Genomic DNA, 72089 nt, shown 5'->3' on the forward strand with positions numbered 1-72089 from the left:
AAGGAGGTACAATTAAGGGGATTAATTGAGCTAAAGTATAACTCTGCTATCAGAAAGTTAGTCTCCCTGCCCAGTCTCTTTCACAGGCTCTACTTCTGCCTCCCACTCCAAAACTGTGGGTGTCCTTCAAGGTTATCTCTCTGGCCGTTCATTCTCATTCTCCCTCATGGGCTCCTCCTCTGCCTCCCACCCCTTAGCTGTGGGGGTCCTTCAGGATTCAGCTCTGGGTCCCCTTCTATTCTCCCACTACACTCATTTCCTTGGAGAACTCATTTGCTCCTACAGCTTCAACTACCATTGCTATGAAGATGATACCCAAATCTATACCTCCTCCCCTGATCTCTCTCTCTCTCTAGCTCTCCAGGCTCGCATCACCTCCTGACTTGAAGACATCTCTACTTGGATGTCCTCCTGTCACCTCGAACTTAAAATGTCCAAAACAGAGCTCCTTATATGCCCACCCAAACCCTCTCCCCTCCCAGACTTTCCTGTCACTGCAGACGGCACCACCATCCTTCCTGTCTCACAGGCCCGTAACCTTGGTGTTATCCTTGCCTCCTCTCTCTCATTCAACCCACATATTCAATCCATCACCAAATCTTGTCAGTTTCAACTTCACAACATTGCTAAAATCTACCCTTTCCTCTCCATCCAAACTGCTATCACATGAATGCGATCACTCGTCCTTATCCCGCTTAGGTTACTGCATCAGCCTCCTTACTTACCTCTCAACCTCCTGCCTGCAGTCCATACTTCACACCACTGCCTGGATCATCTTTCTATGGAAACTTTCAGGACATGTCATCCTCCTTCTCAAAAATCTACAATAGTTGCCTGTCCACCTCTATATTAAAGAAAAACTCCTCACCACTAGCTTTAAAGTACTCCATCACCTTGTACCCCTCCTACCTCACCTTGCTTCTCTCCTACAACCCAGCCTGCGTACATCACTCCGCTGGTGCTAACCATCTCACCGTGCCTTGATCTCGCCTGTCTCACCACCAAACCCTGGACCATATCCTGCCTCTGGCCTGTAGTGCCCTCCCTCCTCAAATCTGCCAGACAATTACTCTCCCCAGGTTCAAAGACTTACTGAAGGCTCATCTCCTCCAAGAGACCTTCCCAGACTAAGCTCCACTTTTCCTCATCTTCCACTCCCTTCTGCATCACCCTGACTTGCTTCCTTTGCTCTTCCCCTCCCTCGCAACCCAAAAGCACTTATGCATATATATGTAAATATTGTTGTATTGTACTTTCCCAAGCACTTAGTATAGTGGTCTGCATAGAGTAAGTGCTTAATAAATACAATTGAATGAATGAAAAAATGAATGAAACCTTAAAACACAACACAAATACATAAAATGGGCTAAACGTCTATTTCAGCCTAAGTGGGGGATGAAGGAATCCAAGAGCAAGCGGGAACAACTTTTTTCGCTGGCCAAGGGTTTACGGAGAATGCCAGAAGCAGGGAGATGTGGTGGTAGGTGGGAAAGCATCCGGTTAATATGGTGCTTTTCTTGGCGGTCATGAAGGAGGAGATCAAGGATTTTCAGATTTTGAAAAGTACTGTCTTTTCGATTTGTTCTTGAAAAAGCCCCATCAGAAACATATACTTCTGTTTTCAGTGAAACCTGGGTCAGTGTCTACCTCATCTGGCCCAGGGTATACTGTGCATGGTTTGGTAAAAAACTCTATTGAGAAAGGGGTCATTCATTCATTCATTCATTCATTCATTCATTCATTCAATAGTATTTAGTGAGAGCTTACACTGTACTAAGCAATTGGAGTGTACAATTCAGCAACAGATAAAGACAATCCCTGCCCAATAACAGGCTCACAGTCTAAATGGGAGACAGACAGCAAAGCAAAACAGAACAAAACAAAACTAGCAGTCTAGCACAGACTTCATCAAGATAAATAGAGATATACACATCATTTAAATAAATAGGGTAATAAATAATATATACAAGTATGCACAGTGCTGAGGGGAGGGGAAGGGGGAAGAGCAGAGGGCGGGAGAGGGGGGAATGGGGAGAGGAAGAGGAGCAGAGGGAAAGGGGGGCACAGTCTGGGAAGACTTCCTGGAGAAGGGGAGCTCTCAATAGGGCTCTGAAGAGGGGAAGAGCATTAGTTTGGCAGATGTGAGGAAGGAGGACATTCCAGGACAGTGGTAGGTTGTGGGCCAGGGGTCGATGGTGGGACAGGCACAAACGGGGGACTATGAGGAGGTGAGCAGCAGAGGAGTGGAGTGTATGATGTGTGCAGTAGAAAGAGAGAAGGGAGATGAGGTAGGAGGGGGCAAAGTGATGGAGAGCTTTGAAGCCAAGAGTGAGGAGTTTTTGTTTCATGCGAAGGTTGATAGGCAACAACTGGAGATTTTTGAGGAGGGGAGTGACATGCCCAGAGCATTTCTGTAGGAAGATAATCTGGGCAGTAGAATGACGAATAGACTGTCGTGGTGAGAGACAGGAGGAAGGGAGATCAGAGAGGAGGCTAACACCCAGGCCAGTGACATTCACAGTTCAAATCCATATTAAAAAAAACCCTCCTCCTTCTAAGAATAATAATGGTGAAGGTCACTGACTTTTCTGTTTAAATGCATTTGGGGATCCAATCAAGAGTGAGGGTGTGTAAGTATTTGCAGAGGGGCATGGGTGTAGCTGAGCAAGTGGTCTCCTTATGACTACTATTTCTCACCATCCCCAGTCAAAACACAATATATCCCATCCCCTCTCTCTCCATCCTCATTTTTCCTCTGGGTGTATCTGTATGTGTGTGTGTGTGTGTGTGTGTGTGTGTGTATGTTCCATGTTGTGGAAGTTGACTTTCATTTCATTGGAATTACAATGGATTTATTGCTCCTTCTTAGTAACTCCGTTTGATAAGGTATGGGTACATAGTCACAGGGGAATGATGAAAGGATTTGGGAGGAAGAGAGAGGAAAAGTGAAAAGCGTAATGGGTGGAAAGAAGGAGAGAAGCTTTAGGGTGGGGAGGCGCAGGGTTACCTGATAGCCAAGAGGAGTTACTGGGAAGGGTTGATTATTATCCTCTTTTAGAGGGTCTGCTCACTGGTTACTGAGAAAGAGGCCTCAGTTCTTAACCCAGTCAGCTATCACCGCTTTGAATAGCCAAATGTTTGTGTGTGTGGTATTTTGTGGCTCTGTGAGAGTGAATGAAGGTGTGAGGCAGCTCTGTGGGGAGAAGGTTATTGGAATGGGTTGTCCTAAGATTCCTTATCTGTAATAGGGGCAGTCGAAGAGGTATTGAGAATATTTATGAAGTGTTAATTTTTATAAAGCTTATAACAATATTAAGTGTTATGAAGTATTGTGTTATTAATATTAAGTCTAAGTATAAGCATATTAAGAGTTTATAGAGAAGCAGCATGGCTCAGTGGAAAGAGCTCGGGTTTAGGAGTCAGAGGTCATGGGTTCTAATCCCAGCTCCACCACCTGTCAGCTGTGTGACTTTGGGCAAGTGACTTAACTTCTCAGTGCCTCAGTTACCTCATCTCTAAAATGGGGATTAAAACTGTGAACTTCACGTGGGACAACCTGATTACCCTGTATCTATCCCAGCACTTAGAACAGTGCTCAGCACAGAGTAAGTGTTTAACAAATAACAATATTGTTATTGTTATGTGCAGTGCACTTTAAAAAGTGCTGGGAAAGAATACAGTAGTGGCAATCAGACCTGGCCCCTTGGCCTCAGCTCTCAATTTAAGAATCTTAGGGAACTGACAGGACTAGAGACAGACACAGAAAGAAAGGGGAAAAACTAAAACCATAAAACAACATAAAAGACAGGCTAAATATTCATTCATTCATTCATTCAATAATATTTATTGAGCGCTTACTATGTACAGAGCACTGTACTAAGCGCTTGGAATGTACAAATCAGCAACAGATAGAGACAGTCCCTGCCCTTTGACGGGCTTACAGTCTATTCGGGGGAGAGAGGCAGACAAGAACAATGGCAATAAATAGAGTCAAGGGGTAGAACATCTCATAAAAACAATGGCAACTAAATAGAATCAAGGTGATGTACATGTCATTAACAAAATAAATAGGGTAATGAAAATATTTACAGTTGAGCAGACGAGTACAGTGCTGAGGGGATGGGAAGGGAGAGGGGGAGGAGCAGAGGGAAATAGGGGGAAAAGAGGGTTAAGCTGCAGAGAGGTGAAGCGGGGGTGGTAGAGGGAGTAGAGGGAGAAGGGGAGCTCAGTCTGGGAAGGCCTCTTCGAGGAGGTGAGTTTTAAGTAGGGTTTTGAAGAGGGGAAGAGAATTAGTTTGGCGGAGGTGAGGAGGGAGGGCATTCCAGGACCACGGGAGGACGCGGCCCAGGGGTCGACGGCGGGATAAGCGAGATCGAGGGACGGTGAGGAGGTGGGCGGCAGAGGAGCGGAGCGTGCGGGGTGGGCAGTAGAAAGAGAGAAGGGAGGAGAGGTAGGAAGGGGCAAGGTGATGTAGAGCCTTGAAGCCTAGAGTGAGGAGTTTTTGTTTGGAGCGGAGGTTGATAGGCAAAATATGAAAACAAATACTCAAATTAGTAGAGTACTGAGACTAGAGGAGCAGAATTTTGAGCTTCTCATGCCTGAGTCCAACAGTCACAACTGTCATTACAGTGTCTGCTGCCCCAGGCTCCACAGGTTCAGTGTGTTCAATGTGTTGTTGAGATGACAGATTACGGTTGTTTCTGTCTTTCCTTCCAGGATGGTGTCCAGCAAGTCAGGTCAAAGACTCCATGATATTGCTTGGAGGAGCCTGTTCTGGTTCTCAGTGAGGCAGTGGAAATAAACTGTAGGGGTGGGGGTTATTCCAAGGGCAGGCTGCCACTGAACATCAAAATTATTGGTGTTCTTGAATAGGATGGTGTCCAGGGTCTCACTTTGAATTTTTGAGAGATCTGGCTTTATTTTTACTCATATATTTCCAGCCAACGACCATAGCAGAAACTTGGGAGTATGTTCCCCAGATTCCAACACATTTCTCTGGGACTTTTCTAGATGTCGGTCCTATGTTTCTTGACCTCGGTCATTGATACCCATAGTGCAGTGATCCATTGTATTCTCCCTGAAAGTTAGAGCATCTTTTCCAGTAGATTTCCATCCTGGAGGTTTATGACAGTTTTTGCAGATCTCAAGTCCCTTCCCCGCGGATTTTGCAGTTCTAGGTGTTGATTCTATATTTTCTTTTGTATGAATTTTTTATGGTATTAAGCACTTATTATGTGTCAAACTGTTGTACTGGGGTAGGTACGTGTTAATTAGGTCAGCACAGTCCCTGTCCCTCATGGGGCTCACAGTCGAAATAATGGTTATGGTTCTAGAAACTGGTTCCTCATGTCATTCCTACATTCTGATGGGGCTCACAATTTTAGTGGGATGCAGGAAACTGGTTAACAGGGTCAAAGACTAGTGTCAGTTGTTACATATGTGGTGGAGGGTCAACAGCCTGTCAGTTCCAAAGGAGATTCCCTGGACTATAGAAACCTAAACTTTGGGAAGTTGGTCTGCAGACCAGGGCTAATTAATTAATAAATGGTGGTATGTGATAAGAAATATTACATGTCTAGCAATGTACTAATTGTTAGGGTAGAGAAAGCAATCAGGTCTGACAGTCTGTATCCCACATGAAGCTCAGATCTAAGTAGGAAGAAGAACAAGTACTGCATCTCCATTTTCCAGATGAGGAAATTGAGAAACAGAGAAGTTAAGAGATTTGCCCCATGTCACCCAGCAGGCAAGGGGCAGAATTGGTATTAGAGTCCAATCTGACACCCAGGCCTATGCTTCTCTCCAATAGGATATTCTACTTACATAACACTTCATTCTAAGTTTAATTCTGCCAATTAAAAAATTTAGCTTATGCTCTGTTAATGATAATGTTGGTATTGTATTAAGCACTTACTAGGTGCAGAACACTGTTCTAAGCGCTGGGGGAGATATAGGGGAATCAGGTTGTCCCACGTGAGGCTCACAGTTAATCCCCATTTTACAGATGAGGTAACTGAGGCACCGAGAAGTTAAGTGACTTGCCCACAGTCACACAGCTGACAAGTCAACCCCGCCTTCTACCTCATCAAGTACGATGGCTTCGACTGCGTCTACAGCCTCGAGCTGCCCAAGGACGAGCGCGTCTCCACCCTCGAGGTCCTGCCCGACCGCGTCACGTCATCACTGATCGGCGACGCCCACCTGGCAGACGCGATGATCGGGAAGGCAGTGGAGCACATGTTCGAGACAGATCCTTACCTCCATCAATCTAATTCTCTTCCCCTCTTCAAATCCCTACTTAAAGCTCAACTCCTCCAAGAGGCCTTCCCAGACTGAGCTCCCCCCTTTTTCCCTCTGCTCCCTCTACCCCCCCTTCACCTCTCCACAGCTAAACCCTCTTCTTCCCCCTTTCCCTCTCCTCCTCCCCCTCTCCTGTCCCACCCCCTCAGCACTGTACTCGTCCGCTCAACTGTATATATCTTCATCACCCTATTTATTTTGTTTAATGAGATGTACATCACCCTCATTCTATTTATTTGCCATTGTTTTTATGAGATGTTCTACCCCTTGACTCTATTTATTGCCATTGTTCTTGTCTGCCTCTCTCCCCCGAATAGACTGTAAGCCCGTCAAAGGGCAGGGACTGTCTCTATCTGTTGCTGATTTGTACATTCCAAGTGCTTAGTACAGTGCTCTGCACATAGTAAGCGCTCAATAAATACTATTGAATGAATGAACGAAAGTGGCAGGGCCGGGATTCGAACCCATGACCTCTGACTCCCAAGCCCGGGCTCTTGCCACTGAGCCACGCTGCTGTTCCTCCCACTTTTGCTATGGATTGGTTTTCCCAGCCACATTCTGATTGGTGGGCAAATTTGCCTTTGAGTGTTGGCCACAATCTCACTGATGGGAAAATCTGCTTGTTCATTCTTCCTTGCCAGTTAGGAAGAGCAATGGGAATCATGCTCACAGTCACTTGCCCTGAACCACAGCCCGGCTCTGGCCTCCAGCACACCGCTGGGTAGAGTCAGAGGAGCAGATCCAGACCACAGTGGGTTCTCTATGGAGGTTCCCCCCAAAAGGAGAAGTGAATCCCTCAGGAAATGTGGATGCCTCACTCTGAATGCTCAACTACTTGCCCCGCATGGCTGGTGAGGGAGTCTTCCTCATCTCTTCCCTGCACCCCACCCGTTTTTTGCTAGAAATCCCAAAATGGAGCCTTACCTCACCTGAGAAAGGGATAAACTGATTTGAAAAGAATCCATCTTTGAGGAAATCGCCAAATAGAAGGATCTCTGTCCATAACGTCAGATTAACTTTGTAATGTCCTTTAAAGTACTGCCTGTAACAATGACCTGTGCAATCAAGTACTATATTTTATGGCCCAGGACATTATCTGGGGATGAAATAGTAATATAATAATAATTGCATTTGTTAAGTACTTACTATATGCCAAGCACTGTTCTAAGTGCTGGGAACTGTTCTAAGCGCTGGATGATAACTAGCAATTGAGATATCAATTCTTGTTAAGAAATAGTTGGCACATAACCAGATAACCTCAGCTCCTTTTAGGGTATAAGATTAAGATCCCAGATGGCCCCGTTTAGGAGTGAGGGGTGAGCACACAGAAAATGCCCTGTGAGAGAGCACCAAAGTCCAGGTTTTCTTTCTCCAAACAACAGCTGGAAGGCCCCATCTGTCTTCTGGAATGTTCCTGTGGTAGTGAGGATTAAATTCTAGGATCTGGGTGATTTATGATATTTTGGCCACAGTGGTTGCCGTGCATAACCTGCTGCCACCATGAAATTTCCTTTATTATTTCCTCTTACTTTTATTCTTCTTTAATGTAATTGTCTTTAATGTTTTAATCTTATATGCCACATAATTATTAAAAGCCTCATGAATTGTATTAGTCTGTCTACTACCTCCTGTAATTCTTTTGAGTAGTGTCTTGCCAAACACACACAATTGGTGGAGAATGAAGGGAAATGCAACTTTGTAAACTTCATACATTTTTAAATTTAAGACAAAAGATAATTTTTGATTTTAACCAAGATGGCTACCTAAGTTTCTACAGAGGTCAAGAGATCTAGATTCTAGTTCAAAGGGGCCACCACTGTGAAACACAGAGTTCTTCTAGCTTTTCATTCACCCATTCAATTGTATCTATTGAGCGCTAACTCTGTGTAGAGCACTGTACTGAGCGCTTGGGAGAGTATAATATAACAATAGACACATTTCCTGCCCACCACGAACTTACAGACTAGAGGGGGAGACAGACATTAATATAAAAAAATGAATTACAGATATGTACATAAGTGCTATGGGGTTGGGTGGGGGTGATGAATGGGGCCCTGGATGGAGACCCTGTGATGAATAAATAGCAAGACACACTTTTCTTATCAGCTAAATAGAACAAATAAGGGTAAAATTGTAGTGTTCAAATGTCAAACCAGGAATGAAAAGTCACCCATTAGCCTAGAGAATCCTGGGTAGGAAGAGATAGAGATTCTAGCGGTTACCCAGGCATATACTTTCTGCCAGATATTCAGGGGTGTTGGCTGCACTGCTGGGCAGAGCCCAAGATCCTAGCTGGGAGCATGCCCACAGTGGCTGGGCAGAGGAGTGGGTTTTTCAGCATTCCCAGAATGTGGGTGAGCGGCATCAGTGGACAGCACCAGGTCCAGGACGTGGACATGAGGAAAGCTCAGGTTGCCATACCTTGGACTGGGATGCAGGCAAGAGTGAGGCCAGGTGTCTGCCCACACACAGAGCTGCCCTGATGCTGGCGTCCCCCACTTCCTTTCCTCAGAGATCGTACCCTTAGTTCCAGCTTCCCTTCACCCCTTCTCCCCAACCCCAGCAATTCTGGATTTGAGTGGCAAGTGGAGCTTGGCTTGACCCTCTCTGGGTGCCCTCTTTTCCCTCCCACTCCCTAGTGTTCAGCCCCTCAGGGGTGGGCTCCTTCTCTCTGTGTTCTGGAGTCTAGAGGGGTCTGACCCTGGTACCTTGCCCTTAGTCAGTGCTCAAACCCCAGATCTAAACCATGCGGTAGCGGGGTACCCAGGATGGGAGGTCCTGGGGTGCACCACCAGGAGGAGTGGATTCTGATGATGATGACACTGATTGGCTGAGGGAACTGACTGACAGCCCAGTAACCAATGGAAGGAACATGGAGGATTTGTAACAGCATGATGGTCGGGGGAGGGATTAAGTAAATAGTCAAAAAGATATGAAGGGCCAAATTTTCAGGCAACAAATACTGAGCAGCTGGACCTGTGGACATGTGCTGGGAGAAAGTGGAAATAGAGGTGTTTGAACTGGAACGAGCTGCTTTTTGGGTGTGTTCTATGCAAAACTCCTCTAGAGTATGATAGCAGCTTTGGCATAACTGATTGTGAGCAGGGGGTCCTTTCTTCACTGGGTGCAGAAGGATGAAGCCCCGGGCACCAGCACTTGAAACTGGTGGGTACCTTTAATTTATGGTATTTGTTAAGCCCTGGAGTACATTCAGGATAATCAGGTTGGACACCGTTCTTGTCCCACTTGGGGCTCACCCTCTTAATCCCCATTTTACAGTTGAGATAATGGAGGGACAGAGAAGTGAAATGATTTGCCTAAGGTCACACAGCAGGCAGTGGTGGAGCTGGAATTAGAACCCAGGTCCTTCTGACTCTCAGGTCTGTGCTTTATCCAATAAGCATTACTGCTCCTCACATGTACTTGGGCAAATTAAGCAGAATAAGTGCTTATCAAATACCTTTATTATTGTCACCAATAATGATAATAATAATAATTATGGTATTAGTTAAGCACTTACTATGTGCCAGGCACTGTACTAAGCCCTGGGGAGGAGACAGGCAAATTGGGTTGGACACAGTCCCTGTCCCACGTGGGGCTCACAGTCTCAATCCCCATTTTACAGATGAGATAGTTGAGGTACAGAGAAGTGAAGTGACCTCCCCAAGGTCACACAGCAGACAATGGTGGTGTTAGAGGAGTGAAGTGTTTGGGCTGGGTCATCGCAGGAAATCAACAAAGTAAAATAGGAATGGGAAAGCTGACTGAGCTATTTAAAGTAAATCAATTAATCAATCAGTTGTATTTTTTGAGCTTTTGCTGTGTGCAGAGCATTGACCTAAGTTCTTGGGAGTGTAAAAGTCATCATAGTTGGTAGACATGTTCACTCCACCATGAGTTTACAGTAGAGAGAGGGAGACAGACATTGATATTGATATAAAAACAATTATAGATAGTATGTAAGTGCTGTGGGGCTGAGGGGTGGGTGAATACCTGATGCCCTAAAGATAATCAATGAGTGTTTTTTTTTAGTGTTTACTATGTACAGAGCACTGTACTAAACACTTGGGAGAGTACACTAAAACAAAGTGGCAGACACGTTCCCTGCCCACAAGCTTGCAATCTAGAGGGGGAGACAAATTAACATAAATAAATAATTTATAAATCATAATTTAAAAATATGTACATAAGTGTGGTGGGGTTGTTGAGGGCAGGACATATCAAATCACCAGAGAGCATAGATCCAAGTGCATAAACGTCATAGAAAGGAGAGGGAGTTGGTGAAAAGAGGGTTTAACTGGGGAAGGCTTTTGGGAAGAGATGTGGCCTTAATAATGTTTTGAAGGTAGGGAGAGTTGTGGTCTGGCATGTACGGGGTGGAAGGGAGTCCTGACTAGGGGGAGAATGAGGAAAAGGGGTGAGGGATGAGATAGATGAAATTGGAGCACAGTGAGTAAGCTGGGGCTAGAGGTGTGAAGTATACAAGCTTGGGTGTAGTAGGAGGTCAGTGAGGTGATGTCAGAGGGAATGAGCTGATTGAGGGCTTTAAAGCCAAAGGAAAAGAGTTTTGTTTGATGTGGAGGTGGATGAGCAACCATTGGAGGTTCTTGAGGAGTCGGGAAAACGTGGAATGAATGTTATTTTAGAAAATTGATCTACAGCAGAGTGAAGAATGGACTAGAGTGAGGAGAAATAGGAGGTGGGGGGATCAACGAGGAGGCAGATACAGTAGTCAAAGTGGGATAGGATAAGTGGCTGGATCTCTAGGGTTACAGATTGGAAACAGAGGAAAGAATGGATATTAGAGATGTTTCAAAGGTGGAACCAACAAGATCTGATGACAGATGAAATATGTGGAAGGAATGGGAGAGATGAGTGGAGAAAAATGCCAAAACTATGGACTTGTGCTAAAGGATTTATAGTTGAAGGAATATGGACTTCATGGTTTGGAAATCTGGTAGGTGTTAATTCTGGCAACACAAAGGGTTAATATGGAGGAAAGGAATTTGCCACTTGGCATTGTAAACTCTGGCCATTAACCCTATGGCATGGGATAATGAAAGACAGCTACACAGAAGGGAGAACACTTGATTATTCTAAATTACAGGGGAAGTTTACCAGGGGATTAAGCTGTGTGTGTGTGTGTGTGTGTGTATATGTGTATGTGTGTGTGTGTGTGAGGCCTGGCAGGGCCTGGGGGATGGGTGGTGGCGGGGAAGGATTGCTAGCTACAAGAATTCTGGGTCAGGGCATCAGATTACAAGGGAGCTAACCGAACTTGCCCAAGGTTTGGGGTAAATAGTATTAGCTTCTGTCCCTTGAGGGTGTCTACAGCTGCAAGTAAGAGTTACAGGGATGTTAAGAGGAGAGGATACACAGGACAGTCCTGGGAGTAGACTATTGATAAGAATTGCTTTTCTCTCCTGTGCTGCCTCTGCTGATGGGAACTTTTGACAACATTTGCCTCTGGACCGTCATTACTGTAGCCAACAGAAGGGAGTATCTAGACTCTTTCTCCAACTACGCACAATGCCATCTAAGCAACGTGGCTCAGTGGCAAGAGCACGGGCTTGGAAGTCAGAGGTCATGGGTTCGAATCCCCGCTCTGCCACTTGTCAGCTGTGTGATTGTGGGCAAGTCACTTCACTTCTCTGTGCTTCAGTGACCCCAAATGTCAAATAAGGATTAAGACCGTGAGCCTTACGTGGGACAACCTGATGACCCTGTATTTACCCCAGCACTTAGAACAGTGCTCTGCACAGAGTAAGCGCTTAACAAATACCAACATTATTATTACCCTGATAATGGACAGAGAGGGCAGGGCAGAGAAACAATGGGGTGGGGCCAGAGACCCCCATTGGACAAGGGGGACAGGAGACTCAAGTCCCTTGGTCAGATCTTCGTTCCTCCACCCGACTCCCACATTCTCTGGGGACTGAAAAATCCATTGCAGAAATGAGGAATTCATTTCATTTCTGATTGGGTTGAGATGAGTGATAAAGAGAATGCCGAGAATGGGGAGTGGCAGAGATCCCCCAGCCTGCAAGATCCCTGCCCTGCAGACCCGATCAGGTGGCAGGGACTGACCCTCTCCAGAGCCCAACAAATCGCTGCTCAGCCTGGACTTTAGGAAGAGGAGGAGATGGCGACTGCGTGTCTTCCTCCTGGTTCTGAATCTCCAAGGAACAAGTGCAGCAGAAAGTTGCTTTAACTGTTTTATTCACCCAGTAAACTGGACAAACCACAGACTCTAGAGTGGATGAGGACAGGCTGGAGATCCGGATCCTGGGAAGGATGGTCAGGAAAGGAACAGCATGTGATCTCCCCATTGCCAGGTGGCTGGCATTCCTGGCTCCAGGAGGACAGTCTTCTGCTCCTACTCACTAGCTTCCTCAGCTCCCTGCAAAGGAGGTGACAGTTAGTCTCAGCCCTTAATGCAGAGCTCAAGCTGGTGATTTAGCTCCTCTTGTCAGCCCCAAAGCTAATCTAAGCAGGAAGGTGATGTCTTTAGACCAGTCATCCTGCCCACTTCGGCACCATCATTATTGTCATCATTGTCATCTTCTTTGTCTTCACCATTAATGCCATCATCAACGATGTTATTGTTGTCACTAGACTGTAAGATCCTTCCAGGTAGAGATTTAGTCTACCACTTCTCTTGCATTGTATGAGCCCAAGGACTAGGTACAGTATTCTGAACAGAGTAAGAGCTCAATAAATGTACCTGATTAATTGATTATCACCATTATCATCACTATTGTCATTATCACCACTGTGGCTGTCATTGTTACAATCATCATCATCATTACTACCATTATTATTAGGATTACTGTTATCATCAATCAATCAGTCAATGGTATTTGTTGAGCAGTTTCTGTATGTAGGGCACTGTACTAAGCACTGGGGAGAATACAATACATCAGAGTTGGTAGATATGCTCCCTGCTCACAACGAGTTTACAGTCTAGAGGAGGAGACAGACATTAATATAAAAAAATTACAAATATTTACATAGATGTCCTGGTGTGGTAAATATCAAATGTCCAAAAGATACAGATCAAAGAGCTTAGAGGAGGCAGAAGGGAGAGGGAGTCGGGGAAAAGAGGACTTAATCGGAAGGCCTTTATAAAGGATCTGAAGGTGGGGAGAACAGTGGTCTGGAGTATGTGAAGGGAAGGGAATTTCAGGCCAGAGGCAGGGTGTGGAAAAGATATCACATTCATCGTTGACATTGTCATCGTCACCATCACCGTCACTGCTATCAACATCGGCACACCATTACCATCACCACCATCATTATCATTTTCATTATCACTCAAATCAAGGGGGCAGGATCCCACCCTGGGTCAGAGTCCTACCTAGTCCTTACTCCCAGCACTGGCCCTGTACTTCCTCGGTGGGACCCACGACTCACCACGGGAAAGCAGGTCATCTGACATTCCTCTTTAGTCTGGAACCTGTTCTTGGAACCTCCGCAGCCACCGTAAATGAAGGGCTCACAGGTGCGAGTGGCCATGTTGAAGTAGTATTGATGGTGTTTCTCTTTGCAGGGGCCCTTTCTCCGTGGGAGCTGGCAGACTGGAGGGATGCCTGGATGCAAGGGGGCAAATTCCTACTCAGCCCCAGGCAGGAGCCTTTGTCTGCCTTGGGCTGACAGTTAGGGCCAGGGATTGCCAAGGGAGAGGCAGAACCTCTGTCTTTGGGACTCCAGGGGGAATTGAGGGTTTTTCTCTCTGGGCATCTGCTTGGCTGGTGGGGAGCTATAGCATAATGGGGAGGCTACAGGAGGTCAGAATGTCCCTCAGGAGGGGAAGGCATCGTTTAAGGAGGTCTTCATGTTGGTGATGGGGCTTTTTGCTGTCTCTAGGATGCCAGAGCATGGCAGCAGCAGCCGCAGCAGTTTACATGGATTATTTAATCTGGGTGTGCAATGAGGGCCTTGAACTGTTGGGGAGGAGAAGCTGAAAAGGGCCACCCTATCACTAGCTTTCTCTAGCTGAGTGCTGGCTGGGGCTGTCAGTGTCGGAGACGCGGAGGTGGCTTACCGGAGATCCCACAGGTTGCTAAGCATTTCTCGTGGCTTCCGAACCTGTTCCTGTTGCCACCGCACCCGTTGTAGAAGAAGGGCATACACCGATTCTTAGGAGGGTAGTAGTAATAGCGGAGCACTGGCATTCTTTCCTCCATGGAGGGGCACTGGCCTTTGAGTGGTGGTAGCTGACAGAGCTCGGTGACACCTGTGAGGTGTGGGGGAGAGGCTGAACTTCACCATGTCAAGGGGGTCATTTGTTGAGCCAGAAGGCATGCAGCACTGATCAGAACATTTCTGCTAAGGAAAGGGAGGCAGGTAGAGAATATAGTAGAGCGGGAGGGGAACGGTGACAAGATAGGGAGGTTCATGGGAGAACCTGGCGGTCAGAATTCTGCCACCTCCCCACCATGGACTGACCAGGCACCTCCACCATAATGGAATGGGGGGCCCTTGCAGCCATCCTGCCCTACCCTAGTACAAGGGAAGATGCGCCAGGGAGAGTCCTGGCTCTCACTTTGTGTTCATCCCCCTGGGAGTCGAAGGAAGGAGTCCCCACTTACTTTTCCTTGACCCTACAAGAGTCATCCTGGCCAGGAAGAAGGTGAGAAGGCCCAGGAGGGAGAGGCATCTGGTGCTAGGCTTCATGGTTCTCCTGGGTTCTAGTGGGAGGGAGAAAATTTATAGTGCTGGGGGAAGGAAGAGAAGTCAGTCGTGTTCATAACTGGAGTTCTGTGGGTGGCTGCAGGAAGTGGTTCATTCTTCAAAGATGTCTGCCAAATGATGGCTGGAATATTTGGGCACCCAGAATTGGGTGGTGTGCTCAACATCCTCTCTGGCCTAGGCCTCCATAGCTGGGTGGGTGCCACAAACTACGTGGACCCAGAAAGCTCTTCTCCCAGTAAGCTTGTCCTCTAGACTGTAAGCTTATTGTGGGCAGGAAACGTGTCTGTTTATTGTTAAATACCATGGACTGCCCGAAAAACAAAAAAAATGGATTTTGGAGCAAATTAAACTAAAGTGGTCTTTGGAAGGCCCAATGACTTGACTAAGATTAGCATATTTTGAACACATAATATGGAGGACTAATTCTCTGGAGAAGGCACTGATGCTAGGAAAAGTCCAGGGAAAATGTGGAAGAGGCAGACCAGCACCTAGATGAATAGAGACCATAACAAAGACAATGGAAAAACCATTAGAATTGTTACGGATTATGGCAGAGGACAGGACCTTCTGGAGAAAGTATATCCATGGAATCGCTATGAATTGGAAACGACTCGATGGTGTTTATTAATAATAATAATGATAATAATAATAATGATAAAATGCCTCAGTTACTTCATCCATAAAATGAAGATTAAGACAATGTACCCTGCCAAGGGCTTAGTACAGTGCTCTGCACACAGTAAGAGCTCAATAGATCTGATTGACTGACTGACTATCTTGTATCTACCCTAGCCCTTAGTACATGCCTGGAACATAGTAAGCACTTAAACACATACCATTTAAAAATAAAAGCAGTAGGAGAGCTTCGACCCTGTCAGCCTAAGATGGGTCCTAAAGCCCTCTGTATTTCTCATTCTTTTACTGCAGGTTTTAGGACACTTACTAACTGCCCCCAAGCCTCTGCTCCCCTCTTACTGATACCTCCCTATGGCTCCTCCCAGAGACATGGTCCCTCCCTGAGGCATAGAAGTCCTTGGAGACTAGCCTATCATTCCCTTCCTAGGGTTGGCGGCAGGAAGTCCACATTGAAAACACCTCCATCTGTGTCTCCTCCAGGAATTTGTCTCCCTGGCTTCCCATTTCCCCCGACTTGGGAGCTGTTAGGTCTCCTCCTTGACTCCACTCTCTCATTCACCCCACACATCCAATCCCTCACCAAATCCTGTCGGTCTCACCTTCACAACATTGCCAAGATCCTCCCTTTCCTCTCCATCCAAACCTCTACCCTGTTAGTATAATCACTCATCCTAACTTGACTGGATTCTGCATCAACCTCTTTTCTGACCTCCCAGCCTCCTGTCTCTCCCCACTTCAGTCCATTCTTCACTCCACTGTTGGGATGGATTATCTTTCTACTGAAATGTTCAGGGCATGTCACTCCCCTCCTCAAAAATCTCCAGTGGTTGCCTATCAACCTCCATATCACTATTGCCTATCAACATCCTCACTATTGGCTTCAAAACTCTCCATCTCCTTGCCCCTTCTTACCTCATCTCCCTTCTCTCCTTCTACATCCCAGACCACACACTCCACTCCTCTAGTGCTAATATTCTCACAGGGCCTTGATCTTGGCTGTCTCACCGGTCGACCCCTGACAGTATTGAATGAATGAATGAATGAATGAATGAATGAATGAATGAATGAATGAACTAGAAAAACCTGCAATTGTCTCTGGGTTTCCAGATAGGCTGCTGCAGCTCTGGGCCTCCTTTCTTGAGCATCCTAACCAGACTATGTCCTCTTGGTCCTCTCCTCTCCATCAGTGAAAGCTGTCTCTCTCCAGATGACACTGTCTCCCTGACTCCTCTACCGATAGGGCATCTTCTTCCATTCCCCAAGACTCACTGGGAAGGGGAAAGCTTTGCTTCCTTTTTTGTTTCCCAGTGCCTCTTTCACACGACCCCACCTCCCCATCCTTCACTTTCCCTTCATCTGAAGCCCATACAATCTGCCTCTACCACCCACTCCAGTTACTAGTCATGGTCATGAGAAGCAGCATGGTGCAGTGGAAAGAGCACGGGCTTTGGAGTCAGGGCTCATGAGTTCGAATCCCAGCTCTGCCACTTGTCAGCTGTGTGACTGTGGGCAAGTCACTTAACTTCTCTGTGCCTCAGTTCCCTCATCTGTAAAATGGGGATGAAGACTGTGAGCCCCACGTGGGACACCCTGATTCCCCTGTGTTTACCCCAGCGCTTAGAACAGTGCTCTGCACATAGTAAGCGCTTAACAAATACCAACATTATATCATCTCTCCCCTCTCCCACCTCCCCATCCCCCAGCCCCCATCTCATGGGACTTTCCTTTTTTTCTCCATCCTTAAATGTCTGATGACCTTCCCTCCTGTCCACTTCCTCTTACTCCTCAACTCTACTGACTTCCTGCCCTACCCCACCTAACCCACTCACAAACCCGTTCATATGTTTGCTCTAATAATCTCTGAACACTGTACAATCTCTAACCTCACCAACTCTGAAATCCCTCTTACCACACCTGCCTTTTCTCCTACACAACAACCCCTTCCCCCCCCAATATGTCCTGTTCCCCCATAGAGGCCACTGATCCTTTGACCCCTTCCAGTTCTCTAAAGCCATCATGCCCCATTTGGCATCCATACCCAAACTACCTGCTAAATGCACAAATTGACAGTCTCAGCCCTGCCCTCTCCACTCAACTTCCTCACTCCCCTGTCCCTCTGCCTATTTTGTATCACAATCCTGGATCACTTTTACAGATCACTTCCTCCCATCCTGTGTTCAAGCTGTGGAGAACCGCTGGAGGAAATCCAGGGACTTGATTGATGTTCTCCATCTGAAGTTCACCCTCATCTGCTTTAATTCTGCTCTTCTTTGTCACACGGCAATACTTTTACATCCCTAGTGACTCTCATACCCAATGTCAGCACCAGCTGTACCAGATGTCAAATGCAATCCTCAAAACCCCCGTCCCTCTGTACCCCCAACTCTTTCCCCAATAACCTGGCCATGTATTTTATTGATAAAACTGAAGTCATCAGGCATGATCTCCCCAAAATGTCCCCTGCTTCTCTCCAGTCCCTGCTTCCTCCTGTGCTCTCTTAGATCCTCTTATTTTTTTCCCAGAAGTATTTCAAGAAGAGGCATCTCACCTCTTCTCAAAGTCTAAGCCTGATGGTTTCAATTTTCTTAATAAAGTACATGGCCAGATCACTGGGGCCAAGAGATGGAGGAGGTGGGCAACAGGGAGTTTCAGGAAAAAACTGTCTGAAACAGCTAGTAAGGGCAATAACATGGGAGTCAAAAATGATGGAGAAATAATGTCGCTGCACAAAGGGCAGGGTTAAAGCAGACAAGGATGAACCTAAGGTGGACAGGGTCAGTCTAATATCTGGATTTCCACCAGCAGTGCGCTGCAGGTAGTGCACAGGAGGGAAGAAAGCAAACTGTGGAGGTAATCAAGGGCTGAGGGTTAAGGGTTGAGATTGACAAAGGGATAAGGGAGCGAGTTGAGTTCAGTAGAGAAGGTGATGTTGAGCATGTCAAGGCTAAATGGGGCAGGATGACCTGAGAAAATTGGATGGGATCAAAAGATTGGAGGTCCTGAGGTGGAACAAGATAGATTTGCAGGGACAGTGTGTGTGAGGGAGATAAGGAAGGTGAGGATGTGGTCAGACAGAGGGATTTCAGAGTTGGTGAGGGTAGAGATTGTACAGTGAGATGATGAGGTCGAGTGTGTATCCTCGACTACTCAGCTGCTTTCAACACCCTGGACCACCTCCTTCTGGAAATATTAACCAACCTTGGCTTCAGTGACACTGTCCTTTCCCAGTTCCCCTTATATCTCTCTGGTGGCTCATTTTCAGTTTCTTTTGTGGACTTCTTCTCTGCTTCTCACCCTTGAATAGTGGGAGTACCTCAAGCCTAAGTTTTTGATACCCTTCTACTCTCCATCTACACCCACTCCATTAGGGAACTCATTCGCTCCTATGGCTTCAACTACCATCTCTACATCGATGCTTCTCAAATCTACTTCTCTATCCTTGACCTCTCTTCTCTGCAGTCTCAGATGTTCCTCCTGCCTTCAGGGCATCTTTGCCTGGATAAACTGTCATCTCAAACCAAACATGCCCAAAACAGAACTCCTCTTCTTCCCACCCAAAACCAGACCTCCCCCTGTTTTTTCTACCACTGTAAAAAAAAAAGTGGTACTTGTTAAGTACGTAATATGTGCCAAGCACTGTACTAAACACTGGGGTAGGTACAAGATAACTGGGTCTCACATGAGGCTCACAATTTTAGCAGAAGGGAGAACAGGTTTTGAAACTCCATTTGCAGATGAGAGAACTGAGGGACAGAGAAGTTAAGTGACATGTCCCAGGTCACAGAAGAGATAAGTGACAGAATTAAGATTAGAACCTACGTCCTATAACTCCCAGGTCCATGTTCTTTCCATTAGGTCATATTATTTCTCTAAATTGTCAATACCACTACCTTCCTTGTCTCACAAGTCCGCAAACTTGGCATTTTTCTCAACTCATGTCTGTTGTTCTACCCACATATTCACCAAATCCTGTCAGTTCTTCCTTCACAGAATCACTTAAATTTGCCCTTTCCTCTCCATCCAAACGGCTTCTAGACTGGTCCAACCACTTTTCCCATCCTGCCTTGACTACTGCATCAGCCTTCTCACTAACCTCCCTACCTTATGTCTCTCCCAGCTCCAGTCCATGCAACACTCTGTTGCACAGATCGTTTTTCTACAAAAAGATCAGCCCACATCATCTCGCCATTCCTCAAGAATCTCCAGTGGCTGACCATTCCCTTCTACATCAGACAAAAGCTTCTTACCATTGACCTCAAAGCACTCAGTGAGCTCACCCCCTCCTATCTAACCTCGTGTATTTCCTACTATGACCCAATCCACACACATCTCTCCTCCAACTCCAATTGGCTCACTGCACCTAAGTCGCATTTATCTCACCACTGACCCTTTTCCTACATCCTCCCTCTGGCCTGGAACTCCCTCCCTCTTCATAAATGAGAGACTACCACTTTCCCCACCTTCAAAGCCTCATTAAAATATCTCCTCCAAGAGGCCTTCCCTGATTAAGCTCTCATTTCCCCTATTCTCTCTCCTTCCTGTGTTGCCTATGCCCTTGGATCTGAATTATTTTAGCACTAGAGAGTCACCCCACCATCAGCCCCACATAATTTTTGGACATATCTGTAATTCATTTACTTATATTAATGTTGGTCTCCCCCTCTAGACTGCTCCTTGAGGTCAGGGAAAGTGCCTACCAATTCTGTTATATCGAACTCCCACAAGCACTTAGTATGGTGCATCGCACACAGTAAGTGCTCAATAGATACCATTGATTTATTAATTATCTTAATGATATCCCTGGAAGCATGGTGTGCAAGCAGCTTGCAGTTCTGATGTCCTGTGGAGCAAAGAATGGGAGCTGAGGGAGGACGTGTGACTCTCCTCTGGCTCAAAGCAGCTGAATGTTTGAAACTGGCCCTATCCCTGACCTTAGAGGAGCTCCAGCAGCTTCTGGCTCATGGGGGGGGATCAACTCCAATCTGTTCTAAGTGCATTTGTATGCTGAGGGTTGCAAGCTAGATAACAGCCTGGATGTCTGCATGTATTGACCTGCCAGGCCTTGAGTTCAGGCGGTGCTAGGTTACTAATCTGCATCCTGATATTTCCATCTTGTTAGTTGCCACAACTTTGTTCTTTCTCCTGCTCAAGCTCTTGGAAAGTTATTCAAGTCAGCTGGTTAGCCTCAGCTGGAGTGTAAGCACCTTATCTTGTCTTATACTGTCGAGTTGTGATCAACCTATAGCGACTCCCTGGACACATCTCTCCCAGTATGCCCTGCTTTCCATCTGCAATCCTTCTGGTAGTGTATCCATAGAGTTTTCTTTACCACTGTCTCCTTCCAAGCAGTAAACTTGGGTTTCTGCCCTCAACTCTCTCCCATGTCTCTGCTGCCCAGTGCAGGTGAGTTTTGACTTGTAGCAGATTGCCATCTACTCGCTAGCCACTGGCCAAGCTAGGAATGGAATGGGTAGGCCTCTGCTTGACTCTCCTTCCCTTAGCCAAGACTGGTAGAGTATTGGAAACACTCCAGATGTGGTCCTAAGAGGGGTTTAAGCATCTAGAGGGAAGAAATCCTGTCTTTTGCTAGCATTACCTAGTGGAAAGTGAATGGGCCTAGGATTCAGAGGACCTGGCTTTTAATCTTAGCTCTGACACTTGCCTGCTATCTCACCTTAGGTAAGTCACTAGACTCCTCTTTCCCTCAGTTTCCTCATCTATAAAATGGGGATGAAATAACTATTCCCCCTTCTCTTAGAATGTGAACAACATATGGAACAGAGCCAGTGTCTGGTCTCATTGTATTGTGTCTAGCCCAGTCCTTTGTACAGTGCTTGGCACACGGTAAGCACTTCATAGATACCACAATTATTATTACTAGTGTACTTTCTCAAGTGTTTTGTACAGTGATCTGTACCTAGTTGATGGTCAGTAAATGACAAGGAAGAAGAGTAGTAGAACAACAAAAATGAAAATGGAGGTGATGATACTGATGATAAAGATGACAATAATGATGAGAAAAAGAAGAATGATGATGTACTGAGGGAGAGGGCGACACTCCATGAGAACTTAACATGTCCAAAACAGAACTCCTTATCTTCCCACCCAAGTCCTTATCTTCCTCCCACTGACTTTCCCATCACTGTAGACACCACTACCATCCTTCCTGTCTCACAAGTCCATAAACTTGGCATTATCCTTGACTCATCTCTCTCATTCAATCTACATATTAATCTGTCACCAAATCCTGTCTGTTCAACCTACACAGCATCACTAAAATCTGCCCGTTCCTCTCCATCCAAACTGCTACCACGCTAATCCAAGTAATTATCCTATCCTACCTTGATTACTGTATCAGCCTCCTTGCTGAACTCCTTGCCTCCTGTCTCTCCCCACTCTAGTCCATATTCACTCTGCTGCCCAGGTAATTTTTCTACCAAAATGTTCAGTCCATGTTTCTCCACTCCCCAAAAACCTCCAGTGGTTGCCCATCCACCTCTGCATCAAACAGAAACACTTTACCCCCAGCTTGAAATCACTCAATCACCTTGCCCCCTCCTACCTCTCATTACTCTTCTACTTGAACCCATCCTGCACACTTCACTCCTCTGTTGCTACCTACTCAATGTACTTCAGTCTCATTAATCTCACCACCAAATGCTAACTCTCATCCTGACTCCGTCCTGGAAAGCTCTCTATCTTCATATCTGACAATCACTCTCCTCATCTTCAAGGGCACGTTGAAAACACATCTCCTCCAGGAGGCCTTTCCTGTCTAGGTCCTCACTTCCTTTTCTCCTACTCCCTTCTGTATCACCCTTGTGCTTGGATTTGCAGCCTTTGTTCACCCCTCACTCAGCCCCACAGAACTTATGAACATACTGGGAGTTTATTTATATTGAAGTCTGTCTCCTCCTCTAGACTGTATGTTGTGGGCAGGGAACAACTCTGCTTTGTATTGTACTCTTCCAAGAGGTTAGTACAGTGCTTTGCACACAATAAACACCCAATAAATATGATTGATTCTTCATATCTGACAGACAGTTACTCTCCCCAACTTCAAAGTCTTTTAAAGGTACATCACCTCCAAGAGGCCTTCCCTAACTAAACTCTCCTTCCTCTTCTCCCACACCCTTCTGCACTGCCTTGACTTGCTCTCTTTATTCATCCCTTTCCCAGACCCTCAGCACTTCCGTACATATCTGTAATTTTATTTATTTATATTGATATCTGTCTTCCCCTCTAGACTGTAAGCTCACTGTGGGCATAGAATGTGTCTGTTAAATTGTTATATTGTACTCTTCCCAGTGCTTAGTAAATGCACACAGTAAATGCTCAATAAGTACAAGTGACTTCCTGACTGACTGGTATTGGATCTCTATTTTACAGTTGAGGAAACTGAGGCACAGAGAAGTCAAGTGATTCTAATCCTAACCCTAACCCTACAAAATGCTGATAGGCTTTCAAAGGAAATTTCTACCATATTTTTCCTCTCCCTTGCGGAGTCTTTGGCTTCTGGCTAGAAGCACGCCTCTGTCTCTTTGGGCAGATTACCGCCAGTGCCTCTGAAACTGTCCCTGCAGGGAGGGGCTGGGGTCCCTTCACCCACCTCACATAGGCATGCAGGGAAGATAACCCTTAAAACACTTATGTACATATCTGTAAATCATTTATTTATATTAATGTCTGCCTCCCCCTCTAGACTACAAGCTTGTTGTGGGCAGGGAACATGTCTACCAATTCTGTTGAATTCTACTCTTCCAAGTGCTTAATTCAGGGTCCTGCAGTTAGTGCTCAATGTGCTCAATAAATCATTGATTTATTGGTTGAATGATTGATTGCAGCCAAAGGCAGGGAGAGTAGCTCCTCTGCTGAGGACCCACCTCTATTAGTTTAGAAGAAGGTCCCCCACTCACGGCCGTCGTCTCCAGAGGTGGTCAATACTCCCAATCAGTGAGCCAGGAACCCTGGGGAAGGGCAGGACAGAAGTCTTCTTGGTGCTCTTGAGAGAGAGGAGGTGTGAGAGTCCCAGATGGGGCTGGACTTTATAGCCTTAGCCAGGGGAGGGGAGTCTCAGAGCAGTGGGTAGAGCCCAGGATATTTGGGCCAGAAACCCAAGTGGCCCAGGTGGGTGGGCTATGTGCCATCAGCAGACTGTACTAGTACATCACAGCCTGATCTCTGACACCCCGAGGCAGCTGGTATAGGTCCAGCTTCTCAAGGGAGAGGCTTAGTCATTGGGTTAGGACTTCAGCCTGCAGCCTTCCCTGGCCCTTGCTATTTCTCAGAGGCAACAGGGCCACTGGGCTCATGGTTCAGTGCTGGGGCCCATCGTTTCACAACTGCACTCTAGCCCATCTCCATTGGAGGCATAATGACTGTGGATTTCCTTCACCCCTTTGTCAGCAAGACATGGAGGCAGGTGGCTTGAGGGACTGCAGACAGTCATAATGAGATTAGCAGATTGAACTATCAAGGATCGACTAGAAGCGTTCCCAATTTTAGTTGTTCAAGTGGCTCAGTACCAAGTTAGTTATAGCCTTGTCAATGGCTGGGCAACAGGGTCTTGCCAAGGGGTAATTGCTACCTCTCAGTACCGTACTGACTCCTCTGTCTTGAGAGCAGTTGCATTTTAAGGATTCGGGAGATGCCTGAAGTTGGACTGCTCCCAACCCGATTTGATTGTATCGACCCAATCAATCAATCATATTCACTGAGCACTTACTGAGTGCAGAACATTATACTAAGTGTTTGGGAGAGTATAATATAACAATAAAAAGAGTTGGTAGACATATCCCCTGCCTACAATGAACTTGCAGTTCAGAGGAGGAGAGAGAAATTAATAGAAATAAATTATGGATATGTGTGTAAACACTGAGGATCTGAGGGAGGGATGAATAAAGGGAGCAAATCAGGGTGATGTAGGAGGGAGTGGGAGCAAAAGAAATGAAGGTTTAGTCAGGGAAGACTTCTTGGAGGAGATGTGGCTTGAGAGTCAGAGGACGTGGGTTCTGATCTTGGTTCCGCCACATGTCTGCTGTGTAACCTTGGGCAAGTCACTTCACTTCTCTGGGCCTCAGTTACCTCATCTGTAAAATGGGGATTAAGACTGTGAGCTCCATGTGGACAACCTGATTACCTTGTATCTACCTCAGTGCTTGCAGCAGGGCCTGGCACATAGTAATCGCTTAACAAATACCATCATTATTATTAGTATCCTGAGATGACTGGGTACTGAGAGCACACTGGTCTCAGAACAAGGAAATTGCTACTGGGAAAAAAAACAGGCATGACCCCTCCCTTTAAGGAGCCTGTAACATAATGGCAAGATAAGCACACATACCATGGATGAAAATGCAATAGTTGAAATAGTGTGAGGATAGATATAAATGGTGAGCACAAGTTAGCCAGAAGGGGAGCTTTATGAATGTGTATGTGTGTAGAGAAGCAGCATGGCTCAGTGGAAAAAGCCCAGGCTTGTGAGTCAGAGGTCATGAGTTTGAATCCTGGCTCTGCCACGTGTCAGCTGTGTGACTGTGTGCAAGTCACTTCACTTCTCTGTGCCTCAGTTACCTCATCTGTAAAATGGGAAGTAACTGTGAGCCTCACATGGGACAACCTGATTACCCTGTATCTACCCCAGCACTTAGAACAGTGCTCTGCACATAATAAGCGCTTAACAGATACCAACATTATTATTATCATATGTATGTGGTTTTGTGTGGGAGGAGGGATTGCCTACTCCTCTGCCCTGGGTAGTCCTGGAAATAGACAGCATGTTCCAAGCTGAACCTCTCAGTTCTACATGACAGGAGCCTGACTTCCACCTGTTCAGGGAGAATAAAAGGGAGCAAGTGAGCTGGCTGAGGCTGTCTTGGATGTGAATGAAGCCAGTCGTCCCAACCGCCAACCTGAAAATGGGGTGGGCCACACCTGAAACTAGCCCGTTCTTTCTCAGTCTTTGACTTTCTCCTGTCCCCAGCTCCCTTCAAGCTGGGAGCCTTAGGTGTGGTACACTTTTCTGCATCTCCGGGAAGCCAGTTGTCTGACCTGATGTCCTCCCCACTCTCCTCCACTCAAGGACCTGGGCTGGGGAAGCTTCCCGCGCTTTTCTATTCCTCACTCAATGGCAGTCCCTCGTTCCCACAGACCTGAGACAACCAAATTAAACGTAACATGGCTGGAAGTCACTAGTAGTCTCACTCTTTAAATGAAGCTCATCTCTTGATTTCCACCCCACTTTCAGCCCCATAACACTTTAGTACATATCTGAAACTTTTTTTAATGTTCATTCATTCATTCAATAGTATTTATTGAGCGCTTACTATGTGCAGAGCACTGTACTAAGCGCTTGGGATGAACAAGTCGGCAACAGATAGAGACAGTCCCTGCCGTTTGACGGGCTTACAGTCTAATCGGGGGAGACGGACAGACAAGAACAATGGCACTAAACAGCGTCAAGGGGAAGAACATCTCGTAAAAACAATGGCAACTAAATAGAATCAAGGCGATGTACAATTCATTAACAAAATAAATAGGGTAACGAAAATATATACAGTTGAGCGGACGGGTACAGTGCTGTGGGGATGGGAAGGGAGAGGTGGAGGAGCAGAGGGAAAAGGGGAAAATGAGGCTTTAGCTGCGGAGAGGTAAAGGGGGGATGGCAGAGGGAGTAGAGGGGGAAAAGGAGCTCAGTCTGGGAAGGCCTCTTGGAGGAGGTGATTTTTAAGTAAGGTTTTGAAGAGGGAAAGAGAATCAGTGAGGAGGGAGGGCGTTCCAGGACCGCGGGAGGACGTGACCCAGGGGTCGACGGCGGGATAGGCGAGACCGAGGGACGGCGAGGAGGTGGGCGGCAGAGGAGCGGAGCGTGCGGGGTGGGCGGTAGAAAGAGAGAAGGGAGGAGAGGTAGGAAGGGGCAAGGTGATGGAGAGCCTTGAAGCCTAGAGTGAGGAGTTTTTGTTTGGAGCGGAGGTCGATAGGCAACCACTGCAGTTGTTTAAGAAGGGGAGTGACATGCCCAGATCGTTTCTGCAGGAAGATGAGCCGGGCAGCGGAGTGAAGAATAGACCGGAGCGGGGCGAGAGAGGAGGAAGGGAGGTCAGAGAGAAGGCTGACACAGTAGTCTAGCCGGGATATAACGAGAGCCCGTAATAGTAAGGTAGCCGTTTGGGTGGAGAGGAAAGGGCGGATCTTGGCGATATTGTAGAGGTGAAACCGGCAGGTCTCGGTAACGGATAGGATGTGTGGGGTGAACGAGAGGGACGAGTCAAGGATGACACCGAGATTGCGGGCCTGCGGGACGGGAAGGATGGTCGTGCCATCCACGGTGATGGAGAAGTCTGGGAGCGGACCAGGCTTGGGAGGGAAGATGAGGAGCTCAGTCTTGCTCATGTTGAGTTTTAGGTGGCGGGCCGACATCCAGGTGGAGACGTCCCGGAGGCAGGAGGAGATGCGAGCCTGAAGGGAGGGGGAGAGGACAGGGGCGGAGATGTAGATCTGCGTGTCATCTGCGTAGAGATGGTAGTCAAAGCCGTGAGAGCGGATGAGTTCACCGAGGGAGTGAGTGTAAATGGAGAACAGAAGAGGGCCAAGAACTGACCCTTGAGGAACTCCAACAGTTAAAGGATGGGAGGGGGAGGAGGCTCCAGCGTAGGAGACCGAGAATGATCGGCCAGAGAGGTAAGAGGAGAACCAGGAGAGGACAGAGTCCGTGAAGCCAAGGTGAGATAAGGTATGGAGGAGGAGGGGATGGTCGACAGTGTCAAAGGCAGCAGAGAGGTCAAGGAGGATCAGAATGGAGTAGGAGCCATTGGATTTGGCAAGAAGGAGGTCATGGGTGACCTTAGAGAGAGCAGTCTCGGTAGAGTGGAGGGGACGGAAGCCAGATTGGAGGGGGTCTAGGAGAGAATGGGAGTTAAGGAATTCTAGGCATCGATTGTAGACGACTCGTTCTAAGATTTTGGAAAGGAAGGGTAGTAGGGAGATAGGACGATAACTGGAGGGGGAAGTGGGGTCAAGAGCGGGTTTTTTTAGGATGGGGGAGACGTGGGCGTGTTTGAAGGCAGAGGGGAAGGAGCCCTTGGAGATTGAGTGGTTAAAAATAGAAGTTAAGGAAGGGAGGAGGGCAGGGGCGATGGTTTTAAGAAGGTGAGAGGGAATGGGGTCCGAGGCGCAGGTGGAGGGGGTGGCACTTGCGAGGAGGGAGGAGATCTCCTCTGAGGATACTGCAGGGAAGGATGGGAAAGTAGGGGAGGGGGTTGTTGGGGGGGAGGGATGTCTGTCCCCTCCTCTGGACTGTAAGCTCTTTGTAGGCAGGGAACGTATCTACTGATTCTGTTAGATTGTACTCTCCCGAGGGCTTAATTCAGTGCTGTGCCTCCTGCCTAGTGGATAGAGCATGGCCTAGTGGATAGAGCATGAGTGAGAAGGATCTGGGTACTAGTCTCGACTCTGCCACTAATCTGCTGAGTGTCCTTGGGCAAGCCATAATTTCTCTGTCCTCAATTACTTCATCTGTACAATAGGAATTAAGACTGTGAGCCCCATGTGGCATATGGAGAGTGTCCAACCTGATTACCTTCTATCTCTCTCGGCGCTTAGAACAATGCCTGGCACATAGTAAGTGCTTAACAGATAACATAAAAACAACAACAACAACAAAAATGCCATTGATTGATCAAATGATTCATCTTCTGAATGTTTAATGGGAGGTGGATGGGTAATCGTAGTCAGTTTTTAATGAATGGGGAGATATGGACTGAAAGGCTCTTTAGAAAAAAAGTGTAGTCACAAAATGTAGTGGGGACTGGAGAACAGTATGACCTAGAGGCTAGAGGTCGACTTTGGGAGCCTTGGGTTCAAATCCTGACTCCACCACTTGTCTGCTGTGTGACTTAGGGCATATCAGTTCACTTCCATGTGCCTCAGTTACCTCATCAGTAAAATGGGGATTATTCTGCAAGCCCCATATGGGACAGGGACCATGTCCAACCTGATTACCTTATATCTACTCCAGTACTTAGTACAGTACCTGGCATACAGTAAAAACTTAAGACCATAAAAACAACAACAATAAAATGCCTTTAATTGATTAATTGATTATTCATCTCCTGAAAGTTTATGTTGATGCCTGAATGTTGATTCATCTCCTCCAGTGCATTAAGAATAAAAAAGGGTGAGTCAGAGAGGAGGCAGGGGAGGTAATTGAGGAGGCTGTTACAATAATTGAAATGGGAAAAAATGGTGGATTAATGTGGTAGCACTTCTGATGTTGATGAAGGGAACGATTCTAAAGATGTTTTGAGGACACAAACAACTGGAATTTGTGACAGGCAGAATATGTGGGTTGAATGAGAGAGATGAGTTGACTATAATGCCAAGGTTACAGGCTTGTGAGACAAGGAGCCTGGTGGTATTGTCTAGAATGATGGGAAAGTCATGAGGGGGACAGGGTTTGGATGGGAGTATGAGTTCTGTTTTGGGCATGTTAAATTGGAGGTGATGGCAGGACAGCCAAGGAGAGATGTTTTGAAGGCAGGAGGAAATGCAAGACTGCAGACAGAGAGATCAGAGCTGGCCATGTAAATCTGGGAACCATCAGCAAAGGGTGGTAGTTGAAACCATGGGAGAATGAGTTCTTCAAGGGAAAAGGTGTAGATGGAAAATAGAAAGGGACCCAGAACTGAAACTTGAGGGATCCACAGTTAGGGGATGGGAGGCAGAGTTGGAGCCCGCAAAAGAGATAGAGAATGAGCAGACAGAAAGATAGGAAAACCAGGAGCAGACAGTGTTAGTGAAGCTGGGGTTGGATAATGTTTCCAGGAGAAGGGGGTGGTTGACAGTGTTGTAAACAGCTGAGAAGTCAAGGAGGATTAGGATGGAGTAGAGGCCATTGGATTTGGCAAGAAGGAGACCATTCGACACCTTTGAGAGGCAGATTCTGTGGAATTCATTTATTCATTCAATAGTATTTATTGAGCGCTTACTATGTGCAGAGCACTGTACTAAGTGCTTGGAATGTACAAATTGGTAACAGATAGAGACAGTCCCTGCCCTTTGATGGGCTTACAGTCTAATATGAGGAGCAGTATGGCCTAGTAGATAAAGCACAGGCCTGGGTATCGTAAGGACCTGGGTTCTAATCCTGGATCTGCCACTTTTCTGCTTGTATGACCTTGGGCAAGTCACTTCAGGTCTCTGTGCCTTAGGTCTCTCATCTATAAAATGGGAATTAAGACTGTGAACTCCATGTGGGTCATGGACTGTGTCCAACCTGAGTGGCTTGTTCTATCCCAGTGCTTAATACAGTGCTTGCCACACAGTAAGCACTTAAGAAATACCATTGAAAAAAAGAGTGGATGGTATGGAAGCCAGATAGGAGGGGTTCAGTGAGAGAATTGGAAGAGAGAAACTTTAGACAGTGGGTGTAGAAAACTCAGTCAGGGAGTTTGGACAGGAATGTAGGAGGGAGTTGGGGCTATAGCTGGAGGGAGCCGTAGGGTCAGAATAGGGGAAACATGAGCATGTTTGAAAGCAGTGGGGAAGAAGCTATTGGAGAGTGAACATTTGAATATGGCAGTTGGAGAGGGAATAAGGAATGGGGCAAATGTTTTCATAAAGTGCAAAGGGATAGGGTTGGATATGCAGGCAGATGGGGTGGATTTTTAGAGAACGCAAAAAATCTCTTGAGATACTTCAGGGAAGGATGGTAGAGTTTAAGAAGGAGCAGAAGGAAGGAGGGACTGGGGAGGAGCAGGGGAGATTTTAGGGAGACCACACCTGATTGTTTCAATTTTTTCAATCAAGTAGGTAGCCAGGTCATTAGGGGCAAGGGATGTGAGAGGAGGAGGGACAGGAGGTTTGAGGAGGGAGTCAAATGACCGGAACAACTGGTTCACAGTGTTGAAAGCAGTGGAGAGGTTGAGGAGGATTAGAATGGAGAACAAGCCATTGGAGTTGGCAAAAAGAAGATCCCTGATGACTTTAGAGAGAACTGTTTCTGTTGCTTTGAAGGAGGTGAAGGGAAATTGCAGAGGATCAAGGAGAGATTTGGAGGAGAGGAAGTGTAGACGACAGTTAGAGGCAACTTGCTCAAGGAGTTTGGGAAAGAATAATAGAAGGAAGATGGGGCTATAGCTGGAGAGATCTGTAGAGATAGGAATAGGGGATACATGGTGATATTTGGAATAAGTGGGGAAGAATCCATTGAAAAATGAATGGCTAAAGATGGTGTTCAGGAAGGTAAGAAGGGAGGGGGAAGTGTTTGATTAAGGTGTGAAGGGATGGGGTCAGAGGTGCAGGGGGTTGATTTTGCAAGAAAGTAGGGGATCTCTTGAGATACTGCTGGAAGCGATGGGAGATTCTAAGATGGGGTAGGACGAGGCAGGGGCAGGAGGAGGAGGGGAGATTTTAGGGAGATAGCATCTGATGGTTTCAATTTTGTAGATGAAGTACATGGCAAAGCTATTAAAGGGCAGTTATTAATGGGCATTGGGAGTTTGAAGAGGGAGTTTTAAGTTTGAAATAGTTGGAAAGAATAAGGATGGAGAGATAGTGCTTCTGGGTGAATGAGAGGGCAAATTTGAAGCAGACGAGAATATTTGAGATGTATGAGGCCAACCTGAAGCCTGGATTTCCACCACTGCTCACTGCACACTGCAGCTCATGTAAAAGAGAAGGGGAGGCGTGTTGAGGAGTTAGTCGATGGTTGCAGGTGGGTGTTATTCATTCAGTCAGTCAATCATATTTATTGAGCACTTATTGCATGCAGAGCAGTGTACTGATAATGGGAAGGGAAACCGTGCATTCTTTGTCAGAACTGAGATCAGGGATGGAAGGGGCAGGAATGGGTAAACAGAATGGAGTATGATAGAAAACTGGCAGAAAAAGGGAGGGACAGAGTCCACAAAGGAGAGGGCCAGTTGGTAAACACATGGAATTTGTTATCCCAGGAAGTAACGAGGTAACTGAGGCTCAGAGAAATGAAGTGATTTGCTCAAGGCCACCAGGCATCCGCCAAACTCTCTTCCCCTCTTCCCCTGAGAGCTCACCTCCTCTACCTCCCCCTCCCTCTGCTTCCCCTGCCCTCCCCTCCCCTCAGCACTGTGCTCATTTGTATATATTATTTATTATCCTATTTATTTTGTTAATGAGGTGTACATCCCCTTGATTCTATTTATCTTGATGCTGTTGTCTTGTTTTGTTTTGTTCAGTTTTGCTTTGCTTTGCTGTCTGTCTTTGTTAAGACTGTGAGCCCGTCATTGGGCAGGGATTGTCTCTCTCTGTTGCCTAATTGTATATTTCAAGCGCTTAGTACAGTGCTCTGCACATAGTAAGTGCTCAATAAATACCACTGAATGACTACTAAGAACTCGGGAAGTGCAATTCAGCAATAAAGCGCAATTCAGCAATAGAGTGCAATTCAGCAATTCAGCAAAAACTACTGTTTCTCTGCCAATGTGATGGTTACAGTGTCTGAGCAATAACTTCAAAGAACCTCAAACAAGGGGTAGACCTGCAAGGAGACTGTGGTAAATATAGGGTCGAATGGGCTATACACAGGGCATATACAGAAGTGAAAAGTAGCTACAATGGTGCAGACAGAAACTTCCCTCTGCTTGTCATCCAAAGAATTATGACCAAATTGTCACACTCTCCTCCCTGGAAGCTGAGATCTTGGACATTTTCAATGATGGAATCTCCTCTCTCTTCCCCTCGGTCCTGCAAAATGATCAACAGATCCTGATTGGTCATTGGTCAAACATCATTCAGGTTCTTGTCTGATTGCTTGAGTAGTTGCTTGAAGTAGGCTTCTGGCTATGATGTCCAGCCATCAACCACTAGTGGAAAGAACACGGGCTTGGGAGTCAGAGATAGTGGGTTCTCATCCCAGCTCTGCCACTTGTCAACTGTATGACTTTAAGCAAATCACTTAACTTCTCTATGCCTCATTTCCCTCATCTGTCAAATGGAGATTAAGACTGTGAGACTATTATATATACATAAGGGATGGAGATAGAAATAACCTAAAACATATGAATGCTAAGGGTGGCAATTGGAGTGGAACAACTTGAATGTTGTGGATTATTTGAAGAAAGCTTACTAAAAGAGGTGGGAGGTTAGGAAGGTTTTGAAAATTGGGAGAACCGTGGTCAGTCAGATTTGTGGTGGGAGGAAGAGTGTGAGCAAGGGATAGGTGGTGGAAGAAATGGGAATGAAGTGCAGTAAGAAGCTGAGCTGGGGAATAGTGAAGAGTGCAGGTTTGGGACAGATGGGTAAGTAAAACCAGCATAGACAATGGGGAGAGTTGGTGAAGAGCCTTTAAATCAATGTTTTGGCTTGAAGAGGAGGGCGATGGTTAGCCATTGGAGGCTTTAGGGAATGGAGAGATGTGTAGTGAACAGGATCAGGACATTGAACATCAAAGCAGGATCAAGGACCCTGACAATTAGGGGCAACTAACCAACTTCAGGCAGAGGCTCCCCCAACGATGGTGGATGGATCATCTCCACCCAAGCTTCCAAGGCAGCCTCACCTATTGTTCAGTGGTGGTTTTTCACCTGAGAGACACCCACAGCGTGGTACTAAATCCATTTTCACTGGACTTGGGCTTCACACTACCAGGGAGATTCCTCATATGCCACAATGGCAAGGAGGAAATGATGAGTCTGAAGAGCCTTAACTGCACAACACAGGGCCTTTACTGAGAATAAGAGAGGCTCCCGGGACTCAGTCCACATTAATAGAGGCAACAGCAAGGACTGCTGCAGTACCCAGCAGCTTGGCCTAGGGAAGCAGCACAGGCTAGTGGATAGAACATGGGCCTGGAACCCAGATGGAGCTAGGTATTTGGTTTACTGATGTTGGTGTGCTAAGAGGCTCCAGCTCGACCTCAGGTAGCTTTCAGCTACATTGATGCAGTGTGGTTAAGCTGTGTAGGCAGAGGGCCAGCCATCTCCCATGAAGTTGCCCCTCCAGCAAGCTCTCTGCCAGCCTCCTTGCTGACATCCCTGCCTAAAATGGGGATTAAGATTGTGAGCTCCATGTGGGACAGGGACTGTGTCCAACTTGATTTACTTGTATCTACCCCAGTGCTTAGAACAGTACTTTATTGCCATTGTTCTTGTCTGTCCGTCTCCCTCGATTAGACTGTAAGCCCGTCAAATGGCAGGGACTGTCTCTATCTGTTGCCGACTTGTTCATTCCAAGCGCTTAGTACAGTGCTCTGTACATAGTAAGCGCTCAATAAATACTATTGAATGAATGAATGAATGGATACTTAGCACATAGTAAGCGGCTACCAAGTACCACCATTATTATCATTACTGTCTCTTGTCACTCCAGTCCATACTTCACTCTGCTGCTTGCATGGTTTTCTCTAAAAATGTTTGTCCGTATTTCCCCACTCCTTTAGTACATCCTGTGGTTGCCCATCCACCGCTGTCAAATAGAAACTCCTTAGCATTGACTTTAAAGCACTCAATCACCTACTGCTGCACCCACCCACCCCCAATCTTATCTCACTGTAAGCCTGTAATGGGCAGGGAACATGTCTGCTAATTCTGTTGTACTCTCCCAAGCACTTGGTATAGAGCTCTTCACAGAGTAAGCACTCAGTAAATACAATTGATTGATTGATTTATTGCTTGTCCCTAAAATATCCCCTGTTCCTCTTCAGTCCATTCCTGCCTCTGACCCCTCTTTGACTCTCCCATCATTCCCAGCAGTATTATAATAATAATAATAATAATGATGGTATTTGTTAAGTGCTTACTATGTGCCAAGCACTGTTCTAAGTGCTGGGATAGATACAAGGGTATCAGGTTGTCCCACTTGGGTTTTACAGTCTTGATCCCCATTTCACATATGAGGTAACTGAGACCCACAAAAGTGAAGTAACTTGCCCAAAGTCACACAGCTAAGAAATAGCAGAGAGGGATTAGAACCCATGACCTCTGACTCCCAAGCCCATGCTCTTGCCACTAAGCCATGCTGCTTAAGTACATGAAAAGGACATTTCCCATTTCCTCTCAAATTCTAATCCCTCCATCTGCATCTCTGACAACACTCTTTTCCACCTTATCAAAACATTTGGGCCCTCATTTACTCTCTCCCTGACCACATCTTCAATCACACTCCTTCCCCACTGCTTTCACACATGTCCAAGTGTCCTCTATCCTAAAGAAAAAAAAACCCTATCATGATTCCATGACACTCTCCAGTTACTGCCACATCCCCCTCCTACCATTCTCTCCATACTCCTTGTGCAAGTTGACTACCACTCACTACCTCTACTTCCTCTCCTCTAGTTTTCTCCTTGACCACCTCCTATCTGGCTTCCACCAATTCACTCCATGGAAACTGCCATCTCTATCCTCCAGCCCCTACTCCATGCTAATCCTCCTTGACCTCTCAGGTGCCTTTGATATTACTGCAAGACCTAAGCCTAACACTGGAAGGGGGGTAAAGGAGAAAGTGGGATGGAATTGGGAATCCCACTGGAGGAATGAGATGGTCTGAGGGTAGTGGATAGACGTAATAATGATACTCATCATCCTCATCATCACCATGGTGCTTGTCAAGTGCCTACTACGTGTCAAGAACTGCTCTAAGCCTAACAAGCGAATCAGGTTGGACACAGGTATGTACAGAAGTGTGGTGAGCTTGGGTGGGGGGATGAATAAAGGGATTAAGTCAAGAAGTTGCAGAAGGGAGTAGGAGAAGAGGAAAGGAGTGCTTAGTCAAGGAAGGCTTCTTGGAGGAAATGTGCCTTCAATAAGGCTTTGAAAACGAGGAGAGTAATTGTCTGTCAGATATGAAGAGGGAGACTGTTCTGGGCTGGAGGCAAGACATGGATGAGCAGTTGGCAGTGAGATAGATGAGATCGAGGTACTGTGAGAAAGTTGGCATTAGAAGAGCAAAGTGTGCAGGCTGGGTTGTAGTAGGAGAGTAGCAAGGTGAGGTAGGTGGGGACAAGGGAATTGAGTGTTTTAAAGTCAATGGTAAGGAGTTTCTGTTTGATGTGGAAGTGGATGGGGAACCACTGGAGGTTCTTGAGGATTGGGGAAACATGGACTGAACATCTTTTTTAGAAAAATGATCCCAGTAGCAGAGTGAAGTATGGACTGGAGAGGGGAGAGACAGATGGCAGGGAGGTCAAGGAGGTTGATACAGGAATCAATACAGGATACAATAAATGCTTGGATTAATCTGGTAGCAGTTAACGATGCACTGAATATATGTATTGAATGAGAGCCATGAATCAAGGATAATGCCAAGGTTATGGGCTTGTGAGACAGGAAGGAGTGTGGTTCTAGCTACGGTGATGGGAAAGTCAGGGGAAGGACAGGGTTTGGGTGGGAAGATAAGGAGTTCTGTTTTGGACATGGAAAGTTTGAGGTGATGGCAGGACATCCAAGTAGAGATGTCTCGAGGGAGAGAGATCAGGGCTGGAGGTGTTGATTTGGGTATCATCTTCATGGAGGTGGTAGTTGAAGCCACATGAGTGAATGAGTTCCCCGAGGGAGTGGGTGTAGATGGAGAATAGAAAGGGATCTAGATCTTAACCTTGAGGGACACCCACAGTTAGGGGGTGGGGGACAGAGGAGGAGCCCATGAAAGAGATTGAGAATGAGTGGCCAGAGAGATAGGCAGAGAGCCAGGAGTGGAGGAGAGTGTCAGTACAGCCTCGGTTGGATAATGTTCCCAGAAGTGGATGGTAGACAGTACTGACGGAAGGTGAGTGGTTGAGTAGGTTTAGGATGGAGTAGAGGCTGTTGGATTTGGCAAGAAGAAGGTCACTGGTGAACTTTGAGAGGGAGTATTCTGTGGAGTGAAGGGGACAGAATCCAGATTGGAGGGGGTCAAGGAGAGAATTGGAAGAAGGGAACTTGAGAGAGTGGGTGTAGACAACTCACTTGAGAACTTTGGAGAGGAATGGCAGGAGGGAGATGGAGTCCTCCAGGGTTCGCCCCTCCCTCCTGAGCATCCCAAAACGTCTCCTCTGGACCCTGGCTTCTGTAAAGTTCACCCCGTCGTCCTTCGCAGAAGAGCAGCCATCTCTCTCAGTGCATCACCTCCTCTTTCTTCCCAGGATGCCGCCACGTGGGCCCAAGATGTCCTCTCCCTTAGATCCGCACCCCCGGACTGCCGGTCCCCTTGTTCCTCGTTGGATTTTTCTCCTCCGGACACCGACACGGTTGTGCCGAGATCTCTCCTCCTGAGAAACCCACGTTATCAGACTTCAATGACCTGCCTCCAGGCTCATGGTCGTCTCCCCCTCCTGGACATCTGCACCCAAGTCTGAGGGCGCCGACACCGAGGACCCCACTGGCCACCGCAGGCCCCGCAGCCCCCAGAACCTCGTGTAGCTCCCAGACCATCCCCCATCTCTTCACTGACCCTCCAACTTCCAACTCCTCTGAACTAGCACCCCTCCCAACATCACGAGAACCACCCCTCGCAGCCCATCCAGGTAGCCAACCCAGACCGTGGGAGACTGTATTCCCCAGCACCACCCTCCTACCAGGGCCGTGGGACATTGTGCTCCCCAGCTTTCCCCCACCCCCAAGGCCATAGGACATTACATCCCCAACTGCCCCCCCTCCCTACCCAGAAGCAGCCATCCTTTGGGGAGCCCCCACTCTCTCCTTCCCTGTGCTCTGACTAGAGGTGATTTCCCCTACCACCGAAAACTCAGCATGTCTAAAACTGAGCTCCTTATCTTCCCTTCCAAACCCTGTCCTCTCCCTGATTTCCCTGTCACTGTGGACGGCACTACCATTCTTCCCATATCACAGGCCCCCAACTTTGGTGTCATCCTTGACTCTGCTCTCTCATTTACTCGACATACCCAATCCATCACCAACACCTGCTGGTCTCACCTTCACAATATCACCAAGATTCACCCCTTCCTCTCCATCCAAACTGCTACCTTGCAGGTACAAGCTCTCATAATATCCCTACTGGATTATTGTGTTAGCCTCTCTCTGATCTCCCTTTCTCCTCTCTCTCCCCACTCCAGTCTATTCTTCAATCTGCTGCCCATATCATCTTCCTACAGAAACACTCTGGGCATGTCACTCCCCTCCACAAAAACCTCCAGTGGTTGACTATCAACCTTTGCATGCAACAAAAACTCCTCACTCTTGGCTTCAAATCTCTCCATCACCTTGCCCCTCCTACCTCACCTCCCTTCTCTCCTTCTATGGCCCACGCCATACACTCCGCTCCTCTCCTCAAGGTCCCTCATTCTCGCCTGTCCCACTGTCGACCCCTGGCCTACCTCCTACCGCTGTCCTAGAATGCCCTCCCTCCTCACATCAGCCAAACTAACTCTCTTCCCCTCTTCAAAGCCCTACTGAGAGCTCACCTCCTCAAGGAGGCCTTCCCAGACTGAGCCCCCCTTTCCCTCTGCTCCTCCTCCCTTCCCCATTCCCCCTTCTCCCACCCTCTGCTCTTCCCCCTGCCCCTCCCCCAGCACTGTGCATATTTGTATATATTATTTATTACTCTATTTATTTTGTTAATGATGTGTATATATCTATGATTCTATTTATCTTGATGATGTCTACATCAGACTACTTGTTTTGTTTTGTTCTGTTTTGCTTTGCTATCTGTCTTCCCCATTTAGACTGTAAGCCTGTTATTGAGCAGGGAATGTCTCCATCTGTTGCCAAATTGTACATTCCAAGTGCTTAGTACAGTGCACTGCACATAGTAAGCAATAAATACTCCACTCTACCGAGACTGCTCTCTCTAAGGTAACCCATGACCTCTTTCTTGCCAAATCCAATGGCTCCTACTCAATTCTGATCCTCCTTGACCTCTCTGCTGCCTTTGACACTGTCGACCATCCCCTCCTCCTCCATACCTTATCTCGCCTTGGCTTCACGGACTCCGTCCTCTCCTGGTTCTCCTCTTACCTCTCTGGCCGGTCATTCTCAGTCTCCTTCGCTGGCGTCTCCTCCCCCTCCCATCCTTTAACTGTTGGAGTTCCTCAAGGGTCAGTTCTTGGCCCTCTTCTGTTCTCCATTTACACTCACTCCCTCGGTGAACTCATTCGCTCTCACAGCTTTGACTACCATCTCTACGCAGATGACACGCAGATCTACATCTCCGCCCCTGTCCTCTCCCCCTCCCTTCAGGCTCGCATCTCCTCCTGCCTCCGGGACGTCTCCACCTGGATGTCGACCCGCCACCTAAAACTCAACATGAGCAAGACTGAGCTCCTCATCTTTCCTCCCAAACCCGGTCCTCTCCCAGACTTCTCTATCACCGTCGATGGCACGACCATCCTTCCCGTCTCTCAGGCCCGCAATCTCAGTGTCATCCTTGACTCGTCTCTCTCATTCACCCCACACATCCTATCTGTTACCAAGACCTGCCAGTTTCACCTTTTCAATATCGCCAAGATCCGCCCTTTCCTCTCCACCCAAACGGCTACCTTACTGCTACGGGCTCTTGTTATATCCCGGCTAGACTACTGTGTCAGCCTTCTCTCTGACCTCCCTTCCTCCTCTCTCGCCCCGCTCCAGTCTATTCTTCACTCTGCTGCCCGGCTCATCTTCCTGCAGAAACGATCTGGGCATGTCACTCCCCTTCTTAAACAACTCCAGTGGTTGCCTATCAACCTCCGCTCCAAACAAAAACTCCTCACTCTAGGCTTCAAGGCTCTCCATCACCTTGCCCCTTCCTACCTCTCCTCCCTTCTCTCTTTCTACCGCCCACCCCGTACGCTCCACTCCTCTGCTTCCCACCTCCTCACCGTCCCTCGGTCTCGCCTATCCCGCCGTCGACCCCTGGGCCACGTCCTCCTGCGGTCCTGGAACACCCTCCCTCCTCACCTCCGCCAAACTGATTCTCTTCCCCTCTTCAAAACCCTACTTAAAACTCACCTCCTCGAAGAGACCTTCCCAGACTGAGCTCCTCTTCTCCCTCTACTCCCTCTACCACCCCCCTTCACCTCTCCGCAGCTAAACCCTCTTTTCCCCCTTTCCCTCTGCTCCTCCCCCTCTCCCTTCCCATCCCCTCAGCACTGTACTCGTCCGCTCAACTGTATATATTTCCATTACCCTATTTATTTTGTTAATGAAATGTACATCGCCTTGATTCTATTTAGTTACCATTGTTTTTACGAGATGTTCTTCCCCTTGACTCTATTTATTGCCATTGTGCTTGTTCTTGTCTGTCCATCTCCCCCGATTAGACTGTAAGCCCATCAAACGGCAGGGACTGTCTCTATCTGTTGCCGACTTGTTCATTCCAAGCGCTTAGTACAGTGCTCTGCACATAGTAAGCGCTCAATAAATACTATTGAATGAATGAATGAAAATACTATTGAATGAATGAATGAATAGTAAGCGCTCAATAAATACGATTGAAGGAATACCTTAAAAAAAAAACCCATAGGATTTCTTTTGTCCCATCTCCTCTTCATGCCGGTCCACTGCTGTCCTTTGGCAGTATTTGCTTATGTTAATATAAAGGACCTGTGCTGGGTGTACTTTTGGGTTTCAGGGTCTTTGGTGGAATACGCCATTACCACCTCTTCCTTCATTGCTCTCTAAAAGACACAGGCAGTCTCCACACCCATCCTTAGGGCCCCAAATACTGCTGACAAGACCGACCTCTGATGACTCAAATCTGAAGGGCCTCTCTTCACAATTCTCTTCCTTCTTGTCCTCGTTCATTCATTCAGTCAGATTTATTGAGCACTTACTATGTTTGGAGCACTGTACTAAGCACTTGGAAAGTACAATTTGGCAACAAAGACAATCCTCCTCCTCGTCCCCCGTACTATCCCCTCTCCCCTTTCTCCCCTCCTCCCCAACCTCTTCCCCCTCCTCAACCTCCTCCTCCTCTTCCTCTTCCTCCTCCTCTCCTCCTGCTTCTTCTACTCTTTTTTCTCCCCTGCTTCCTCCTCCTTCTCTTCCTCCTCCTCTTCCTTCTCTTCCTTCTTCTTCCTCTTCCTCTTCTTCTCTTCTTTCTTTTGTAAAGGTGTGGGGAATCCCCTTGTGGTTCTAGACTGCACAATGGGGACTGGAATCCCAGTAGCAGAAAGATTTGACTTGTGGGGAAAGGCATGGCAAGGCAGAAGCGAGTGTAGTATGGGAGCAGAAAAAAGAAAAGATATGAAAGACTGAAAGGCCTTCAGTCCTTGGCTTGGCTCATAGACACAGAGGCTGGTTTGTGGAAAGACTGAAAAGGTTCTGTTTGGGATGGAGCAAGGAGGAGGTGAAAGGGAAGTCAGGAAAGAAAGTTTAAAGACTGTAATCTCTGTGTGCGGGACAATGGCCCTCCAAATATTCATGATTAGAGGGTGCAGGCCAGAGGGAGGTTAGCCATTCTGGTTTGTCTTAGAATGTGAGAGCAACCAAGGGCACTAGAGTTTGGGTCTCATTTCCTCAAATGCATTTTTTTTCAGCACTTAGTAAAACTTTTTGCACACAGTAGGCGCTCAATAAATGCTATTACTAGTGAACCCTAAAGCATAACGCCAGAGAGATGAAGAGATCAAGAGTTAAAAAGTGGCAGGGGATGAATCGATCCTGCAACCCCAACTGTAGGGTAAAATACATGAGTCTCTGGCAGTATGAGCTCACTAGAGATTGGAGTCGAAAACCAAGAGAATACCCACCCATTCCCATTACATCTCCTGGGCTCCCCAAACCCTGGAATCTTGGGGGTGTGAGCCCCCCTCTCCCACTTCTCCCAACAAAGCTATGTTGAGGGGGCGAAGGAGGAGCTGGTCTCCTGGAGCCACTACTTTTCAGGGGTCACTGGTGGTGGTGTCTGGAAGTGAGAGATCGCAGGATCTGTCCAAAGGAGCAGAATTACTGAACTAAAAAGGAACAGTGCTCCTTAAATTCCCCCATCCCCTCAGTAGGTAGCAGCACAGAAGCAAGGCCTTCAGCCTTGTACTGTGCTAGTAATTCCAATCGTATCTATTGAGCAGTTACTGTGTGCAAAACACTGTACTTAGCACTTGGGAGAATACAATATAAAAGTAAATAGACACAGTCCCTGCCTATAACAAGCTTACAATCTAGAGAACTGTGAGCAAGCTCTATCCTTTCTTGGCCTTGTCTCTCACTTCCCAGTTGCTCTCCTACCTCCCAGCCTTCCTTTAATGTCCAACCGGCTCCTCTGGGGCTCCCAAGATCTTTCAGCAAGATTTGCTGTTTTGCTGTGTGCCCGGCTCTGTACTAAGTGCTGGGGTAGATGCAAGCAAATCAGTGTGAGCCCGTGGCTGGGTAAGGATTGTCTCTATATGTTGCTGAATTGTACTTTCCAAGCACTTAGTACAGTGCTCTGCACACAGTAGCACTCAATCAATATGATTGATTGAATGAATGAATGAATGAATGAATGAATGAATGAATGAATGGTCTTATCCAGTTCATTGCTAAAGCCCATAGGTTTTACTTCCTTTTTTACCTTTTATCTCGGTTTACCTTGAGAAGCAGTATTACCTAGTGCATAGAGCATAGGACTGGGAGAAAGAAGGTTCTGGGTTCTAATCAAAGCTCTACTACTTGTCTGTTGTGAAACACAGCAGTTAGCCTAGTGGACACAAACAGTGGGGTGGTAATACAACCTAGGACAGGGAACCACCCCAATCCTGGACTTTCTTCTTCTTCTTTAACTGGACTTTCTTGTCCTCCAATTAGCCCTGTTCTTGCTGAAACCAAGAGATAGATGGTTGGTACAGTTAATCAGTGGTATTTACCAAGTACCTACTCTGCAGAGACCCATACTAAACTTTTGCAAAAGTACAATAGAATTAGTGGGCAAGATCCTTTTCTTCAAGGACCTTACATTCTAGCAAGGTGAGGAAATGACAGACATTAAATAAATTAGAGGTGGGGCAGTAACTGAGTATAAGTAGATAATTTCCGTGAGTATATAATGTACATAATATACATACATACATAATGTACGTGGGTATATGTTTTGGTCTCCTTTGCAGGCTCCTCCTCCCCCTCCCATCCTCTAACTGTTGGAGTTCCTCAAGGGTCGGTTCTTGGCCCTCTTCTGTTCTCCATAAACACTCCCTCGGTCAACTCATCCGCTCTCACAGCTTCAATTATCATCTCTATGCAGATGACACACAGATCTACCTCTTTGCCCCATCCTCTCCCCCTCCCTTCAGGCTCGTATCTCCTCCTGCCTCCAAGATGTCTCTACCTGGATGTCTGCCCACCACCTAAAACTCAACATGACCAAAACTGAGCTCCTCATGTTCCCTCCTAAACCCGGTCCTCTCCCTCACTTCCCTATCACCATGGATGGTACTACCATCCTTCCCGTCTCTCAGGCCTGCAACCTCGGTGTCATCTTTGACTCGACTCTCTCGTTCACCCCACACAACCGATCTGTTACCCAAACCTGCCAGTCTCACCTTTATAATATCGCCAAGATCCGCCCTTTCCTCTCCACCCAAATGGCTACCTTACTGCTACAGGCTCTCATAATATCCCGGCTAGATTACTGTGTCAGCCTTCTCTCTGATCTCCCTTCCTCCTGTCTCTCCCCGCTCCAGTCTATTCTTCACTCCGCTGCCCGGCTCATCTTCCTGCAGAAACGCTCTGGGCATGTCATTTCCCTTCTTAAAAACCTCCAGTGATTGCCTATCAACCTCCGCACAAAACAAAAACTTCTCACTCTAGGCTTCAAGGCTCTCCATCACCTTGCCTCTTCCTACCTCTCCTCCCTTCTCTCTTTCTACGGCCCAGCCCGCACGCTCTGCTTCTCTGCTGCCCACCTCCTCACCGTCCCCTGTTCTTTCCTATCCCGCCGTTGATCCCTGGGCCACGTCCTTCCGTGGTCCTGGAATGCCCTCCCTTCTCACCTCCACCAAACTAATTCTCTTCCCCTCTTCAAAACCCTACTTAAAGCTCACCTCCTCCAAGAGGCCTTCCCAGACTGAGCTCCTCCCTCTTTTCCCTCTGCTTCTTCTACCCCCCTCTTCACCTCTCCGCAGCTAAATCCTCTTTCCCCCCCTTTACCTTTGCTCCTCCCCTTCTCCCGTCCCATCCCCTCAGCACTGTACTCATCCGCTCAACTGTATATATCTTCATTACCCTATTTATTTTGTTAATGAGACGTACATCACCTTGATTCTATTTATTTGTCATTGTTTTTATGAGATGTTCTTCCCCTTGACTCTATTTATTGCCATTGTTCATGTCTGCCTCTCTCCCCTGATTCGACTGTAAACCCATCATAGGGCAGGGACAGTCTCTATCTGTTACTGATTTGTGCATTCCAAGCGCTTAGTACAGTGCTCTGCACATAGTAAGCGCTCAATAAATACTATTGAATGAATGAATGAATGAACATACATTCTGTGGGACTGGGGGTGGATTAAGAACCTAAGTGTTTAGTGAGTACAGACTCAAATTCATAGGTGTTGTAGTAGGTAGGGCATGTGGTGCAACAGAAGAGCTGTGGGCAAGGAAGCTGGAGGTTCCGGATTCAAGTCCCCGCTCTGACACCCATCCCCTGTGCGGCCTTGGGCAAGTCACTTAACCTTCCCATGATTCAGTTTTCCTAACTGTAAATTAGGGATAATAATACCTGAACCCTCCCTTGCAGGGGTGTTGTGAGAAATAAATAACCAAATAATGTAAAGTGCTTTGGTAACAAAAGCATTCCCAGAAACAACAGAGAAGCAGCGTGACTCAGAGGTAAGAGGCTTGGGAGTCAGAGGACCTGGGTTCTAATCCCTGCACCGTCACTTGTCTGCTGTGTGACCTTGGGCAAGCCACTTTTAACTTTTCTGTGCCTCGGTTACCTCATCTGTAAAATGGGGATTAAGACTATGAACCCCACGTGGGACAACCTGATTACCTTGTATCTACCCCAGCGCTTACAGCAGTGTTTAGCTCATAGTAAGCACTTAACAAATACCATAATTATTATTATTCTTATTAGGAAAAATAGGGTGGAGAGGTGAGAGATTATTCAGGGAAGGCTTCTTGGAAGAGGTGTGACTTTAGTAAGACTTTGAAGATGGGGACCATGGTTGTCCGTGAGAAGTGAAGGGAGAGGAGGTTCCAGGAAGGAGGGGAAGTGTTTGCTAGGGGTCTATGGCAAGAGAGATAAGAATGAGGCATGATATAGATTGCTGTTAGAGGAGTGAACTGTGCAGCCTGGGCAAAAGTGGGAGACAGCTGACCCCAAAAGAGCTGACTTGAAAGCCAGCATTCAGGAGTTTCTACCTGATGCAGAAATGTGGTTTTAGGAGGTTGGGGAGACATAGGCAGAATAAGCCCCCCTTTTCCTCAGCTCCCTCTCCCCTCCACATCACCCAACTTGCTCCCTTTGCTCTACCCCTCTCTCCCTGGCCCACAGCACTTGTGTATATATGTACTTATCTATAATTCTATTTATTTATATTGATGCTGTTTACTTGTTTTAATGTCTGTCTCCCCCCGTCTAGAATGAAAGCCTGATGTAGGGAGGGATTGTCTCTATTGCTGAATTGTACTTCCCAAGCATTTAATACAGTGCTCTGAACACAGTAAGTGCTCAATAAATTTGATTGAATGAATGAATAACGCTTTAGAAGCTTAAGTAGATTAGTTTTCTTCCTAATAATAATCCCCTTAGGCCATCTTTGACTCCCTATGCTAATCAATCAATAAGAGACTTTCTGTTCCCATTATCTATGGGGGGCAAGGAGGACTTGGGGTCTTCTTTCTAACTTCTGAGCTTCTTCTCCTGTCTCTGGCATGGGGAAGAAGCTCCAGAAGTTATAACAAGGGGTTACAACTTGCACAAATAAGGACACACTATCCATGAAAAGAAAAAGCAATGAGACCTGGAGGCTGGACAGTGAAACTGAAAAAGAGGGATGGATAAAGCCATTATCTGATTCACTGGAAGGGAGCAGTTGGGGAAGCATAAACAGAGGTTGCTTTAGATCAGGAAAAGTTAAAGGAGCAGAAACAGGAACTGATGTGTGTGAGCAAGAAAGAGTAAGAGTTTTAAAAGGGAAAATCTAACAGTGTTGGGCTGGCTGCTGCTATCAGTCCTCGGAGGGCACCTGACACAAGTGTGAATTGCTTAAACTATATCTGATTGGATTACAGTCAACCCTGGTGCCTCTATCTGATCTTCACTCAATTGAAGGGGTTCATTTATGGCACCGTTATGAAACATAACTTCTGATTAGCTCCTGCCGACATAGGCCCTGACTTTTTATTTGTGTCTGCTGAGAGGAGAGGATCTGAAACTTTATTAAAACTCTTTTAAAGAGGGAGAGACAGAAAGAATGTTTCTGAAAAATAAAGATCAGAATTCTTCCCTGTCCCCAGCCTCATTGCCCCTGATGCAGGTGGGGGTTTGGACCCAGGGCCTTGTTTCTGAAATATAAAAATCAGTATCCTTCTTGTCCCCAGCACCATTGTTCGTGCTGCAGGGGGCGTTTGGAGCTGTGGCTGCCATGGCTCAGCTGATGGTGGGGATAGTTCCCAGGTTATAGGGAAATCATAGTGGGACCCAGAGATCTAAAGATGGAGAGAATGTTTCTGAAAATTCAGTATCTTTCATTGTTCCCAGCCCTACTGTCCGTGCTGTGCCTGCAGTCACCCTGGCTCCTTGGGATGCAGGACAGAGGAAGAGGAGGGAGGGCCCAGGATGGGTAAAAGCTAAGCTCACCAGCACAGTGGGATACATTTTTTATTTATTTTTAAATTAAAGAATGGCCAGTGCCACCTTCCCGAGCCAGTCACATCCACAAAGCCAGTAGTATCCACAAACTGGGGATTTAGGGCAGCCCTAATGGTAACCCTCTGGCTCCTTCCCCCCCAGCCCCATGCAGTCCTGAGTGTGACATGGCAGCAGCGGTGACAGAAACACTAGCTCTCCGCAACTGGCCGAGAGACCCCTGGCTGTCCAGACTGGGGTCCCCTTTGCCACAGGAATCAGTTTCAAGTTCACCCACAGATGCTTCGATTTCAGAGGAAAAAGCACCTGCTTCTGCAATAATTCTTTGTTTTTTCTGTCTTCACAGAAAAACCCACTTCCCTCTCCCGAGCCCTTCCTCCGACTCTCCAGTTCATTGGCCTAGTAATTCAAACTCTGAGGTAGATAGCATGGAGACTTTTAAGAAGGTCATTTGATAGATCATCTTGAAGGATTTTGCCTGACTAACATGCCATAGCAAAATATTTGCCTCCCTGTCGTTGAACCCTCTTAGGTAGTGAAGGGGGATTAAAGGATACTAAAGACACCAGGTTTGATGTTGCATTTTCTGATACTGCCCCAACTGTGAGGGAGTAGGGTCTGGTCTTGGGGTCTGGGTGAGTCTTCCCAGTAAGAAGCAGCATGGGTCAGTGGAAAGAGCACGGGCTTGGGAGTCAGAGGTCATGGGTTCTAATTTTGGCTCCACCACTTATCGGCTGTGTGACTTTGGGCAAATCACTTCACTTCTCTGTGCCTCAGTTATCTCATCTGTAAAATGGGGATGAAGACTGTGAGCCCTACATGGGACAACTTGATGACCTTGTATCAACCCCAGCGCTTAGAACAGTGCTTTGCACATAGTAAGTGCTTAACAAATACCATAATTATATCATTATTATTAAGAGAGTTGAGCCTCAACAGATGCCCGGGGCTAGAAGCTTCAGTGGGGTGTTTCTGTCCAACAGGTTGGGGAACAAGTCCAGCTCTCAGATTAACACCACCAAACAGAACTCATTCTCCATGCATCTCCAGTGCTCTGTCTCAACTACTCATTTCTCCTCCTCCCCTATCCCACTTTTCCCTCCCAACCCTCTGTTTGACCTTGTGAACCCTTATTCTTTAATGACAACACAGTAATGGTCCTGTGCAGCGTTCACCCAGTTGTTGGTTCAAGGAGGTTGGCAACACTGCAGTGGCTGGATTTTAAAGAACCATGAGAAAATTAGACTGTAGCCAACTTTTATTCAGTGGGAATGAATGGGTTGGGTGTGGTGTTTCAAAGATGCCATCATAATTTTTCCAAAGCAATTTATTGTATTATTTTTCGAACCCTTCTAGAGCACTGTTCACACCCTTGCCATTCATTGTTATTTTATTGCATTGAATACTGTCCCCAAACCACAAAGAAATGCAAAATACTGTACGGTGTAAGTACAGAGGCAGAGGCTCAAAAGCATAGCAGTTGCAATAAGGCTTGACCAACACCACCCCTGTGCAGACAACCTTTTCTTCTTGCAATGAGTATACTTGCATCAACATATGAATGGTGTTTGGTAAGAGTAATAAATGAGTTACCAAGCACTATAGTAAGAGCTGGGGTAGATACAAGATAATCAGTCCCTGTCCCACGTGATGTTCACAGTTATATTAGAACAGACTTGTGTTGTGGGAAGAATATTTCTTCATTCTTCTACTGTGTTTACCCAATTTGTATGATGAAAATGTATCTAGGCTTCAAGGCTCTCCATCACCTTGCCCCTTCCTACCTCTCCTCCCTTCTCTCTTTCTACTGCCCACCCCGCACGCTCCGCTCCTCTGCTACCCACCTCCTCACCATCCCTCGGTCTCGCCTATCCCGTCATCGACCCCTGGGCCACATCGTCCCGCGGTCCTGGAATGCCCTCCCTCCTCACCTCCGCCAATCTAATTCTCTTCCCCTCTTCAAATCTCTACTTAAAGCTCACCTCCTCCAAGAGGCCTTCGCAGACTGAGCTTCCCCCTTTTTTCTCTCTGCTCCTACCTTTTCTACCCCTCCCTTCACCTCTCCACAGCTAAACCCTCTTCTCCTCCCTTTCCCTCTCTTCCTCCCCCTCTCCCGTCCCACCCCCTCAGCATTGTACTCTTCCACTCATCTGTATATATCTTCATCACCCTATTTATTTTGTTTAATGAGATGTACATCACCCTGATTCTATTTATTTGCCATTGTTTTTATGAGATGTTCTTCCCCTTGACTCTATTTATTGCCATTGTTCATGTCTGCCTGTCTCCCCCAAGTAGACTGTAAGCCCATCAAAGGGCAGGGACTGTCTCTATCTGTTGCTGATTTGTACATTCCAAGCACTTAGTACAGTGCTCTGCACATAGTAAGCACTCAGTAAATACTATTGAATGAATTTTAGAAGAATTGGGTGTGTATATTCTCTAGTCATCTCACGATTGAAAGGCACAGGCTGTTTCTCTTTAACTCAATTTGTTTAGCAGCTGAACCAAACCAGATAATGCTTAATAAACAGTTATGGAGGTTGCTTTTGATATGTGGAGTTCTGTACCATCTCCCTGCTCTCTTGATGCCATTTTCACTTGGATCTGGCCAAACTCCCACCCCCATCATCTCTCTCACTTGTAACCCGCCCGTGTCCCTGTCTCTCCTTATTCCCATCTCCCACTTCTCCCACTTTCTCAAGAAACCTCTCCCTGGCCACTCTTCCAATTTCTCCCCCCTTAGTTTTCCCTGTCACTTCCATGACTCTGAGACAGTGACCATCTACCACCTAGCACCAGTTCTGGATATTGTTGTTGGGACTGTTCTCTTCTCAGTGAAGTGGGGTCTCTGATGACTGTTCCTCAGATGTCCAGTATCAGGCCAGAGCAAGTTCTCCTTTAAACCCCTGGTAACAAACACAGGATGTGGCCAATTGCAAACTCCTCTCTTTTCACCTCCATCCCCTTTAGTCTTGATGATTGTAAATAGTAGTAATCACATCTACTGGGTTCTATCCAATAAATGCTATAGGACAGCATCTATTGTGCTGTCCGCTGTAATCACTCAAGAAACACCATCGACAGATTAATTGATGGTGAAGTTGCTGGTAAAACTCCCAGATTAAAATGAATCTGGGCCTGAGCAGCTAAATCCTGGGGTTAATAGAAATAAAAGATTCAGGCACAGTATTTTTAGGACACTGGCTCACAGCCTAAGTGTGGGTAGGCAGATACAAAGCAAGATAACAGTGGACTGTAAACAACAATAGGTAACAGAATCAAAGGATTATGTTAACAATGCTGAGATCAATTAATAGATTGTGTAAAGAGGAGTCTTTGGTCTCCTACATCTACATCGGGATCCATACAACAGCTGACTCCACTTTCACCTTTTGAGAAGCGGCATGGCCTAGTGGCAAGAGCACGTGCTTGGGAGTCAGAGGACATGGCTTCTAATCCTGGCTCCGTCACTTGTCTGTTGTGTGACCTTGGGCAAGTCACTTCACTTCTCTGTGCCTCAGCTACCTCACCTGTAAAATGGGGATGAACATTGTGAGCCCCAAGTGGTACAACCTGATTACCTTGTATCTACTTTAGCACTTAAAACAGTGCTTGGCACATAGTAAGTGCTTAACAATTACCATTATTATTATTTCACCCAGTGCATGGCCATCACTTTCTCTTTACTGCTCCTTTCCTCCAGGAATGTCTTCCAAACCCCAAATGGACCCCTCTCCATCTGTTCTAATCTCCAGATTTTACTGATTATAGAAGGAGGATGATGTTGGTTTTTGCCCTAAGAATCTGTAAAGATGATTTGTTCTTAAAGCAGCGTGATTTCCTAGTTAATCTTATGAAGACTCTTTATGGGTAGGCACCTCTGGTTTCCTCAACATTCATGATAGCTCCTCAGTGCCAGGGAACAGAGTCACGCACATGGTATCCACATGGCAAAACAGTCTAAAACAGAACTCCTAACCTTCCCACCTCTCCCAACACTGTAGGTAACACCACCATCCTCCATGTCTCACAAGTCATTATATTCAACTCATCTTTTTCATTCAACCTGCACTTCAATCTACCCCCAAATCCCATTGGTTCAATCTTCACAACATCTCCAGAATCTGCCCTTTCTTCTCCATTCAAGTTGCTACCATACTGATTTGAGCACTTATTATAACCTTCCTTGTCTACTGCTTCAGCCTCCGTATCAATCTCCCTACCTGATATACCTGCTGATATCCCAGTACACACTTCACTAAGGTTGCCGGGTTTATTTCTCTACATAACCATTCAGTCCATTTTTCTCTACTCTTCAAGAACCTCCAGTGGTTGCCCATCCACTTCCCCATCAAATGGAAACTCCTTATCACTGATTTTAAAGCACTCAATCACCTTGCCCCCTCCTTTCTTACCTCCTTGATTTTCTTCTACAACTCAGCATGCTCACTTTGGTCTGCTAAGGCCAACCTACTCACTGAACCTCAATCTTGTTTATCTTGCTACCTGATAAGAAGGGATGAAGAGGACAGTGATATTGATAACAGTGAGGAGAAGTAGGAGAGAAAAGAGGTGATGATGACTATGAGGTCAAGGATTCATGGCTGACCTCTCACCTAACTTTCTTCCCATTCTTTAGTTTCTCTTTCTGACCCTCTTCTCTCTCTTTCTATTTCATCTCTCCTCCCCCTGCACTACCTATATCCCCTGCTTTACTCTCTACTTCCACTGTCATGCCACTACCTGTCATCCGCTTCTCTTCCCCTACTCCTCATCTTGTTGTCTCCTCTGCTCCTTACAGTTGTCCCCTACGTCAGAGTCCAGGGGATATCTCTCTCAGGAACAGCTGTGTGAGTCACTCACAGTTCCTTTTATGCCTGTCCTCCGGGTTCTAACCAAGTGGAAAGGCCCCTGTCCTTCCCCCATGACACTAGAACTCCCATCGACCCCTGCTTCATCTGGGGAAGGACTTGATCAGGGACAGCATAAGACTTCAACTTTTATAATGTTGAGAAGGTGTTGACTGGCTGGGTCTGGAAGGCTGAAGGTCAGACAGAGTCACTGTTCTAGGGCTGAGCTGGGAACCTCTTCCCTTCCCTTGTCCAGCTAAGGCCCAGCGATGAGGCAGATGGAGCTGCCAATTGGGGAGTCACGTGGCCTGATAGAAGCTGCCCATTTCCAGAACTGTGAGTGGAGACTGTCACCATTATCCAAGCAACTACCCGCTCAGGGACCCACTAGCCTTAAAACTCTAACTCTCATGTACTCCTTATCCCAGTCAGGTCCAGTGGCCAGTGGCCATATCTGAAAATGATGACGTGTTGGAAAGCAAAGGTCATTCATGCTGGGGAGGACACCCTAAAATAAGGGAGGTCAATTTTCCAGAATGAGTTGTTGGCGGGGGCTGGGGTTGGGGGGGCCGCGGGGGGCAGGGGGAGCTGTACTTCTTCACGGGACTGAGGCTGAGCCAGGTTAATCTAATGGAAGTCAAATTCTAAAATTCTTCCAGGGCAGAGAACCTCACTCATGCATATTTTGAGTGTTTTTTGAGTGTTTTGAAATTGAGTATTTCAATTACAAGCTACACTCAGGCAGAGGGAGGGGAGGGGCAGAGGGAATGAGTGACAAGAATGGCTGGAAGAGAATATTCTTGAGAAGAGGGGAGGCTTAGAAGGGCAAACAAGGTCAAAGGAGCTGAACCCAAGGCCAGGAGGCTGGATGATTTCCAGGAAATCATCCAGCTTCATATATTCCCGGACCCCAGCTCTATCCATTCAGAGGCAGTCCATTCCATTCAGGCAAGCCAAATTTTTTCGGTTGATTTGAGCCAGGATATGAGACTCATTAATCCCGCTTTCAGAGGGCTTGGGTGATTTTAGATTCTTCAGTTTTGATAATTTGTTATCCATTTATCTGGGCATTCTGCACTGCACCCACCTGCTGCTGCTTCTATCCTGATTTTTATGATTCTTCTGCCCTGGAATGAATCTCATGCTCCCTTCTCCTCCTCCTTCTCCTCCTGCTCCTCCTCCTTCTGCCCCTCCTCCTCCTCCTCTTTCTTTTTCTCATCCTCCTCATCCCCCTCATCCCCCTCCTCCTGGGCTGGAATCTGCTTTCTGCTCCTCCCAGGCTGTTTGGTCTCTGACCTTTTGTTCACCCAGGGCCTACCCTCACACTGTTCTTCCTCTTGGCAAAGGAGATAAGGCTCAGAAGATCTGGGTGACCTGCAGGGTTTTTCTCTGGCAGCAGCCGCCAGCAGCCCTCTCTGATTTTGGTCTGGCCAGGCCTTGGAAAGGGCAAGTGCTTAGCAGTGGACTGGCCCCCAACTAGGCCTGTAGATCAAGGAATTGTGGCTGGGTTTCTGAAAGAGTCCACTATGAGGCAGACAAGCCTCAATGGGGAGTCCAAACCACAATGGGACAAAAGCCAAGGACAGGAAGTCTCTGTTACCTGACTTCTAGGGGAGGTGGAGGGGAACTGTTCCCAGGCTGCTCAGGTGCAGGGTGGAGTTGAGGCCCGGGCAAAGAGCCAGCACTCATTAACCATTTGGGTGCCTGGACATTCCTCCAGGGCCCACTATCCCCAGAAACCCTCAATAGCAATCAATGGGACCCTCTGAGGCTAGTGAAATAGAATTCCTTCCTCCACTGTACCACTTGCTCCCTCAGAATCCCATCTCAGCAGTGAAGGGAAGGAAGGATAAGGGGGATCACTGTGGAAAGCTATGTAATGAAGCTGCCATACCTGAGCCAAGGCATCCGTGGAAACATAGCCTTTAGCAGAAGTAACACCGTTTTGAGGAACAAGGAAGAGAACTTTTAAATTATGGTGGGGGGTGGTGGGGGGAGTCTGGTTTAGAGAATCCTTTGTAGTGGCTGAATTTTACTGGTGACCATTAAGAGGGTGTCAACAAGCCCTGGGCCCAAGATAACCTTATCTGAGAATCAAGATGCCTATGCCAGTGATTGAAATGTGCATATAGTGGAGGAAGGGGGGCTATTGCTTGGGTATAAATGTAACCTAAAAAGTGTCTTGGGGTCTTACACTGATCACCTACTGAGGTGTGGTGTTTAATCATTCTGCAGAATAAAATTTGGAGTCAATCCAAATCATGGATGCATCTCACTGACATGCAGAGCAGTGAACTGGCATAATTTTACATGCAAAATCATAAAGATGTCTATCCTTCAGGGATGGCAGAGGGAGGCAATTTTTCAGCTGGGGGACCCAAATCTAGGGTTCCCCAGAGATTTGAATGGCACAAGTACCAGTTCTGGATATTGCTATTGGGACTGTTCTCTTCTCAGTGATGTGGGGTCTCTGTTGACTGTCCCTCAGATGTCCAACATCAGACCAGAGCAAGTTATCCTTTAAACGCTGGTGACAAACACAAGATGTGGCCAATTGCAAACTCCTCTCTCCTCACCTCCACCTCCTTTAGTCTTGATGATTGTAATGTAATAGTAGTAATCATATCTATTGGGCTCTTAAAGTGTGCTGACCACTGTAATCACTCAAGGAACACCATCGACAGATTAATTGATGGTGAAGTTGCTGGTAAAGCCCCCAGATTAAAATGAATCTGGGCCTGAGCAGCTAAATCCTGGGGTTAATAGAAATAAAAGATTCAGGCACAGTATTTTTAGGACACTGGCTCACAGCCTAAGTGTGGGTAGGCAGATACAAAGCAAGATAACAGTGGACTGTAAACAACAATAAGTAACAGAATCAAAGGATTATGTTAACAATGCTGAGATCAATTAATAGATTGTGGAAAGAGGAGTCTTTGGTCTCCTCACTGCTCAGGTAAATAGTCCTCAGTTATAAACTTTGGGAGCCTCCCCAGAATTCTACAGGTTGTAAAGACAGGGAATGGGGTTTAGGCATTGGGAGTGTCCTGAGACACTAGGGGGTGACTAGTTTGGGAAGACCATGGCAGCAAAATCATAGAGCTCCAGGTTTTATAAGAGTTCCTGGCCACACATCTCTTCGTCCTCACCCCTGCAGAAGATAGACTTCCCGTGCACAGTAGTTTTCAACCACTGATCAAACCCTCTCTCAGAATATGAACTTCTGAGTATAAACCCCTGCTGGTCCTAGGAATAACCTTCGGGATATCTGCCGGTCCCTTCCATAAAAACCTAGTCTCAAAATTACCATCCAAACCCATCCTACAGTGGCTCACAAATTTTCAAGCCCAACTAGCCAGGAAACCAAGTTCTGCAGATTTTTCTATATCCGAAAGTTCACTTTCAGGCTGAAATTAAAGACCCTCAGATGCCACCTGATCCTGGAGTATTGATCCTGATCAGTACCGTCTGCATCCCACGGCTGTGGTAATTATTTTTGGATGATAAGAAACATGCTGATTAAAATTAGGGTGGTATAATTTTTAGAAAGGTATATCTAAAGCAGAATTTAAATATTTTCTCTCTTATGCTTGTAAAAAAAAATGTCAAGCGTTGACCATTTATACAGAAATCTTATTATAATTTCCAGCTATGGAATGTAGCTGCCTACTCTTTTGAAAAGAATTTGGGTCTCACTTCTTCCCAAAGAATCAAGAGAATTTGTGTGAAATTTATCCGAAGGCTTTCTGAGTTGACTTTACTGTGGAAACTCAAGTATACATTTCTCCCTAGGCATTCCTATTTTAAATGGATTTCTCGCTCAGAGTCCTTAGCCCAACAGACAACTCAGTAGTGACAAATATGCAGGGGCATTTAGAAAGATGGTTGGTAGGAGAATCTTTCTCTGCAAATCCAGATGTTTCTTCCCAGAAACATCTTCCCCCAGGTCCCAGTCACATTAACCTGAAAGCTTGAACGTGACCAGAATGAACAACTTGCTGCCTTAATTTAGCCAGCCAGACAGAACCCTGGTGCCATCAGGTGAAAGCTTCAATGCCTGGAGATCCCCTGGCTTTTTTAAAATGGTATTTGTTAAGTGCTCACTATGTGCCAGGCACTGTACTAAGTGCTGGGGTAGATACAAATTAATCAGGTTGGGCACAGACCCTCCCCCAAAAGGAGCTCACCTTCTAAATCCCCCTTTTACAGAGGAGGTAACTGAGGCACAGAAAAGTAAAGTGACTTGCCTAAGGTCACACAGCAGATAAGTGATGGAGCATCAGTTAGAATCCAGGTCCTGCTGACTTCGAGGCTTGTGCTCTATCCCACCTCGCTCCCTGCTATCTTTTTTACCCTGCCAAAGCACTCTGGGATAAAGGCTTGCTGGTGGTGTGGCTCTTTGGCAGGGAATCGTGAATAAGCATGGAGCTACCTTCCCCTCGCTTGGTCCTAACCCACTGCTTGGCTACTGATGGGAAAACATAACAAAGCCCAGGAGTCAGACCTCAGTGAGATGAAAACCCAAAGATCTTTACTTTTAAGGGGGTAAATATCCCTCTTTCCCCTTTTCAACATTTTGATTAAAACAATTTCATATCACATAGTGGCTGTCAATCACCTCACGACCTGTTTTACAGATCAAATGTTTCCCTTTCAAAACATCATTCTGAAGTTCTGTCAGATGTTCACTTGATTTCCTTTTTTCTCCTCCTTCAGCAGATTATTTTAGCCCAGTCTCTTCACCCCATTTCACTTGCCAACTTAACAATAATAAGAAAGTTGGTATATATTAAGTGCTTACGGTAAGCCAAGCACTAGGGTAGGTGCAAGATACTCAGATCAGACACAGTCTCTGTCACACTGTCTAAGAGGGCCAGAGAGCAAGTATTATATCCCCATTTAACAGAGGAGGGATCTACAACCCAGAGAAGTTAACTGACTTGCCCAAGGTCACAGAACAGACAAGTGGCAGAGCTGCAGCTACAACTCAGGCATTCTGACTCCCCGTGCTCTTTCTCCTAGGTCATGCTACCTCTTGGGCAAGGATCCTGTGATGTTGGCATTGCCTCTTGAAAGTTTGGTTCACTTTTTTATCTGAGCCTCAGGCTTTAAATTTCTCCAGGTAATTTCATCATAAAATAACATCAGAAATTGTGCCTAATTTTTGGAGTTGGGATGATCAGGGAAACAATCTATAAAGTTGTCCTTCATGCAGAAGATATATTTAGCTGTCCTTCATACTCGAAGAAGTCAGCGCAGATGGTGAAATTCTTCCATATGTATGTGTGTACCCTGTCGATGCAGAACCCAGAATCCTGGTGTTTATATCTGCCCGTCTTGTTGCAGGGTAAGTTTCTTATAGGCAGAAAATATACTTCTTGCTTCTCTTGTTCTGTTGAGCACCTTATAGCAATCAATCAGCTTGCCCCCCTCCTCCTCACCCATCTCCTACTACAGTCCAGCCCGCACACTTCACTCTTCTAGCAGCAGGTTACTCACCGTGCCCTGATTTTATCTATCTCACCACTAAACACTTTTCCATGTCCTCCCTCTGGCCTGCAACTCCCTCCCCCTGCATATATGCCAGACCACCACTCTCCCCACATCCAAACCTTAGTAAGGTCACATCTCCTCCAATAAGTCTTCCTCTATTAAGTCCTCTTTTCCCATCTCCCTCTCCCTTCTGTGTTGTCTATGCACTTGGATCTGTTAAGTGCGGTAAGTGCTCAAAAAATTCCTTTGATTGATTGCCTGAGTATACCTCCTACTGCCTGGCACTCAATCAACATCAGTGGGTGCTCAATCGACATCATTGTTATTTTTTATCATTTTTTTAAATATTACTGTTATTATTGTTGTTGTTAATAGTGATTTCTTAGTCATGCAGCCAGAATTCACAGAATAATTCATATGGCTGAGCAACTCTAGCCAGCTGCATTTCCCTGGAAACTGGATGATATTTACCATGCTGACCAATTTTTTAACCCTAATCCATCTGATCCCTCTCAGGGTCGCAACTGGAGAGTTTCCAGTACTCTACCAGTCTCGACTCTGTGGGGGAGAGAGACAAACCCATTCCATTCCTAGCTTGGGTAGTGGCTAGCGAATGGAAGGCAATCGTCTACAAGTCAAAACTCCCCTGTGCTGGGCAGCAGCAGCATGTGAGATAGTTGAAGGTGGAGACTCAAGTTTACTGCATGGAAGGAGGCAGTGGTAAACCACTTCCGTATTTTTACCAAGAAAAGTCTATGGATCCACTACCAGAATGATTGCAGATGGAGAAGGGGCATTCTAGGAGAGATGTGTCCATGGCGTCGCTGTGGGCCGGAGACAACTTGACGGCATAAGACAAGACAACCCACTTGTATCTGCTGCAGAGCCTGTGCAGGAGAATCTAGTCCATACAGTGGTTATCTGTCTTTCTCTAAGCCTGTGTGACTGAGTAGCCCCATTTGACAGGAGGGATATTTAGTGGAGAACTTGGGCCCAGGTCACAGATAAGTTGGTACGAGAGCTAAAACCCCATTGTAAATTCCCAGAAAGCAAGGAAGGTGTAGTTTGCTACTCCAGTGCCTGTAACTCATTCGGCACTCAGTAAAGATTTCTGGATTAAGTGATTGATTTCCAGGCCAGCACACTTTCTTCTAAACTTTGGACATGGTGGGTATTTGCTCCCAGACTTCTCTGTTTAGTCCAAATAAGAATGGAGAGCAGGTTTAGTCTTGTGTAACATTCTGTTAATCTTTCTAGTTTCTGAAAATGTGTCCATTAGTGTGTCCATTGCATCACCAGCTACTTCTACGAAGCCAATTGCCCAAACCCACTTTCCTAGTCTGTTCTTAAAATATATGATGGATCACTTTCATTTAGGAGAAGTGTCTGCACAAAAGGGTTTAGTAAACTGACATCATCTCCACCAAAAACTGCCTTTAGATTTAAATTACATATTCAATCTGTCACCAGATCCTGCCGGTTCGACTTTCACAACAACTCACAACCCAATCTCGTCGATCTTGCTGCCGACCCCTTTCCCACATCCTCCCCCTAGCCTGGAACTCTCTCCCACTCCATATACACCAGACCACCACTCTCTCCACCTTCAAAGCATTAATAACGTCACATCTCCTCCAAGAGGCCTTTCCCAAGTAAGCCCTCTTTTCCCCGGCTCGCTCTCCCTTCTGCCTCATCTGTGCACCTCAATCTGTGAAGTTTGAACCCTTGATATTCACTCCACCCTAACCGTGCTTATATACATATCATTAAATTATACATTATAAATTACTTAGAGAAGCAGAGTGGCTCAGTGGAAAGAGCATGGGCTTTGGAGTCAGAGGTCATGAGTTCGAATCCCAGCTCTGCCACTTGTCAACTGTATGACTGTGGGCAAGTCACTTAACTTCTCTGTGCCTCAGTTACCTCATCTGTAAAATGGGTCTAAGACTGTGAGCCCCATGTGGGACAACCTGATTCCCCTGTGTCTACCCCAGCGCTTAGAACAGTGCTCTGCACATAGTAAGCGCTTAACAAATACCAACAGTATTATTATTATTATTTATTCCCATTAATGTCTGTCTCCTCCTCTAGACTGTAAGCTTGTTATGGTAAGGGAATGTGCTTGCTAATTCTGTTGTATTGTGCTCTCCCAAGCAGAGTACAGTGCTCTGCAAATTCTGAGCACTCAATAAATATGACTGATTGATTGGTTCTTCTCTAGGTTTTGTGTTCAAAAGGTTATCAAAAGCTCTGCTGAAGAAATGTCGAGGCACAGAGAAATGGACTCGAGCTCTACTAGCTGGCCTCAGCTGGGGCAGAAGAATAAGAGCTTGAGACTCTGAGACCTGTTTCTGTCTAAAATGGAGATTTGTGGCCCAAGTGGAGGTTTTAAATAGAGAATTATGCTGCAGTGTGGAATATACCCTCATCTTTGTCACCGTAAGCAATCAATTAACATGGGCAGAAAATTGTTCTAAGTGCTGGAAAGAGTATAATCAATAGAGATGGTAGGCACATGTCATACTCAAGGTTCCTTCTTAGTCATGCAGTTCTGGTTCCCCTGCTCTGGGAAATTACGGCAAGAGCCTGCTGACGGCACGGTAGTGTGGAGTAAATACGCACATTTCCCAGAACAGATGAGACCTCATGTTGCTAGCAACAACAAGGAAATGCTTGTGTAGTAGGGGACTCCTTTCCCAAGCCTATTTTCCCCTTCTCCCACTCAATTCTAATCAACTTCCCAACCCATGACCTAAAAAAAAGGTTCTTCATTTAGTCACCCGGTTTGCTGTTTCATAAATGGTAACATAATCCTCTGGTAGCTTAACTAAGACTTCTAAACCCAGCCCGACTCTACACTGTTTACCTGGGTCAGAGTGAGAGCAAATATGATTCTCTCTCCTTTTTTCTTCCTCTCCCTCTTTCTCTCCCTCTCTCTCTTTTTGGACAATCAATCATATTAACTGACCACTTACTGTGTGCAGAAGACTGTACTAAGCACTTGGGAGAGTACAATACAAATGAGTTGGTAGACAAGTTCCCGGAGCACCAGGAGGTTATAGTATAGAGGGCAGAGACAGACATTAACATAAATGTATTAATTACAAATTTGTACATAAGTGCTTTGAGGTTAAGGATGGGGTGAATAAAAGGTGCAAATCTAAATGCAAAGGTGATGCAGAAGGGAGTGAGAGAAGAGGAAATGAGGAATTAGTCAGGGAAGGCCTCTTGGAGGAGATGTGTTTTTCAAAGGATTTTGAAGGTGAGGGGAGTGATTGTCCATAGGATATGAAGGGGGAAGGAATTCCAGGACAGAGTAGGATGTGAGTGAGGGGTCATGGCGAGCTAAACAAGATCAAGATATAATGAGTAGGTTGGCGTTAGAGGAGTAAAATATGCCAACTGGATTGTAGTAGGAAATCAGAGAGGTGAGGTAGGAGAGGGCAAGGTGACTGAGTTCCTTAAAACCAATGGTAAGGATTTTCTGTTTGAAGTGTAGGTCAATGGAAGTTCTTGAGGAGAGGGGAAACATGGACTGAACATTTTTGTATGAAAATGACCCAGGTAGCAAAGTGATTTGGACTGAAGAGTGAGGAGAGACAGGAGGTGGGGATGTCCAGTAAATGTGAATAGACAGGAACAATATGTAAATTTGCTTTATAGACAAGTTCCTAGGACGCCAAGAAGATGGATAGAAGAATTAGATGTTAATGGGGAGAACAATTTACCCACCTGTGTTGACTTTTCTTTTTGCTGAATAGCAGTTTGCCCATGTGACCCTGATGGGGAAGTCTGTGTTCATTTGTTTATCTTTGAATATTTTTTTTCTCATGGGCAAATTAGCAATTGTCTTTAGTTCTCTCAAGCGAGAAGTTACCTTCTTGGAAGAAATACTTGGAAATGAACCAAATTCACCACTGAGGAGAAGATGCTTCCTTAATTAGCTGATGGCAGCAGTAGGACCCTGCTAACTGAGTTCAGAAACATTGCATTTTTGTTCAGAGGGTTGGTGGCCAACCAAGACAAGGAGATTTTATTATGAGACCTTGCTGGGCTATTTTATAATCTGTCTACCCTAGTAGAGTGTGAGGCTCCTTGAGTGCAGGGAACATTTCTCTTGCTTCTGTTGTTCTATCCCGAACACTAAGAACAGTGTGTTGTACCCAATGAGCACTTTAGATATCATTATTACTACTAGTGATTGTCAGGTTATATAAGCACCTGGACAAGGAGGTGAGTGATAACTGAAATTATTTCAGTGCCTATCTCTCCCATTGTATTGTAAGCTTCTTGAGGATAAGAATAATGTCTACTAACTCCCAAGTGTTTAGAGAAGCACCATGGCCTAGTGGAAAGAATTTGGGTCTGGGAGTCAGACAACCTGGGTTCTAATCCCAGTTCTGTCTTTCACTGCCTCAATTCCCCAGCTTTCTTGAGTAAGAAGGGAAGTGGTGGGGGCCACTGTCAAGGGGCCATCTCAGGTCCTGACCACTGAGGGATGATTTTCTTCACCTGCTTTCTTTTGGTTCTCCAGGGTTGATTATCCTGCCTCCTTCACCTACTTGAGGGAGTAAGGATGAAATCAAAGGTTATCATTCAATTGTATTTATTGAGTGCTTTCTGTGTGCAGAGCACTGTACTAAGCGCTGGGAAAATACGATTCAGCAACAAATAGAGACAATCCCTGTCCACAGCGGGTTATCAGGAGTTCAAAATCAAGTGGGATAAACCTAAATCCTGGTCACCTATTCTACCAGTTGAAAATATGCCATGGGACCCTCACAAGCTCCAGTTTCAACCAGGGTCCCGGCCTTGGCAGTGGCAGCATTCCAAGCGCTTAGTACAGTGCTCTGCACATAGTAAGCTCTCAATAAATACTATTGAATGAACAGCATGTTTTAAGGGAAGGTAATAGCAGTGGGAGGTGAATTAGAGAACAGACAGACGATGCTACCTTTTTCCCATTGCCATGGATTGGACTTGGATTTGCACCCCTTAAAGGACTTAATATTCACACAACCTTCAGGCCCAAATCACTTTGAGTAATGTGCGTAATTCATTTTATTGTCTCTCTCCCCCTTGTGGGGGGCGAATGTGCGGTCATGGAATGCGTCTTCCAACTTCATTGCATTATGCTCTCCCAAGCACTTAGAACAGTGCTCTGCATGCAGTAAGTGCTCGATAAATACCATTTCTTTTCTTTTTTATGGTATTTGTTTAAGCACTGTACTAAGCACTAGGGTAGAAGATATAAGCTATTCAGTTTGGATGCAGACCCTGCCCCACATGGAGCTCACAGTCTAAATTCCTCTTTTACAGAGGAGGCCATTGAGGCACAGAGAAGCGGCTTGCCCAAGGTCACACAGCAGACAAGTGACAGAGGGGGATTGGAACCCAGGTCCTTCTGACTCCCAGCCCATGCTCTAATAATAATAATAATAATGTTTAAGTTCCCCACCTTTAATAATAATAATGTTGGTATTTGTTAAGCGCTTACTGTGTGCTGAGCACTGTTCTAAGCACTGGGGTAGACACAAGGTAATCAGGTTGCCCCACGTGGGGCTCAAAATCTTAATCCCCATTTTACAGATGAGGGAACTGAGACACAGAGAAGTGAAATGGCTTGCCCAAGGTCACACAGCAGACAGGTGGCAGAGCCGGGATTAGAACCTACGTCCTCTGACTCCCAAGCCCATGCTCTATCCATGAAGCCATGCTGCTTCTCGTCACTGCTTCCACTAGTAATTGATACATTGATTGCCATGATCACTGTAGCTATATCGGTGTTTCCACCACCAATGCCCCAGAAAGTTTCCATTGAAGTTGGGATTGGGGGTGAGATAAATCCAGCAGACACCTTGAGGGAATAGCCCACAGAAACAGTAGCTATAGTGACCATAGTGGCGGGGGGGGGGGGGGGGGGGGCAAATGGGGCCATAGGCAGCTTGAGTTACCAGAAATCTACACTTCCTGCTGTGGGATTCATTCATTCAATCAATCACATTTATTGAGCGCTTACTCTGTGCAGTAGTACTCTGGAAAGTACAATTCAGCAATAAAGAGAGACAATCCCTGCCAGCACCAGGCTTACAGTCTAACCTGATTCTGTCTTACACCAAATTTTCTAGTTATAAGTGTGTGGCTTTCTTTCCTGTCCAATATGTGTGTTGAGCTATGTCTTTCCACTTCTTTCTTCTGTCTTTGTTAATAAGTGCTGTTCTTTCTGTTTGCACCACTGTCCAGATGTCTTAGAGTGTTTTGTCTGTGTATGTGTGTGTTCCTCTCTAACAGTGTGCCAATTTAAAGTTTTCCTTTCCTGCTGTCTTTTCTCCCTTCCCCATTCTTGGGCCAATGTTGCAAACTGTACGCCCTCCCCCTCCCTCCCCACCCCAATTCTCAGGAAGGCTTTACTTCTTCTGGCCTACTTTGAGCATCAGAAAATATTGGTCCTTTTTCCCATCCACTCCACCCTACAAAATTGACTCTAGTGAAAGACGAAGGGCAGGAGGTTGTTGCTGACATCAGCTTCAGTCAACACTCAACCCTAGGGCATCAGCTGGTCAGTCGGTCAACCCCTGTCCCAGTCTCTGGATCAGATGGGACAAATGGATCAGCTGTTGGGTGTTTTGGTCTTTTGTCCTGCTCCTTCCCAGAGAAATAGATTGCCTGACATCTGCTTCCCTAAAGTTCAGTGAGGCTGGCCAGCTTCTTTCTATCCCTTGGGAACCTTGACATTTCCATAATATGAGCCAAACTTTTCTAACAGTTGATTAATCAATCAGTAGTATTTGAGTACTTATTGGGTACAGAGCACAGTACTAAGCTATATAGTAGAGTTGGTAGAGATGTTGCCTGCCCACAGTGAGCGTACCGTCTAGAGGGGAGACAACCATTGATATAAATAAATAAAATTATGACTATTTTTTATGGTATTTGTTAAGCATTAACTATGTGCCAGGCATTGTTCTAAGTAGTAGGGTACTTACAAGGCAATCAGGTCAGTCACAGTCCCTGTCCCAAACGGGGCTCTCAGTCTTAATCCCCATTTTACAGTTGAAGTAACTGAGGCACAGATAAATTAAGTGATTTGCCTAAGGTCACACAGCAGACAAGTAGCAGGGCCGGGATTATTCATTCAATCATATTTATTGAGACCTTGTGCAAAGGACTGTACTAAGTGCTTGGGAGAGTACAATATAGACTAGGTCCACCTGACTCCCAGGCCCATGCTCTATCCACTAGCCATGCTGCTTCTCTGCCCTAAGTGCTGTGGGACTGAGGGTGGGGTGATTATCAAGTGCCCAAAGGGTACAGATCCAAGTGCATAGATGATGCAGAAGGGTCCTTCATAGAATAGCACTTTATTACCACCTTTTTCCCATGGAGCTTCACTGGACTTGGCCTAGTACATGCTACTTAGGTTCAAAATGTTTCACAAGAGTCCAGTCCTGAAGAAGCTCTGAAAAATAGCAATTTACATTGTGTTTCTCTCTCCACTCGAGGCTCCCGGGGTTGAAGGGAGAGAGTTCCAAGAGGGGGAAGATGGGAAGGGAATGGAATGCAGCAAAATGAAAAAGAGGTGGGAAAAGAGCAGTAAGAAAGAGGAAGATGTGGCAGGGAGTGAGCTAAGAAAGGGAATAGCATGGGAGAGAGGTAAACCTAGACAGGCTGAAGATTGAGGAGTGACCAGAGAAAGAAATGAGCAGGAAAGAGACTTGGGAAAGGAATGTGATGGGCAAGAAAGTCCTCTGCTGTGCTGACACACATTTGGGGCTTGAATTGATTCTGGTGACTTTGGTGACCACAGACTTTGGTTCTAGCCCACCAACCTCTTGGTAGAAGGAAAGGACAAGTTCTTTGAGAGCAGGGGGTCATGGTTGTCATGGTTCCTATTCCAGAGGCCTATAGCAAGGTTCTAGGATTAGATCAGATTAAACATCTCATTGTGACATCAAATTATCCCTTGGTTAAACAAGCATGACATCACACTTTTGTCAGAAACTTTGACATGTAATCCCAGACTTCAGAAAAAAAAGGGGGATTAAACAAGGATTAACAACAACAAAAAGGATTAAATCAATCATGCCAGGACATATGACATATGATTTCAAATATGAATTTTTATTTTAGGAATTTTGCATTTCACTGAATAAGGAAAGAGGCAGCACTCCTCCTAATTTTTTCCTAAAACCTGCTCCTCCCATTTGGCAGTAATAATATTTGCTAAACACTTACTATGTGCCAGGCGCTGTACTAATTTCTGGGGTGGATACAAGCAAATCAGGTTGGGCACAGTCCCTGGCCCCTCATTGGGCTCATAGTCTCAATCCCCATTTTACAGATGAGGTAGCTGAGGCACAGATTCATTCAATAGTATTTATTGAGCGCTTACTATGTGCAGAGCACTGTACTAAGCGCTTGGGATGAACAAGTCGGCAACAGATAGAGACAGTCCCTGCCGTTTGACGGGCTTACAGTCTAATCGGGTGAGTGAAGTGACTTGCCCAAGGTCACAAAGCAGGCAAGTGGCAGAGCCTGGATTAAAACCCATGACCTTCTGACTCCCAGGCACCTGTTTATAATAATAATAATAATGGTATTTAAGTGCTTACTATGTACCAAGCACTGGACTAAGCACTGGGGTAGATACAAGGTCATCAGATTGTCCCACATGGGACCCATAGTCTTAATCCCCATTTTGCAGATGAGGGAATTGAGCCCCAGAGAAGTGAAGTGACTTGCCCAAAGTCATTCAGCTGACAAGTGGCGAAGTCAGGATTAGAATCCATGACCTCTGACTCCCAAACCCAGGATCTTTCCACTAAACCATATCAGTAGCTGTAGTTGGGAAAAACCACATGGGGGCAGTAAGGATCTCTGCAGGGCCTGGTAATTCATTCAATAGTGTTTATTGAGCACTTACTATGGGCAGAGCACTTTAATAAGCGCTTGGACTATACAATTCGGCAACAGATAGAGACAATCCCTGCCCAATGACCGGCTTACAGTCTAATCGGAGAAGACAGACGGACAAAAACAAGACAACATAATCACGATAAATAGAATCAAGGGGATGTACACCTCATTAACAAAATAAATAGGGTAATAAAAATATATACAAATAAGCACAGTGCTGAAGGGAGGGGAAGGGAGAGGGGGAGGAGCAGAGGGAAAGGGGGCTTAGCTGAGGGGAGGTGAAGGGGGGAAGGGTGAGGGAGCAGAGGGTGGAGGGGAAGCAGAGAGGGAGCAGAGGGAGCAGAGGGAAAAGGGGAAGCTCAGTCTGGTAATGGCTCAATGCCCTTATAGCCATGTCCAGTGGGTTCTATTCATTCATTCATTCATTCATTCAATCGTGTTTATCAAGCGCTTAATGTGTGCAGAACACTGTACTAAGCCCATGGAAAGTACAATTCAGCAATAAAGAGAGACAATCCCTACCCATACCGGGCTTACAGTCTGAGGGGTGGGGGAACCAGAGGAGACGGATATCAAAACCAGTAAACAGGCATCAATATAAATAAGTAGAATTATAGGCATATACATATATACATAAGTGCCGTGGGCTGTGGGGCCGGAGGGAGAGCAAAGGGAGCGAGTCGAGGTGATATAGAAGCGGGGGGGGAGCTGAGGAAACGGGGGTGTCAGTCTGGGAAGGCCTCTTGGAGGAGGTGCCTTCAGGAGGGTTTTGAAGGGTGGAAGAATGATTTTCTGGTGGATTTGAGGAGGAAAGGTGTTCCAGGCTAGAGGCTGTCCTAATCTGCCCTGATCTCTTTACCTGCCCCTTTGAAGACTTCCTCCTCCAAAAAACATTGTCGCACCTTGGTTTTACTGTCAAGCTACTCATGCGATTCTCCTCCTACCTCTCTGACTGCTCCTTCTTAGTCTAATCCATGGCATTTTCTAGCACCTCTCATGTAGGGTGTCTCACAAGGCTTGATTCTAGCTCCCTTACTTTTCTCACTCTACACTCATTTTCTTGGGCATCTCATCCCCTTGTATAGCTTCAGCTATCACCTCTATACAGATAATTCTCAAATCCTTCCCTCCAGCTACAACCTCTCCATGATACTCATTTCCAGGACTTTCCCAAGTGGATGTCTCAACAGAACCTCTAAGTGAACAAGTTTAAGGTGAACTTCTCATCTTCCCTCCAAAGCCCACTTTTCTTCTAAACCCACTCCTCCTGGATCAATCAGTCAATCATGCGATCAATCATACTTATTAAGTACTTACTGTGTGCAGAAAACTGTGCTAAGTACTTGGAAGAGTAGTTTATAACAGGGTTGCTAAACACATTCCCTACCCACAATGAGCCTGCAGTCTAAAGAGGGATATAGACAATATAAATAAATAAAGGATATAGATAGTAATATGAATAAATAAATTACAGATATGTATATAACAGCTGTGGAGCTGAGGGAGGGGTGAATAAAGAATGCAAATCCTAGAGCAAGGGTGAAGCAGAAGGAAGTAGGAGAAGAGGAAATTGGGGCTTAGCTGGGGAAGGCCTCTTGGAGGAGATGTGCTTTTAAGAAAGTGGGGAAAGTGATCATCTTTTGGAGATGAAGAGGGAGGGCATCCCACATCAGAGGCAGGGTGAGAGTGAAAGGTTGGCACTGAGATAGACGGGATCAAGTTACAATGAGAAGCAGCATGGCGAAGAGGATAGAGCCCAAGCCTGGTAGTCAGAATGTCATAAATTCTATTCCAGGCTCCACTCCACCACTTGTCTGCTGAGTGACCTTGGGCAAGTCACTTCACTTATCTTTGCCTCAGTTACCTCATCTGTGAAATGAGGATGGAAACTGTGAGCCCCACATGGAACAGGGACTGTGCCAAACTTGATTTGCTTATATCCACCCCAGTGCTTAATATGGTGCCTGGCACATAGTAAGTACCTAACAAATACCATCATTATTATTAACAAATATCATAATTAGAGGACTGAAGTGTGCAGGCTAAGTTGTAGTAAGAAATCAGGGAGGTGAGGTAGGAGGGGGTTAGGCGATTGAGTGCTTAAAGCTGATGGTAAGGTGTTTCTATTTGTGGAAGTGGATGGGGAACCACTGGAAGTTCTTAAGGAATGGTGAAACATCGACTGAATGTTTTTATAGAAAAATGATCAGGGCAGTAGAGTGAAGAATGGACTGTTGTGGGGAGAAACAGGAGGCAGGGAAGTCAGCAAGGACGCTGTTGTAGTAATCAAGAGAGGATAGGAAAAATGCTTGGAGTAACGTGGTAGCTGCTTGGATGGATAGATAGGAAAGGGCAGATTTTTAACTATGTTGAGGAGGTTGAACTGACAGCATTTGGTGATAGATTGAATATATTGGTTGAACGAGAGAGATGAATCAAGGATTAACATCAAGTTTATAGGCTTCTGAGACAGGGAGGATGGTGGAGCTCTCTATAATGTTGGGAAAGTCAGGGAGAGGACAGGGTTTGGATGGGAAGATAAAGAGATCTGCCATTTTCAGCCATTCGTTCAATAGTACATATTGAGGGCCTCCTGTGTGTGAAGTATATTTTAAGAGCAGTGGGAAAATACAGTAACAGATTAAAAAGAAGCTATCTGTGTCCCCAGTGGGCTCACAGTTTAAAGTGGAAACTAAGAGGTTGTTGATGGGCACATGAGGTAAGAATGAATACATAAAGACACAAAAATATAAAAAGTCACAAAAACACAAGGGCAGTCACACAGAAACACAAGAACATTGGAGCTGAAGGAATCGTTTTCAGGCTCCCCAGGAAGGGCTGACCAGAGTCCGATCAGAATAATCGTCACAGCCGAAGTCTTTCCAAGAGTTTATAAGTTGTGGAAGCAAGGAATAGGCCTGGATGTCAATAAGGATAGAGAAATAATTTTGCCTGGCAGAGGAGACAGCTGAGTAAAAACACACAAGGACAAACTTCAGGTGATATATGTACATAAGTATTGGCAGGTGGGAGAGTAGATGAGTGTTTAAGTTCTCAGGCTGCATGGAAGTATTGAAATGGCAAATGCAGATATAAGGTGGGAAGATTAGAAATCAATCAAAGAAGGCTTTCAATAGAAGATATGATGTCAGCAGGGTTTTGAAGATGGGGAGAGCAGTGATCTTTCAGATGTGAAGGGGGAAGATTTCCATGCAGTGGGAGGACATGAGCAAGAAGCCAGCAGTAGGAGAGATAAGGAGTCCCGGTGAGTAGGTTAGCTTGTGAAGAACAAAGTATGTAAACAGGAGAAATAAGAGAAGAAAGTAGATAAATAGGAGGAAGACAGCTGATCAAATGCCTTATAGCAGTGGTCAGAAGTTCCTCCTTGATGCATAGAAAAGTGGCCAACAATTGGATGTGTCTTTAGAATTGTAAAGATGTGTGGAATTTCCTTTTAGAAAAATAATCTGGGCAGCAGAATGAAGTATGAACTGAAGCGGAGCTCGACTGGAGGCCAGGAGCTAAATGAGGAGACTTATGCAGTAAACAGGTTGAGATATGCAAGCAGGTAGACCAGCTTGGAAGCTATCTTGATGTACTTCTGGATGAATTCAGGACATGTGCTGTAAGCAGAACCAGTAGGATTTGATGGTAAATTTGAATATGAAGCTCAAAAGAGAAGAATGAGTCAAGGATAACACCAAGGTAGCAGACTTGAGAGACAGGGAGATTGGTGATGTTGTCAACTGTTGGGAAAGGGAGGTGGAAGTGTCTGGCATCTAGCAAGCTCTTAACATATATGAGAGAGAGAAGGAGAGAGAGAGAGCCTCTGAGCTGTGCAGGTTTAGAAATAAAGAGAGGGATGGATCCAGAAATGTTTGGCCAATTGTTGTTAGAATTCAGCCCCACAAAGCAGGCAGGGGACAAATACCCAATTCCCCTTACCTACATTCCAAAACTCAGAATTCATAGTCCTGGTAATACCCAGCAGTCAAGATGTGGCAGTACCTCAACCATGATGCTTTTAGGATTGTTGTTTCCCTGGGCTGCTCTTCTCCAACTCCCCGTACCTACTAACATAATGTCGTGAGGAGAGGGAAGATCATGGATGGTGCCAACATAAGTGCCAGAGCATGTCAGGGAGTGAAATGATATTGTCCAGCCGAGACTTGAGTATAATAATGTTTCAGTGAGGGAGTCCTTACTTGATGAGGGTCAGGAAAAATGAGGAAAACATGGGGGAAAATACTCATGGGAAGCAGGGTTACCCTATACTGCATGGCCTGAACGATGCCCTCAACTGAACTGGCCATAGTCCACCCGCTTTGGTGGGAAGTGGGAAAAGGAGGAAGGGGCTCTTAGGTTCCCAAGACGAAGGGTACCCATTGCACCAGCTGAGTTGTTCTGGGAGGGCTTCTACTATACCTGGAAATGAAACAGTTAATACTCCTATAGTCAATCAATCAATGGCATTTATTGAGCCCTTACTGTGTGCAGCACTCGATACTAAGCACTTGAGAGTATTCAGCACAATAGCATAGTAGACATGATCCCTGTTTTCTAGGGGCTTACTCTCATGGAGAAGCAGCAGGGCCTAGGGTAAAGAGCTCGGGGTTGGGAGTCAGAGGTCATGGGTTCTAATCCTGACTCTGCCACTTGTCTGCCGGGTGACCTTGGGTAAGTCGCTTAGCTTCTCTCTGCCTCAGTTACCTCATCTGTAAAATTGGGACTAAGACTGTGAGCCCCATGTGAGATAATCTGGTTACCTTGTATCTACCCCATTGCTTAGGACAGTGCTTGGCACTTAGTGCTTATCAAATACCATAATTATTATTATTATCTTTATCCCATTGCTTCAACCTGATAGAGCCACCCCCTCCTAATTCCTTCTGTCCTTAGGGAATCTGGTTCCCAGAACAACTCCTTTATCCCCAGAGTAATCTGTTCCATTGTCTCCTGAAGCATCTCTCCCTCCCTCAGAAACTGGAAATAAAGCCCTGGGAGCCACTCTTTGACTCCAATTGTCTAGCTTTAAACAGCCATGACTTTCAAGGGCCATAAACACTCCTTTATACTCTCTTCTTTTCTCTCAAGCATTGATTCAAATCAGTAGTGCCCCTTACCACTCTTTCCTTAAGGTTACTCAAGACCCTTAGATTTGACATTGCTAAAATAATTTACTGACCCCACTGTGTTAGCCAAATGACCACCTGTAGGCCATGGTCTCATTGGATAAAAAGCAAGAGGTGAGAATCCACTTTTCAATTATTAAAGCGAGCACAGATATGTTTAAAGACCTTTTAACACTGAGCTGGCAAAATCAAGCTTTGTTGACAGCATTCTAGAGATTTTTCCTCTGCTAAACTGAGTCAAACATCCTGCAGGGATAGGGAAAGAAAGGAGCTTAGGTGAACACTATCAACTTACCCCACACCAAAAAGTGATGATGCAGAAGACAGTGAAGGCTCAGGTAGGTGAAGGATCAGTTGAAACATTTGCGGTTCCTCTAACTGGTTCAAAAAGCTGAGAAAAAACAATCAAATTTACAGCCTTCAAGGATGAAGATGTCATAAAGACAGCAGCAAAATTTCCTGCCTTGTGGAAAGCTGTGGTTAAGGCAGAGGGCTCCACTATGAATTCAAGATTTAATGGAGATCAAATAGGAATCTTTTTTTACAGATTTGTTTAGTGCTTACTATGTGCCAGGCATTGTTCTAATGCCTGGGATAGATACAACATAATCAGGTTGCCCCACGTGGGGCTCACAGTCTTAATCCCCATTTTACAAATGTGGTAGCTGAGGCACAGAGAAGTTAAGTAACTTGCCCAAGGTCACACAGCAGACAAGTGGCAGAGCTGGGATTAGAATCCAGGTCATTCTGACTTCCAGGACCACCCTCTATCCACTTAATCATACTGCTTCTCACCTATTAGTCTTTCAGAATACTTATCTCCAAGGAAGAGAAGTGGATTTTTAGTTTAAATGCTGCCAAAGCCCAATCAGCCCCATTTCTGGAAGGCAGTATATCAGGAAATGTTAAGCTGAAGTTATTGATCATCTCTATTGGAAGACATCCTGACTATGAAGGGGTTTTTCAACCCTAAGGTATCTGTTATCTGGAAATCAGATGGGAAAGGGTGGAGGTAATAAGCTGGTTCATTAATCATTCTTATCTGACTGTGAAACATTTCTACAGAAATAAATGATTTTGAAATGTGAATCCAAAGTGATGTAGCCACTAGACAACGCCGCAGGCCACCCCAGGAACCTCAGTGTGCCTTGCTTGTGTGTGCCTATGTTCTTGTGAACGGGCTGCTTTTGCCTTCATTTTCTCCAGCAAGTGAAAAAACATCCCTCCCTCTGCCCCCACCAGAGCCCTTGTTAAAGTCAATCATGCTCAGCTATGGTTTAACAAATGAAATAGTGATCAGTGATGTCTATAACTGTTGCGAAGCTGTGTAGCCTAGCGGACAGCCCCAGCTTGAGAGTCCAAAGGACCTGGGTTCTAATCCCGGCTCCGCCTC

General features: G+C 46.1%; 1 protein-coding gene and 1 non-coding gene across 2 annotated transcripts; both read right to left on the reverse strand.

Annotated features, from left to right (window-relative positions):
* Window positions 1–12502: 12502 nt before the first annotated feature.
* LOC114813694 (tissue factor pathway inhibitor) lies at window positions 12503–23628 on the reverse strand. Its single transcript, XM_029070158.1, has 5 exons — window positions 23514–23628; window positions 14892–14990; window positions 14345–14536; window positions 13714–13889; window positions 12503–12700 (listed from the first exon to the last, which is right to left on the reverse strand). The coding sequence occupies exons 2-5, from the start codon at window positions 14974–14976 to the stop codon at window positions 12677–12679; spliced, it is 477 nt and encodes a 158-aa protein (XP_028925991.1). The 5' UTR covers window positions 14977–14990; window positions 23514–23628; the 3' UTR covers window positions 12503–12676.
* Window positions 21044–21181, reverse strand: LOC114813991. Its single transcript, XR_003761735.1, has one exon. It is a non-coding gene; the product is annotated as a small nucleolar RNA SNORA7 (small nucleolar RNA).
* Window positions 23629–72089: the final 48461 nt, after the last annotated feature.

Source organism: Ornithorhynchus anatinus, chromosome 8, assembly GCF_004115215.2.
Source record: "Ornithorhynchus anatinus isolate Pmale09 chromosome 8, mOrnAna1.pri.v4, whole genome shotgun sequence".
Lineage (NCBI taxonomy): Eukaryota > Metazoa > Chordata > Mammalia > Monotremata > Ornithorhynchidae > Ornithorhynchus > Ornithorhynchus anatinus.

Coding starts and splice junctions, on each gene's coding strand:
- LOC114813694 (XM_029070158.1), bottom strand. CDS start 14,976: ATGAAGCCTAGCACCAGATGCCTCTCCCTCCTGGGCCTTCTCACCTTC. Junction 14,537..14,891: donor TCTTGTAGGGTCAAGGAAAA/GTAAGTGGGGAC, acceptor CACACCTCACAG/GTGTCACCGAGCTCTGTCAG. Junction 13,890..14,344: donor AGCAACCTGTGGGATCTCCG/GTAAGCCACCTC, acceptor CCTTGCATCCAG/GCATCCCTCCAGTCTGCCAG.